General features: G+C 41.6%; 1 protein-coding gene and 1 pseudogene across 2 annotated transcripts; one reads left to right on the top strand and one right to left on the bottom strand.

The window, feature by feature from the left end:
- Positions 1 to 7,433: 7,433 nt before the first annotated feature.
- LOC106565076 (1,25-dihydroxyvitamin D(3) 24-hydroxylase, mitochondrial) lies at positions 7,434 to 20,673 on the bottom strand. Its single transcript, XM_014131709.3, has 12 exons — positions 20,303 to 20,673; positions 19,950 to 20,140; positions 19,738 to 19,831; positions 19,556 to 19,649; positions 19,187 to 19,278; positions 18,537 to 18,648; positions 16,031 to 16,182; positions 15,165 to 15,331; positions 13,954 to 14,032; positions 13,641 to 13,838; positions 12,177 to 12,288; positions 7,434 to 7,748 (listed from the first exon to the last, which is right to left on the bottom strand). The coding sequence occupies exons 1-11, from the start codon at positions 20,561 to 20,563 to the stop codon at positions 12,178 to 12,180; spliced, it is 1,551 nt and encodes a 516-aa protein (XP_013987184.1). The 5' UTR covers positions 20,564 to 20,673; the 3' UTR covers positions 7,434 to 7,748; position 12,177.
- A 12,772-nt stretch (positions 20,674 to 33,445) lies between these two features.
- Positions 33,446 to 55,526, top strand: LOC106565075 (nuclear factor of activated T-cells, cytoplasmic 2-like; annotated as a pseudogene). The gene is made up of 11 exons (XR_014379704.1): positions 33,446 to 33,755; positions 42,922 to 43,076; positions 44,786 to 44,925; positions 48,111 to 48,313; positions 48,419 to 48,591; positions 49,231 to 49,371; positions 50,592 to 50,647; positions 51,887 to 52,019; positions 52,498 to 53,211; positions 54,635 to 54,716; positions 55,042 to 55,526. The product of XR_014379704.1 is annotated as a nuclear factor of activated T-cells, cytoplasmic 2-like (transcript).
- Positions 55,527 to 72,089: the final 16,563 nt, after the last annotated feature.

Raw genomic sequence — 72,089 nt, 5'->3', positions numbered from 1 at the left:
TACCTTACCTGCTATTCCCCCTATGGACATTTCCCCCCACCCCCTCAAAGGACCTTTACTCTGCCCCCACCCCCAATGACATTCATCACCGTTGCACTTGTTAATATTTATATTATTGTTTAATTTTTTTTTATTATTATTGTTTTATTTCACTTGGTCCCCACACCTCCTCAATAGTAATTTAGTCTGACTGCTACTCCCCCTATGGCCATTCCCCCCCACCCCCTCAATAGTCATTACACTGCGTCCACCCAGTGGGACATTTAATTATATAACACTGCTACAGTTGTTATTATGTATATAGTGCTATTTCTATTGTTGTTGTTTTTTATTACCATTTTCATTGTTTTATTTAATTTAGTCCTGCATGTTGAAGCTCGAAGCCTAAAATTTTCACTGTACCCTGCAATCACACCTGCAACCCACTCTGAATTTGAATCTGGGGATGTAAATTGAGAGAACAGTCAGAATAAGGATCAATTAAAGAAATCCATCTAAATACACGCCTATTAGTCTCCTTTTCAGCACCAATTGGTAGATTAAAAAAAATAAAAAATAAAAATACTATGTTTGTCAAATTCGCAACAAATTGTAGGTTTTTTGAAAATTTGCAACATTTAATATGAACTGTAATTCGTAGCATATCATACAAAACGGGTGATGGACATCCACAAATGAATATACACCATACCAAATGTGATATATCATTCTAAATGGTGTGTGCGGATTTACATACAGAATAATATAAAATGCTCTGAGACCAGGTTGGTCATGTTGACATGCTATCAGTTTGCTGAAATATGACTGGTTTCACATTTGTCTCCAGCAATCATAAGGTAAATTATATCTAAAACAATTGTAATTTATATTTACAATCCCCTTATCCAAACGGATTACTAATTTACCTAGCTCTTATCAATAGCACTTATCAATTTATAAATTACAGTGCATGGAGATTGGTGTTATTTAAATCGGAAAGAAATAAAGTATGTTTTTCCACTTGGTCAACCTTATTCATCGTTTCCTCACGCATAAAGGTGATGGAACGGCATATTTGTAGACACCTATAGCCATGGGAAGTAGTTTGGGGGTGGAGGAGCTGCGATTTCAAATCAGTGCAGCTTTGGGCAATGAATAACAGATAGACATTTCAAATGGTCTATTTGTGGTTATTCTTTTTGTTTAAGTATTTTGAAGTACACTGTAGAGAAAAGGGTTCAAAACGGGTTCTGCAGCTGTCCCCATAGGAGAATACTTTTTGTTTCCAAACTCTTTTGTGTTCCATGTAGAATTCTCTGTGGAAAAGGTTCTACATGGAACCCAAAAGGGTTCTACCTGGAACCAAAAGGGGTTCTTCAAAGGGTTTTCCTATGGGGACAGGCAAAGAACCCTTTTTGGTTATAGATAGTACCTTTTTTTCTAAGAGTATACCGTGAAATTAAGTATAATTTAATATAGTCTCCCTATAGGATCCCAATTGGTTGAAAAACCATTGAATATAATTCATATTATTCTTATCAATAAGACTTTAAAACAGAAGTTGTGTCAGTGTGTCGGAGTCTGGTCTAGTGGTAGTGCTGTCGACTTTTGATCACACATTGCCCCTTGTGGCGTTGGGTTTATATATGTATTCCTCTACCTATCACTCTCCCCTCATTTTACAAGATGTTATATCAGTAAGATACATGCAAATGCTATAGTGTGCTCCCTCAAATACACTAATTGGATAGGTTGACGTTTACTGTCATGAATCTTGCCCTGGAGGCAGAACTGACCGATTTCCACTAGATGGGCCAGCTGTTGAGTCAAAATTGTCTATATCTTAAAAATGTTTGAAAACAAAAATGAGCTTTTTGGTCTTAATTTAAGGTTAAGTTTAGGAATTAGGGTTAGCAGTTTGGTTAAGGTTAGGGTTAAGGTTAGGTTTAAAATGAGATTTTATGACTTTGTGGCCTTGCCAGCTACTGACCACTCTGCAGAGCTGCCTCCAGTACACGAGTCATGAGAATAAATGCCAACCTGCTTCATAATGACGAGACCTGGGTTGAAATAGTATTCTAAATCTTTTAAACTATTTTGCATGTTTGCTCGCGCCTGCCTGGAGTGTCAAATGGGCTTTACTTGCATTTTCGGGACTGTTCCTGTGCATTGTGCGAGGCAAGCACAATTAATCTAGGCCTACATCTACATCACTTTCAGTTGCATACAGCATACTCTTATTATGCATAGCCTTGTACTTGCAAAGCAACAAATTATATTTGTTTTGAGTTCAGCTCCACACACATTTCAGGTGAATGACACTTGGCAGCTGTGCAAAGCAAAGACCATGTTGAGAAACCAAGGGTAAAGATAATCTCACCCGTTTTATAACACTTGCCAATGTTTTTGTGTGCTTCCCGTCAAGGCTTTGAGTTCAGAACTTTTGAAATACCAAAACATGAGGATAATATTGAGTCTGTGTCAATCAGTTGGTGACAGACAGTTCTCTTTTGGAAAACACATACTCTGAAGGCCTTGTTTGAAGGTAAACATGGTACATGTGTGCACAGTGTGATATTTTGGAAGGGGAAATAATGTTTTTTTTTGTCCTTAAATATGCTCTGATGGAGATCTGGTCCACTTAACTGGACTTTAGTTAAATATCATGATAGGTGAATACACTTAAGAGGCCATCAATAAGGTACACAAATAGTGTTGAACAGTGTGATGCATCGAATGCAGTATGTTTTTGTACTAAATAAAATACAACACATTTTTCACTTGATGTTTTATGACTCAACTTAAGGCAGATGAAAAAACATGATATGCTCTATGATGACATACAGTTGAAGTCGGAAGTTTACATACACTTAGGTTGGAGTCATTAAAACTTGTTTTTCAACCACTCCACAAATTTCTTGTTAACAAAATATAGTTTTGCCAAGTCGGTTAGGACATCTACTTTGTGCATGACACAAGTAATTTTTCCAACAATTGTTTACAGACAGATTATTTCACTTATACTTCAGTGTATCACAATTCCAGTGGGTCAAAAGTTTACATACACAAAGTTGACTGTGCTTTTAAACAGCTTGGAAAATTCCAGAAAATGCTGTCATAGCTTTCGAAGCTTCTGATAGGCTAATTGACATCATTTGATTCAATTGGAGGTGTACCTGTGGATGTATTTCAAGGCCTACTTTCAAACTCAGTGCTTCTTTGCTTGACATCATGGGAAAATCAAAAGAAATCAGCCAAGACCTCAGAAAAAAAGATTCTAGACCTCTGCAAGTCTGGTTCATCCTTGGGAGCAATTTCCAAACGCCTGAAGGTACCATGTTCATCTGTACAAACAATAGTACGCACGTTTAAACACATGGGACCACGCAGCCGTCATACCGCTCAGGAAGGAGACATGTTCTGTCTCTTAGAGATGAATGTACTTTGGTGCGAAAAGTGTAAATCAATCCCAGAACAATAGCAAAGATGCTGGAGGAAGATGCTGGAGGAAACAGGTACAAAGGTATCTATATCCACAGTAAAACGAGTCCTATATTGACATAACCTGAAAGGCCGCTCAGCAAGGAAGAAGCCACTGCTCCAAAATCGCCATAAAAAAGCCAGACTACGGTTTGCAACTGCACATGGGGACAAATACTAATTGAGTGTATGTAAACTTCTGACCCACTGGGAATGTGAAAAAAAAAAGCTTGAATAAATCATTCTCTCAACTATTATTCTGACATTTCACATTGTTAAAATAAAGTGGTGATCCTAACTGACCTAAGACATGGGCATTTTTACTAGGATTAAATGTCAGGAATTGTGAAAATTGAGTTTAAATGTATTTGGCTAAAGTGTATGTAAACTTCTGACTTCAACTGTAACTAACTATATTATACTGATAATGCTAATACTTAACTACATAATTATTCTTACTATTTAATAATTACTAGGTATATAGAACATCCTTTTCTTTCCTGTACCACATTTATTGAATATGGCTGAATACAAACAGTGTAGTTCTTCCCTCCATAAGGCAATCAAACAGGCAAAACATCAGTACAGGGGCAAAATGGAGTCGCAATTCAACGGCTCAGACAAGAGACATATGTGGCAGGTTCTACAGACAATCACGGACTACAAAGAGAAAACCAGCCACGTCGTAGACACTTACGTCTTGATTCCGGACAAGCTAAACACCTTCTTTGCCCGCTTTGAGGATAACACAGTGCGACCAACGCGGTCCGCTACCAAGGACTGTGGGCTCTCGTTGTCCGTTGCCGACATGAGTAAGACATTTAAGCGTGTTAACCCTCGCAAAACTGCCGGCCCAGACGGCATCCTAGCCGCCTCCTCAGAGCATGTGCAAACCAGCTGGCTGGAGTGTTTTCAATATCTCCCAATATCTCTCTATCCCAGTCTGCTGTTCTCACATGCTTCAAGATGTCCACCATTGTTCCTGTACCCAAGAAAGCAACGGTAACTGAACTAAATGACTATCGCCCCGTTGCACTCACTTATGTCATCATGAAGTGCTTTGAGAGACTACTCAAGGATCATATCACCTCTACCTTACCTGACACCCTAGCCCCACTTCAATTTGCTTATCGCCCCAAAAGATCCACAGACGATGCAATCGCTATCGCACTGCACAATGCCCTATCCCATTTGGACAAGAGAAATACCTATGTAAGAATGCTGTTCATTGACTATAGCTCAGCATTCAACACCATAGTACCCTCCAAGCTCTTCATTAAGCTTGAGGCCCTGGGTCTGAACCCCGCCCTGTGCAACTGGGTCCTGGACTTCTTGACGGGCCGTCCCCAGGTTGTGAAGGTAGGAGACAACACCTCCACTTCACTGATCCTCAACCCTGGGGCTCTACAAGGGTGCGTGCTCAGCCCCCTCCTGTACTCCCTGTTCATCAATGACTGCGTGGCCACACACGCCTCCAACTCAATCATCAAGTTTGCAGATGACACAACAGTAGTAGGCCTGATTACCAACAATGACGAGAGCCTACAGGGAGGAGGTGAGGGCCCTTGGAGTGTGGTGCCAGGAAAATAACCTCTCACCCAACGTCAACAAAACAAAGGAGCTGATCGTGGACTTCAGGAAATAGCAGAGGGAGCACCCCCTATCCACATCGATGGGACCGCAGTGGAGAAGGTAGAAAGTTCCTCAGCGTACACATCTATGACAATCTGAAATGGTCCACCTACACAGACAGTGTGGTGAAGAAGGAGGCTGAAGAAATGTGGCTTGGCACCTAAAACCCTTACAAATCTTTACAGATGCACAATTGAGAGCATCCTGTCGGGCTGTATCACAGCCTGGTACGGCAACTGCACCGCCCACAACCGCAGGGCTCTCCAGAGGGTGGTGCGGTCTGCCCAACGCATCATTGGGGGCAAACTACCTGCCCTCCAGGACACTTACAGCACCCAATGTCACAGGAAGGCCAAAAAGATCATCAAGGACAACAACCACCCGAGCCACTGCCTGTTCACCCCGCTATCATCCAGAAGGCGAGGTCTGTACAGGTGCATCAAAGCTGGGACCGAGAGACTGAAAAACAGCTTCTATCTCAAGGCCATCAGACTGTTAAATAGCCATCACTCGCACATTAGAGGCTGCTGCCCTATATACATAGACTTGAAATCACTGTCCACTTTAATAATGGAACACTAGTCAACTTAATAGTGTTTACATATTTTGCATTACTCATCTCATATGAATCTACTGTATACTATTCTGCTGTATTTTAGTCTATGCCACTCTGACATTGCTCGTCCTAATATTTATACATTCTCAATTCCATTCCTTTACTTTAGATTTGTGTATATTGTGTAAATTGCTGTGAAATTGTTAGATATTACTTTTGTTAGATATTACTGCACTGTTGGAGCTGGAAACACAAACATTTCGCTATAACATCTGCTAAACACGGTGTTTGTGACCAATACAATTTGATTTGATTTGATTTAGCTGTGTCTTCTTGAATTTCCTGTTGCATGCAATTCAGCTTTTAGCTCCCATATATACCGAAATAAAACAACAGTAACTTTACTGCAGATTCATTTTCACAATGTCAACATAAATGATGTAATAAGAAATTACATTATTATGTAATTCAGTCCAAATAAGTTCCTTATTGAGATACAAGACATCTCGACTTTACCATAAAGTATATGTTTTGAACAGTAGATGGCAGAAGTACACTGTCTTAAATACCCAGCGGTGTATTTCAAATCAATGTCTTGTAAGTGAAATCTTCGGTGTGGCTCAGTTGGTAGAGCATGGTGTGTGGAACGCCAGAGTTGTGGGTTCGATTCCCACGGGGGGCCAGTACAAAAAAAAAAAAATGCACAAAATGAAATGTATGCATTCACTACTGTAAGTTGCTCTGGATAAGAGTGTCTGCTAAGTGACTAAAATGTAAATGAAATTAAATAATAATATTAATTAAATAGAATATAATTGACTATGATGTAATATTTCTCCACACTGAAGACGTATTCCTATAGGATGCCAATTGGTTGAAAAACCCTTTAATATGATTCATATTATTCTTATCAATAAGACTCTAAAACAAAGTTATATCAGTTTGTCGACTGTCGACTTTTGATCACAAATTGCCCCTTGCGGCATGGAGTTTATACCTGTATTCCTTTACCTACCTCTATCTTCTCTTTTTATAAGACGATATATCAGTAAGATACATGCAAATGCTATATCATGCGCCCACAAATACACTAAATCCACAAAGCAGAAATTAAGAATAGTATCACTTTTCAGGAGATCATGCATTTCAGACGATTGAAACCAGATTAGTAAAAAATCCTAAACATTTACAGTGAGATAGACATATGAAGTCTATTGTAATAGGTTCATATTATACCCGTCTATTACCATTACAGCAACTTGTACTATTAAAGACAACTGTAGAAGATCACTGAATGGCAGAGGGGGGCAGTATACATTACCTTTTATATCTATAATATTTTTTGTTGTAAGACTAGCCGTACTACGGTGTGTGGATAGTTGAAGTAGCTATTGCTAATGCAGGTTTGACTGAATAGGAGCCCTGAACTGAGCACAAGAGCCGGTAAGATTACCATGGAGCATTCCATGACATTTTCACATGCAAATAGCACTTGATTACTATGATTTACCAAAGCCATAAATCATTAGGTCCTTAGCTTTTGTGTGTAGCTATGATACAGTTGTACTAATCTTAAACCATATTCCGCAAAGTAATTACAATTTCAAACATTGAAAATACTGCAACAAAAAGAAAAAGTGGATGAAATATATTCTCTCTAAGAATTACAATGTTTTAAATGTACATCATGTTGACACCATTATTGCACTTCATACACAATGGAAAAAAATACATAAGTAGCCTTTATACATGTACTGTATATACTTTAACATACAAAGACAACATATACAAAAGTCATAATTTATTGAACATTTTCGACATAAGAACAGTTGTTTAAGATTAGTGGGCAGTAAAGTGCAGTTGCCTTACAACACAAGCTAAAAGTTATTGGTCAACAAGTAGGCTAACTCTCATAGTTAATAGTTTAAATGCATTTATATTAGTTTGAGGTATATGTGACAGGATTACATACAAATATATTTAGATCTGATATTTTCTCTTTGTTATTTACAGAGCAGCAATAAAGGGAGTCTCTCTGGACATTCAGGTCCAGAACTATTATCGTTCGTATTGTGAGGTCCAAGTCATCTGTATTTGAAGCCTGTTTTGGAGAAAATAACACGTGGAATAAAATATAACATTTCACAACCTGCTAATATGTTTTCTTATTTTTGTGGAGTTGAATGTACCTTTTTATACACTGCTCAAAAAAATAAAGGGTACACTAAAATAACACATCCTAGATCTGAATGAATGAAATAATCTTATTAAATACTTTTTTCTTTACATAGTTGAATGTGCTGACAACAAAACCACACAAAAATAATCAATGGAAATCCAATTTATCAACCCATGGAGGTCTGGATTTGGAGTCACACTCAAAACTAAAGTGGAAAACCACAGTACAGGCTGTTCCAACTTTGATGTAATGTCCTTAAATCAAGTCAAAATGAGGCTCAGTAGTGTGTGTGGCCTCCACGTGCCTGTATGACCTCCCGACAACGCCTGGGCATGCTCCTGATGAGGTGGCGGATGGTCTCCTGAGGGATCTCCTCCCAGACCTGGACTAAAGCATCCGCCAACTCCTGGACAGTCTGTGGTGCAACGTGGCGTTGGTGGATGGAGCGAGACATGATGTCCCAGATGTGCTCAATTGGATTCAGGTCTGGGGAACGGGCGGGCCAGTCCATAGCATCAATGCCTTCCTCTTGCAGGAACTGCTGACACACTCCAGCCACATGAGGTCTAGCATTGTCTTGCATTAGGAGGAACCCAAGGCCAACCGCACCAGCATATGGTCTCACAAGGGGTCTGAGGATCTCATCTCGGTGCCTAATGGCAGTCAGGCTACCTCTGGCGAGCACATGGAGGGCTGTGCGGCCCCCCCAAAAAATGCCACCCCACACCATGACTGACACACCGCCAAACCGGTCATGCTGGAGGATGTTGCAGGCAGCAGAATGTTCTCCACGGCGTCTCCAGACTCTGTCACGTCTGTCACATGTGCTCAGTGTGAACCTGCTTTCATCTGTGAAGAGCACAGGGTGCCAGTGGCAAATTTGCCAATCTTGGTGTTCTCTGGCAAATGCCAAACGTCCTGCACGGTGTTGGGCTGTAAGCACAACCCCCACGTGTGGACGTCGGGCCCTCATACCACCCTCATGGACTCTGTTTCTGACCGTTTGAGCAGACACATGCACATTTGCTGCCTTCTGGAGGTCATTTTGCAGGGCTCTGGCAGTGCTCCTCCTGCTCCTCCTTGCACAAAGGCGGAGGTAGCGGAACTGCTGCTGGGTTGTTGCCCTCCTACGGCCTCCTCCACGTCTCCTGATGTACTGGCCTGTCTCCTGGTAGCGCCTCCATGCTCTGGACACTACGCTGACAGACACAGCAAACCTTCTTGCCACAGCTCGCATTGATGTGCCATCCTGGATGAGCTGCACTACCTGAGCCACTTGTGTGGGTTGTAGACTCCGTCTCATGCTACCACTAGAGTGGAAGCATCGCCAGCATTCAAAAGTGACCAAAACATCAGCCAGGAAGCATAGGAACTGAGAAGTGGTCTGTGGTTACCACCTGCAGAACCACTCCTTTATTGGGGGTGTCTTGCTAATTGCCTATAATTTCCACCTGTTGTCTATTCCATTTGCACAACAGCATGTGACATTTATTGTCAATCAGTGTTGCTTCCTAAGTGGACAGTTTGATTTCACAGAAGTGTGATTGACTTGGAGTTACATTGTGTTGTTTAAGTGTTCCCTTTATTTTTTTGAGCAGTGTGTTATATATTGTGTGTTTATACAACGGGTGCGCCTAATCCTGAATGCTGATTGGTTAAAACCACATTCTAGCTTGTGTCTATTCCACAAGTGTGTGTGTGTGTGTGTGTGTTATATTCATTTCAGATATGATATATATACAGTATATATACAATATACAGTACCAGTCAAAAGTTTGGACACACCTACTCATTAAAGGGTTTCTCTATATTTTTCCTATTTTCTCCATTGTAGAATAATAGTGAAGACATCAAAACCGTTGCTCATGTTTCTTGGCCCAATCAAGTCTCTTCTTATTATTGGTGTCCTTTAGTAGTGGTTTCTTCGCAGAAATTCGACCATGAAGGCCTGATTCACACAATCTCCTCTGAACAGTTGATGTTGAGATCTGTCTGTTACTTTAACTCTGTGAAGCATTTATTTGCCTGCAATTTCTGAGGCTGGTAACTCTAATGAACCTATCCTCTGCAGTATAGGTAACTCTGGGTCTTCCTTTCCTGTGGCGGTCCTCATGAGAGCCAGTTTCACCATAGCGCTTGGTTTTTGCGACTGCACTTGAAGAAAACTTCAAAGTTCTTGAAACGTTTCAGATTGACTGAACTTCATGCCTTAAAGTAATGATGGACAGTCATTTCTCTTTTCCTATTTGAGCTGTTCTTGCCATTATATGGACTTGGTCTTTTACCAAATAGGGCTATCGTCTGTATACCACCCCTACCTTGTCACACCACAACTGATTGGTTCAAACACATTAAGAAGGAAAGAAATTCCACAAATTCACTTTTAACAAGGCACAGCTGTTAACTGAAATGCATTCCAGGTGACTACCTCATGAAGCTGGTTGAGAGAATGATAAGAGTGTGCAGAGCTGTCATCAAGACAAAGGGTGGCTACTTTGAAGAATCTCAAATATAAAATATATTTTGATTTGTTTAAAAAAAATGGTTACTACATGATTCAATATGTGTTATTTCATAGTTTTGATGTCTTCACTATTATTTCTACAATGTAGAAAATAGTAAAAATAAAGTAGATGTGTCCAAATGTTTGACTGGTACTGTACATATACATATATTGTCTTTATTTTGATTTACAGTGCATTCGGAAGGTATTCAGACCCTTGACTTTTCTCCAAAAAAGTACGTTACAGCCTTGTTCTAAAATTGATAAAATATTTTTTTTTCCCTCATCAATCTACACATAATACCCCATAATGACAAAGCAAAAATAGGTTTTTAGACATTTTTTTTTTTTTTATCTACAAAAAAAAATACTGAAATATCACATTTACAAAAGTATTTAAACCATTTACTCAATACTTTGTTGAAGCACCTTTGGCAGCGATTACAGCCTTGAGTTTTCTTGGGTATGACACTACAAGCTTGGCACATATATATTTGGGGATCTTCTCTCATTACTCTCTGCAGATCCTCTGAACCTTTGTCAGGTTGGTTGGGGAGCATTGCAGCACAGGTATTTTCAGGTCTTTCCGGGTTCATGTCCGGGCTCTGGCTGGGCCACTCAAGGACATTCAAAGACTTTTCCCGAAGCCACTCCTGTGTTCGTGCCTGTGTGCTTAGGGTTATTGTCCTGTTGGAAGGTGAACCTTCACCCCAGTCTGAGGTCCTGAGCGCTCTGGAGCATGTTTTCATCAAGGATCTCACTGTACTTTGTTCCGTTCATCTTTGCCTCAATCCTGACTAGTCTACCAGTCCCTGCCGCTAATAAACATCCCCACAGCAAGATGCTGCCACCACCATGCTTCACCGTAGGGATGGTGCCAGGTTTCCTCCAGATGTGACGCTTGGCATTCAGGCCAAAGAGTTCAATCTTGGTTTCATCAGACCAGAGAATCTTGTTTCTCATGGTCTGAGAGTCTTTAGGTGCCTTTTGGCAAATTCAAAACGGGCTGTCATGTGCATTTTACTGAGGAGTGGCTGCCGTCTGGCCACTCTACCATAAAGGCCTGATTGGTGGAGTGCTACAGAGATGGTTGACCTTCTGGAAGGTTCTCCCATCTCCACAGAGCAACTCTAGAGCTCTGTCAGAGTGACCATCAGGTTCTTGGTCACCTCCCTGACCAAGGTCCTTCTCCCCCGATTGCTCAGTTTTGCCTGGCGGTCAGCTCTAGGAAGTCTTGGTCATCCCAAACTTCTTCCATTTAAGAATGATGTAGGCCACTGTGTTCTTGGGGACCTTCAATGCTGCAGAAATATTTTGGTACCTTTCCACAGATCTGTGCCTCGACACAATCCTGTCTTGGAGCTCTACGTACAATTCCTTTGACCTCATGGCTTGGTTTTTGCTCTGACATGGACTGTCAACTGTGGGACCTTATATAGACAGGTGTGTGCCTTTCAAAATGATGTCCAATCAATTGAATTGACCACAGGTGGACTCCAATCAAGTTGTAGAAACATCTTAAGGATGATCAATGGAAACACGATTCACCTGAGCTTAATTTTGAGTCACATAGCAAAGTGTCTGAATACTTATGTAAATAAGGTATTTCTGTTTTTTATTTTGAATATATTTACAAAAATGTCTAAAAACCAGTTTTTGCTTTGTCATTATGGGGTAGTGTGTGTAGATAGCTGATTTTTATTAAAAACATGTATTCCATTTTAGAATAAGACTGTAAGGTAACAAAATGTGGAAAAGTCAAGGGGTCTGAATACTTTCCGAAGGCACTGTAAGTTTCAGTATATGTATGATTTTGAGGTATATTCAAGAGTGAATGTTATTCTTACCTCATCGTCTAATGAAAGCCACAGGGAGTTCACGTTTGGGAACAAGTGTCCCTGAATGGATAGTATCAACTGGTTCACTATCTGTCGCCACAATTTCATAATCTCTGACAACCTGATAGAAAGAGGGGGAAAAGGAGCAATCATTAGATTATGAAGGGCATGTAAAAGGACAACCAGTATCAATTGAGGTAAGACTCACATGGTGACATGAAAAATATTTTTAAGGTTAACACACATTGCAGGACAAAGTCTTCTTGGAACTTAAAGTTATACAGTGCCTTCAGAAAGTATTCATACCCCTTGACTTGTTTCACATTTTGTTGTGTTACAGCCTGAATTCAATATGAATGAAATGTATTTTTCTTCTCACCCATCTACACACAATACCACATAATGACAAAGTGAAAACATGTTTTTAGAAATTTTAGCAAATATATTGAAAATTAAATACAGAAATATCTCATTTACATAAGTATTCACACCCCTTTGGCAGCAATTACAGCTGTGAGTCTTTCTGGGTAAGTCTCTACAAGCTTTGCACACCAGTATTGTACAATATTTGCACATTGTTATTTAAAAATTCATTCAAGCTCTGTCAGGTTGTTGATCATTGCTAGACAGCCATTTCCAAGTCTTGCCATAGATTTTCAAGCCGGTTTAAGTCAAAACTGTCACTAGGCCAGTTAAGAACATTCAATGTCATCTTGGTAAGCAACTCCATTTGTCCTTATGTTTTAGGTTATTGTTCTGCTGAAAGGTGAATTTGTCTCCCAGTGTCTGTTAGAAAAAACACTGAACCAGGTTTTCCTCTAGGTTTTTACCCGTGCTTAGCTCTATTCTGTTTTTTTTATTAAAAAAAAACTCTCTAGTCCATGCCGATAACAAGCATACCCATAACATGACGCAGTCACCACCATGCTTGAAAATATGAAGAGTGGTACTCAGTGGTGTTGCATTTATCCCAAACATAACGCTTTGTATTCAGGACAAAGTTAATTTCTTTGCCACGTTTTGCAGTTTTACTTTAGTGCCTTCTTGGAAACAGGATGTGGTAGTCAGATGAGGTAGTCATAAAAAAAATATGTTCAACACTATGATTGCACACAGAGTGAGTCCATGCAACTTATTATGTGACTTGTTAAGCAGATGTTTACTCCTGAACTTATTTAAGCTTGCCATAACAAAGGGGTTGAAAACTTATTGAGGCATTTTAGCTTTTCATTTTTAAATAATTTGTAACAATTTCTAAAAACATAATTATTGGGATATTGTATGTAGGCTGCTGACACAAAATATCAATTTAATCCATTTTCAATTCAGGCTAGAACACAACGTATGTGAAAAGGGACTGTATACATTGAAACCTGACTGTATATCGCCCACAGGTGTTAAGCACTACCTGTGGTAATACTACAATGTTGGCAACTAGGTGGCCACTTTGGGGGCACAGGAGGTTGTTCTTACCCAGCAGAGTGCCAACTGCAGCTGTAGCTCTGCCAGACGCCGCCCAATGCACATCCTCTTCCCAATACCAAACGGCACATGGGCAAAGGGGTTGATGGTACTGCTCTCTTTTAGCCAACGCTCTGGCTTAAACCGGCTGCTGTCGTCGAAGTATTCCTCATTGGCACCCAGAGCATGGCTGTTGATCATCAACACTGTCTGTAAATGAAAAATAAAAATCTTGATTAGACATCAATCAAATGTTAAATGATCCGAGACTGTAATCGCCCCAACATGAGCTCTTAAATGAGGGAATTTGAAGTAATCCATTTACCCCCTTGGGAATGGAGTAATCCCCCAACACAGTGTCTTTGTCTAAGGTCCGACTCGTGAAGGGAACTGACGGCGATAACCTGCAGGAATTTGAAAAAAGGGTTTGGAAATATAGTGTTGAAGCAGGAGGATACATGTACGTATAAGCTCTTTAGGATCAGTTAAACATACTCAAACCTTTTTTTAAAGGCAAGTTAAAAGGAAAATAGCTAATCTGTCAAATGTCATAAACATTCTCTGTGTGAGTTTCTGCATTAAACTCAAAAAACACTTGTAAATCGAAACGTCTGTATATTAAAAAGAAGACCGATTTTGGTTTGTAACCCTAAAATGTTTTTCTTTCAACTCGCCAAATTGAGCCCCGTTTCAAATGATCACTCTTTGAGAATAATTTTTCTAGACGCGAGATGCGCATCACTTCACACTGCCAATTTTGTTAATTATAAAAAATATTCTGTTCTATTTTATTCTGATATATCACATAGTTTTTTTTACTATAAATTAGGTGTGTGTTGACTGTGATAAGGACTTGGGAAATAAAAGTGTATTGTCTGCTAAATTAACTAAACAAGGCTATGCCATTGCACAGTAATAGGCTTCTACAAGCAAGCTCCACTGCTGAGGTTACTGCCTTTTTGAAGATTGTGTTCCACGATATAATATAACTAGTTGATATTGTGGTTTCAATAAATCAGTCTTAAATGGCACTTGTTTTTTTATTGACTGAATATATATTGTGCAATTTAGAAATTAGGTTTTGCTATCTGTAATGGTTATGATAAATTCAGCATTGTTGCGCACTGTTGGCATATACAGTAGGCCTAAATAAATGCACACGTTTTTTTCTGGCCTCATGTTCTAAAAATATATATATTTTTTAATTAGAGTACTCGAGTTCAATATAATTTATTAAGGCAGAACATAAGAAAATGTTTTGTGTTCTGTTCATAAATATGGATTGCCCCTGTGAATAAACAGTGCAGAATTGCAGGAAATTGTTTAAAAATTGCAACAACAAATGTTTTATTTATTTTTGTGTTTCATTCAAATTATTATTGTTTTTTTTTGCACAGCCATTTTCAGACAAAGTCAAGCGCCCATGTCTCAACTAATTTGTTTTGGATTTGTGTACCGGTTTGAATGACATACAGTACAGGATGACTGCAGTGTTATTGTTTTTGCGTCACATCCCAGTGGAATGTCTTACTGTACCTCATGGATTCCTTGAGGCAGGCCTTGATGTAGGGCATTCTCTGGAGGTGCTTGGCACTGGGAGTCTGACTAGCAGGCAGAACCTCTCTGATTTCTTGGAGCAGCTTCTTCTGAACGCAGGGGTTACGGGAGAGGTTGAAAATAGCCCACAGCATGCTGTTGGCAGTCTAGAAAACATCAACAGAGGAAGAGAGAGAGAGAGAGACAGAGAGAGAGACAGAGAGTGAGAGAAAGAGGGAAAGCGAGAGAGAGGGAGAGGGAGAGGGGAGAGTTGTCAGACTCATTCAAGGAGATACTATAAACTGCATTCCATAGAGGGGGTCTTACAGTAAATGGAGCTGAGGAATGTGAGGGGTTCCGCAAAGGCTGTTTCTGTCACATCTGGACTGCAGACCAGATTACCTTTGCCTTTGAACCACTACTATTACAGTTTGCACCTGTTTGTTTCTTCTCTCACAGGGAGGGAATACCTCTTCAAGTGTGGAGTAAATGAGTTAAAACAATGTATGGGAGCAAGAAATGGAGTAAGGTGGAAAGTCATCAACAATAAAGGATGGAGTGTCATGTTTTCCCCTCTTATTTTTCAGAAAATAGAAGAGCAAAATAGGCGCTGGTGCAAGTGAATGATAAATCTGGCCCTGTTCTTGTTTTTACGACCGAGATTCGAACCCGGGTCCCGTTAAGCTAAAACCATAGGCATAAAGCAAGTCTTCAGGTGACAAGCAACGTAACTCATCAAAGATCACCGGAAAAATTTGAGGACCATCACACTTCAGTGTTGTGACGCTAAATTATTAGCAAGGATACTCATCATGCAAGTGTGGTTCACCGAACCATCTCTGTTACATTTGTCAACTGATCCTTACCGTCTCCACTCCTCCGATCTGGAGCTCTGTGATGGCGGCGTACAGCTCTTTCTTGGACAGGTGACTGTGGCGGTAGATGTCACACAGGAAGTCGTCACTGGGCCCTGTTGCCCCTGCATGGCGTTTTATCTTCTTGTCTATGTAGACTTTGGCTGCGGACAACAACAAGAGACAAACGTGAAATAATTAACTGAAAGATATTTTTTAAAAGCTAGGAAACAATGACTGCATATAGTCCATTTTTAAAGCCAATCTAAATGGTCAACTTTATTCACCAAAACATGGATTCTATTTGTGGAAAGCTGTAACCAGTCATAAACAATGATAATTGTAAACTTCTACCAACAAGTAATCGATATTTAACAAGCCATAAAATGACCTCACTTCCACTCCCTATCGCTACTTTCAAAAGCCCTCAACCATCTTTTATCTCCTGAACCTGGCCACGAGGACAACATACACAGCCACTGTTTATTTTCTTTTTTATTTAACCTTTATTTAACTAGGCAAGTCAGTTAAGAACAAATTCTTATTTACAATGACATATAGGAGGGGACTGAGCGTTGAGCCTCCTTAAATGCAACAAAAATCAAAATAATGCTAATTTAACCATTCTCATTTTTATTTGAAATGCTATTTTGAACTGCTACAGTGGTAAAAGCATTTTCCAAATCAGTGGAACCCAAGACTGTTCCCAGGGCAGGCCTGGTTGTAGCTAGATATGTTCGATTTGGCATCAGGGACAATTTTAGGATTTTAGCTAACCCTAACCTTTTTTCTAACCTTAACCTAATTCTGCTAACATGCCATGTTAATTCTCCTAACCGTCATGTTAACGATCCTAACCTGCTGTGTAAGTACTCTTAACCTGCTATGAAAAATCACTTCTGCAAGTCAAAACTGGCGGACCTGCCCTGAGAGCAGTGTGAGTATCCACTAATGCGATACAGCCCACCTCTGTGGTTTAAAAAGAAAAAATCCCGTTGTGGCTGCACTTGTCATCCCGGGACAATCCTGTATTTCAGCCCCTTTTCATGTGTCCCGACTTTTCTTTTTACAAGAAGGTTGTTTTGTCAGCAAGGAGTATCGATTCATTCAGGAATTATTTGGGTGGACTGAACGTGGGTAGGTAGCCTACTTTTTTAAGTGATTTGTTTGACAATCAGATGAAAACATCAGGGCAGGTTGTGTTTTTCCCTTTTCCATTAAATGACATGTCTTAACAATTAGGCCTTAAAGCCACACACACACAAAATAGACCCCCCCCCCCCCCCCCCGCACCTGTGTATATACATATATGTGTGTGTAGAGAGGGTGGACAGGTGCCTACAAGCCACTGCCAAGCAAGCTGCACAAAAAACGATTCGTAGCAAAGCCCTGAGCCAACATTCCACTCCCCCTTCTCCTCCTCCCCTCAATCCCTGTTCCCGCTACTACAAATATTTGGCAGTGTTCTCCCCCTTAGGTCATCCGGTTTACTACAACTCTGATTGTGTTGTGTAAGAGGGGGAGAGCCAAGTGTAAAGTACTTAAGTAAACATACTTTAAAGCACTACTAAAGTAATTTTGGGGGGTATCTGTACTTTACTATTTATATTTGACAACTTTTACTTCACTGTATTCATAAATAAAAAAAATGTACCTTTTACTCCATTCATTTTCCGTGACACCCAAAAGTACTGGTTACATTTTGAACACTTAGCAGGACAGGAAAATGGTCCAATTCACCCCTACTGCCTCTGGTCTGGCAGACTCACTAAACACAAATGCATAATTTGTAAATTATGTCTGAGTGTCGGAGTGTGCCCCTGGCTATTTGTACATTTTAAAAACAAGAAAATGGTTCTGTCTGCTTTGCTTAATATAAGGGATTTGAAATGACTTTTACATTTTGATACTTAAGTATATTTTAGCAATTACATTTACTTTGATACTTAAGTATATTTACAACCAAATACTTTTAGACTTTTACTCAAGTAGTATTTTACTGGGTGGCTTTTACTTGAGTAGTTTTCTATTAAGGTATCTATCTATACTTTTACTCAAATATCACAATTGGGTACTTTTTCCACCACTGATCGCAGAGGCACCTGGTTCATCTCTCTCTCTCTCCTATCACCTGACTGGAAATTTGCTCAAAGCGGTTCTTGGGTAATACGTCATCTGGACACGCTGCAGTTGGAGGGATTGGGGGGTGCCGAGGGAGGGGTTGGAAGTGAACGTGGCAGGCATTGAGGTTTCATCAGAGGGAGAGAGGACATGGAGAGGAGGTTACTTAAAGGGAGGGCAGTTGGAAGTGACTAGGGGGGGTGCTTTAGCGGTGGTTGGGTGCGATGTGGTTGCTTTAGCGGTGGTTGGGAGCGATGTGGTTGCTTTAGCGGTGGTTGGGAGCGAGATCAGGGGGCATTGAGGTTTTAGGGGGAGAGAGGGGACATGGAGGGGAGGTTTCTTTAGAGGGATGTGGAGGGGACCGAGAGTCGGGGGGCATTGTAGGAGGAGTTTTTACCTGTGCTGAATATACGGTCCCATGCCGTGGTGTGGTCCTGCCATGTTTTGGTGTTCAGTTTTTTGTGGAGCTCCACTGGCGTGACCATCATGGCACCAAATGTGCTCATCATCTACACATCCACAGAGAGAGAGACTTTAAATGTAACAATCAAATAAAGACATACAGTACATGACAATGTAACAATTTATTGTTGCAACCAGTCATTTTCAAAGTCTACCTCCAGTGTTTCAATATCAACTTATAGCACAGGACCATGGTTACTATAACAAAATGTTGTTTAAAAGATGTTGTAAATACATGAATGTCTCCTAGCTGCTGAAGATATTAGTTTGCCCCAGTGAATTCCAGTTTCAGATAGTCTATTGATTCATCAGTAACTGTAGCAGTGGTGATTAGCCCACTCACTAAAGTGAACTCAGTGAACTGCACTCTATCTATAGGCTCAGAGCGAGAGCAATATAGCACTCACTAAAGTGAACTCAGTGAACTGCACTCCATCTATAGGCTCAGAGCAAGAGCGCAATATAGCTCTGTCACAAAAAGATCGCTAAGATCATCCCCAAGCCAGGGGTCTTCAGCTGCGCCCACAATACCTGTATCACTATATGCAGATAGTAACTGGATGTGTAAAATCAATGACCACTTACCGTCTTTATGGATGTGATAAAGGTCATGGCCTCCTCGTTGACATTGTCATGCAGAAGTCCGAAACGTTTGTCGTAGAGCACTAAGCAAATGGCTGTAATTAGATAACAAAATATTGAAAACATTAATTGAGTAACAACATGCATTAATGTATTATTGATTTAACTTTTCCTTAGTAGCAAATCAATTATAATGTCCATTCATTCTAATAAGACTTTTACTTAATGTTGTTTTTAAAACAATTCAATTATCTTTAGAATAATTCTAATGATTTAATACATCTACATTACATATAAGCAACAATCGTTATTGTAAAAATGTATATCTAGCTACAAATATGTTATTTATATTATAAACAATAGGCTACTTACTCTCCATTGACCATTTATTCAATTCAAAGTACAAGTCCTCAAATTGTCCATTGTCAGTCACTTGCCCAATTCTACTAACGAAATCGGCCAACACCTACATTTTGGAGACAATAAAAAGTCATTATTTGATCAAATTCACCTTGAAACGTGCAGTTTTACCGCAGATAAATTATCTTACAAACCTGGTTTATTTTACCATCAAGTTTCGCGACTTCTGTGGGTTTCATCAATTTCTGCTGAAACGCGCTTCTCACCCTCTGCCAGTCTTCCCCTTCCCTGAAAATCAGCAGGAAATATATTAATTAGTAGGCTACGTCTGTTAAAATAGATTATCTGTGTATTTCTGTTGAGCAAATAGCATGATATCATAGGAATACTGAAAAGTGGCACTTACAGAATAAGAAGTCCATATGCCTCGTCTCTTAAGTCTCGGTATGCTTTCCAGGGTTTGATCTCCAGACGCTGTGGGTAAGCGCTCTCCTTTCTGTAGAGTGCCTCCAGTAAGCAAGGTGCGCCAATATGGACCGATTCAAAGGAGCCGAGTTTCATCCGAAAAATCTTTCCAAATTTCTTATGGTAATCAATCTAAAAGGAAGAAATATCAGACACAAAACATTTAATCCACCAATAAAAGAACTTAATTATTTATTAAAATGAAATAGAATAAAACATCTGTTGAATTGTTTTTAGTTTTTATACTTCATCTTATTATTCTTATCGTTATAATATATTTTTGTTATCATTTACCAATGCATTGTGTTGTCTTTGCAGCCCTCCTTTGCGTAGTAGTTCTATCAAACTGCCAAATAAGGGCCAATTGGTGGGTCCAGGGATCGAGTCAAGGCTCTGAGTCTTCGAGGGAAGACTGTGTCGACAAGGCGCAACCAATGTAGCATCCTTCGGGTCTAGGACGCACACTGAAGATGTTGGCTTGAAGTGCTGCAAACCAACTGTTTTCTTTTTTAACAATTCGACTATCTGTGGTACCTTTTGGATTTGTGCCCTCATTCTCGTGCTGTGATAGGCTAATAAAGAATAAATACTGGGGCACTAATTAATTTATTTCCTTTGTTGGAAACTTGGAAGTTTCAGTATTCTCGTTTCTTGGAACTGTGACGCCTACCACAATATATATACTCTGACCGTGTTAATTCATAACCAATCAGGGATCGGGCTTGCAAAGCGTGGCCGGCGAGCCCACACCATTCATTTATGGATCCAAATTGTGAGGATCGCATGACCCCAGATAGATGCAGGAAGTGCCCTTGCCTCATACTTTATAAATAAACATATCGGCCTAAGCTGAAGGTGACGTGGTTCGCTTGAACCATCAGCAGTCACACTATGAGGGCATGTCAGCGATGAGGATGGCATGTTTTTGGATTTTGAAGTACCATGTTGTTGCCCTATAAAAGTGCTTACTCACTGAGTGTCAGTTGCCATCGTAATAACCTTGAACCTTGAGAAATGTTTGCTGGAGTGTTTAGGGGGAGGATGTGGGTTTTGTAATCCCCTAACACAGGAGCACACACATGGGTACAACCACAGTGCACACAAAACACAAACACACATGCATGACACTGACCAGTGGCGATTTTGGCATGTAAATCTTGGTAGGGCAACACAAAAAAAGTGGGATGCATGCCAGCAAAGCCACTACACAATATATGAATTGCTGTTAGGGCCAACATTTTATTTTTCCATTATTTCTACCAGGTAAGTTGACTGAGAACACATTCTCATTTACAGCAACAACCTGGGGAATAGTTACAGGGGATGAATGAGCCAATTGTAAACTGTGGATTATTAGGTGACCATGATGGTTTGAGGGCCAGAATGGGAATTTAGCCAGGACACCAGGGTTAACACCCCTACTCTTACAATAAGTACCATGGGATCTTTAATGACCTCAGAGAGTCAGGACACCTGTTTAACATCCCATCAGAAAGACAGCACTCTACACAGGGCAGTGTCCTCAATCACTGCCCTGGGGTATTGGGATATTTTTAGACCAGAGGAAAGAGTGCCTCCTACTGGAGGCCCTCCAACACCACTTCCAACAGCATCTGGTCTCCCATCCAGGGACTAACCAGGACCAACCCTGCTTAGCTTCAGAAGCAAGCCAGCAGTGGTATGCAGGGTCGTATGCTGCTGGCATTCAGCTGTCCCAACAGCAGAGTCCCAACAGCAGTCCCATGGTTATCAGCAGAGTCCTGTCTGGCAGCGAAACAGTTCATTCAGCCTCATTTACTGCCTTTTAAAAAAACATAGCTGATATGGCTGACTTGCTTAAATAAATGTTGTTTCTAATGACAATTAAGATGTACAAACTATGGCATAAGGGGACGATGAGCGGATAAGAGACATTCCGTAATTTCGATTAAGACATTAATGATAGAGCGACGACGGACGTAGTTGTATTTGTATTCATATTTGTTCAGCACTTTTGAAATGTACAACGACAGAATTCAGATCATGGGCTGTTCTTACAGTGTTCTCCCTGTACACCAAGTCAGAACCATAGGATAAATAAAGGGGGCATATAAGCAGACAATGAAAGCTCTTACAATATTTGATGATTACATTTCTCTAAAACAGGTTATAGGCTACATGTGCACCACCAAGTTGGAACAGTAGGCGAAATTAAGAGGTGAAAAAATACCAAATGATTCGGGTGAGGCACATTGAACGCTGTTTGGGTATTTGCATGTCAAAAACGATACATGTCAAATAACACTATTTGACTCATTAAATAAGCTTTTATTTTGACACGTCAAATAACAAAATTCTATTATAGAATGTTTTGTGTGCTGAATTTAGACACACAAGCCAAGCGCCACCACTACTATCAGTAGGACTGTCAAAGCTGTACAAAAAAAAGTCTGCAAACAATCACACACCAGCCATGAACGATGTGTTTACAATACTGTGTTGGTGTAAATAGACCAAATTATTAGGGTGAGGCACATGGGCTACTAACAGCATACTACATAATATACACTTAGTATTACTTTCTTAGCTACAGAATATAGATCTCCCTGGCATATTACATCATTTATGCAGCAGCATACAATACATTTTCGGACTCACCTTGTTAAACTCTTAAGGATCGTAATTTTCTTTTCATTTTTGCCTAAAATAACATACCCAAATCTAACTGCCTGTAGCTCAGGACCTGAAGCAAGGATATGCATATTCTTGATGCCATTTGAAAGGAAACACTTTTAAGTTTGTGGAAATGTGAAATTAATGTAGGAAAATATAACACATTAGATCTGATAAAAGATAATACAAACATAAAAACCTGCATTTAATTTTTTTAAATTTTTTTTATCATCTTTGAAATGCAAGAGAAAGGCCATAATATAATATTGCAGTTTATGCGCAATTAAGATCTTGGCCACAAGAGGACAGCAGTGGGTGCGCAAAATTTCAGATTGATCCAGTGAAGCATTGCAATACCGGACAATATTTTGTGTCAAGTCTGCCAAAATGTGCCAAATTGGTCAATTGATACATTTTCTCCTAAGCCCTCATAGCCTGGTTCCTCTCTAGGTTTCTTCCTAGGTTTTTGGCCTTTCTAGGGAGTTTTTCCTAGGGAGTTTTTCCTAGCCACCGTGCTTCTTTCACATGCATTGCTTGCTGTTTGGGGTTTTAGGCTGGGTTTCTGTACAGTACTTTGAGATATCAGCTGATGTACGAAGGGCTATATAAATACATTTGATTTGATTTGATTTGATTTGATTTGACATATACACCCATTTTCACACATCTAGATGGCCGGGGTCGGTGTGGAGCCATAGACAGCAGGGGTTCAAACTGTAGAACCCAGTTCCTACATTTGAATATAAAAATGGATTTTATCAAACAAAACTATGCAACATTTTATCTCTGGGACCCTCATGATGACAAATCAGAGCAAGATTACTGAATGTAAGTACATTATTTACCTTCCAAGGGGAACGTATCAAACCACTTGTTTTTTGTTGTTGTGCACTCTCCTCAAACAATAACATGGTATTTTTCCCCTGTAATAGCTACTGTAAATTGGACAGTGCAATTAGATTCACAAAAATGTAAGCTTTCTGCTCATTTAAGATATATCTATGTCCTGGAAAGTTTGCTGTTACTTACAACTGTCATGCTAATCACATTAGCGCACGTTAGCTCAACCGTCCCGGTATAGGGACACCGATCCCGTAGAGGTTTTAAACAGGAAGGTGGCGCGGCGGTCCTTTGTGGGTAAATATTTTGTCATCAAAGTCTGGCATTCTCTGTATTTATGGTGGGAACACACAGCCACTCCACTGAATAGCAGGCTAGTGATTGCTTTGCAGTGCTTGCAGTTAGCCACTGATTCCTTGTTGAATTAGCGATTTCCACCTTGTTGTGTAATGGGTCCATGTCCAATGGCCGATGAGCACTGATACATTTTACCTATAATTTCTCTCCATTATTTCTCTTCATATGACAAGGATTAAAAAGGATTTGCCAGTAGATTGTCCACTGGATTCATGATGATGACTGCTAGCTAAGATTTAAAAAATAAGATGTTGACATGATCAGTCCAATCAAAGCTACTGTACATATAAGGTGATTTGACGTAATTTTATCTGTGGCCAATGGACCTTGAGCCTTCTTGGAAGGGCACTTATAATATAACTCTATGGCAGGACCCAAAGGGCTGAAATGTTCAATGTCTACTCTTACTAAGGACTTAGACTTGGCCTGCAACTTAGTGTCCCCATGAGTCCCCATGAGTGACAGAACACTGTGCCAATCAGGCACAATGCTTCTATTTTCTGCAGGCTTGCCCCACCACCACAGAAAACACTGAGCTAGGCTGAAATTTTGGAGCTGCCTTATTCAAGAAAACAAAAAAGAGACCATGTTTGTAAGTGGCTTTATTAACTGAATTACATATATACATTTTACATAGTTTGCAAACTGATATGTGACACGTATTAATGCCAAAATAACATGCCAAACAGGCAAGACCCCAACTGCCCTGAATGAGAGGTCGCCACTGACACTTGTATAGATACAGTACAGTCGGAAAGTATTCAGACCCCTTCACCTTTTCCACATTTTGTTACATAACAGCCTTATTCTACAATAGATTGTTCGAGGGAAAACATTTATTCAATCAACACACAATACCATATTATGACAAAGAGAAAATAGTTTTGTAGATATTTTTGCAAATATATTGCAAAAAATAACAGAAATAGGTTATTTACATAAGTATTCACACACTTTGCTCGAAATTTAGCTTCCATTGATCATCCCTTAGATGTTTCTACAACTTGATTGGAGTCCACCTGTGGTCAATTCAATTGATTGGACATGCATTGGAAAGGCACACACCTGTCTATTTAAGATCCCATAGTTGACAGTGCGTCAGAGCAAAAACCAAGCCATGAGGTCGTAGGATTGTCCGTAGAGCTCAGAGGCAGGATTGTGTCGAGGCACAGATCTGGGGAAGGGTACTGAAACATTTCTGCAGCATTGAAAGTCCCCAAGAACACAGTGACCTCCATCATTCTTAAATGGAAGAAGTTTTGAACTACCAAGACTCATCCCAGTGCTGGCAGCACAGCCAAACTGAACAATCGGGGGAGAAGGACCTTGGTCAGGGAGGTGACCAAGAACCCGAGGGTCACTCTGACAGAGCTCCAGAGTTTTTGTTTTGTTTTGAGTCACGTCTTCAATAATTTAGGTTACATCAGTAATAGATTGGCACAGAGACTTCAGTAGTAGATGGTTGATTACATATGAGGAACACCAACAATACACTTTGCCCTTACTAAAACTTTACCTCTTGTAAATTTGTTGAAGCACTTGATCCCAGATAGTAACCCGGTCTCAGAGCATTTAGCATTATTCTGTATGTAAATCTGAAACACTCCATTTAGTATGATATGTTATGTTTCATATGGTATGTATTAATTTGTGAATATCCATCACCCATTTTGTACTATATGTTGTGAATTATAATTTGGATTATATGTTAACAAAACATACAATATGTTATGAATTTGCAAAACGTTCTATATATTAAATTATTTATAAATGTATGATATGTTACTAATTCTAACTAGGTGGCTAATGTTAGCTAGGTGGCTAATGTTAGCTAGCTGGCTAACGTTAGCTAGGCTAAGGGTTAGGGTTAAGGTTGGGGTTAAGTTTAGGAGTTAGGTTAAAGGGTGAAGGTTAGGGTTAGGGTTAGGGAAAGGGTTAGCTAAAATGGTTAAGGTTAGGGTTAGGGGAAGGGTTAGCTAACATGCTAAGTAGTTGCAAAGTATCTAAAAAGTAGTAAGTAGTTGAAAAGTTGATAATTAGATAAAATGCTAAAGTTGTCTGTGATGAAATTCGAACTCACAACCTTTGGGTTGCTAGATGCTCACATTATACATCCACGCTGGCCAACCATACAACTTAGATTTGTTTTGCCTTAAAACCTCTTTGGGCTAGATGGGACGCCAGCACCCCACCTCAACAACATCCGGTGAAATTGCAGAGCGCAAAATTAAAAATACAAAAATCGTAATATTAAACATTCATAAAAATATAAGTGTCTTACATCGTTAAAAAGCTTAACTTCTTGTTAATCCAACCGCTTTGTCAGATTTCAAAAATGCTTTACGGCGAAAGCATACCATGCGATTTTTTGAGGACAGCGCCCTGCATACACCAGCATTAAAAACATTTTCCAAACCAGCAGAGGCGTCACAAAAATCAGAAATAGCGATAAAATAAATCACTTACCTTTGAAGATCTTCCTCTGTTTGCAATCCCAAGGGTCCCAGCTACACAACAAATGGTTGTTTTGTTCGATAAAGTCCTTCTTTATATCCCAAAAAAGTCAGTTTAGTTGGCACGTTTGATTCAGTAATCCACCCGTTCCACTCGTTCAACATGCAGACAAAGGAATCTCAAAAGTTACCGGTAAACTTCATCCAAACAAGTCAAACAAGGTTTCTAATCAATCCTCAGGTACCTTAATATGTAAATAAACGATAAAATTTAAGACGGAATGTAGTATGTTCAATACCGGAGCTAAATAACGAAGTGCGCACCCTCTTCCACGCGCGCCACAAGACTACAGTCCAAATGAGAGCCACCTTGAAAAACTACAAACTCATTTTTTCAAAAACAAGCCTGAACCCCTTTCTTAAAACTTCCACCTAGTGGAAGCCATAGGAACTGCAATCTGGGAGGAATTCCTTTGAATATCCCATAGACAAGCATTGATGGCCTCAAAAATAATTATTTCCAGATGGATTTTCCAGATGGATTTGCCTGCCATATCAATTCTGTTATACTCACATACATTATTGTAACAGTTTTAGTTTTCAGGTGTTTTCTATCCAATGCTACCAATTATATGCATATCCAAGCTTCTGGGCCTGAGTAACAGGCAGTTTACTTTGGGCATGTCAGTCATCCGAACTTCCGAATACTGCCCCCTAACCATTTGTCTTATGTAACCATACCAAACGTAACATATCATGCTAATTTGGTATCCTGGACTAACATTTACTATGTTACGTCTAGTCTATGAGACCAGGCTGCAGATAGAGTGTACATTAATGATGCTGTTAGTTCACCAGCACACGCCCGCAAGGGCTAATAACCCATCCACAACCGCCCGACTATATCGCTTATATTGTGATGAAGGGAAAATCTGAGGCCCGCAAATATACAAAATGCAATGTAGAGTCAAAGATGGCGTAACTATTTTTGACAGGCCTTTTTAGATGGGCCTATGTTTAAGGAATAGCACATGAGAACCCAGGGATTCTTGTGTGATAACTCCCGATTAAGGGCTGTTCTAAGGCCCAAGGCGAAGCCAGTCGTTCATTCTATTTATTCCACGTTGCTATGCTAAACAAATCATTGGCATGTAGCTAGATAACAGAGGTTCAATGACGACAAGAGACAAGAACTGCAATAAATAATGATTGAATAAATATTTTATAAACAGGCAACAAGAACTTCAGCAAATAATTAATGTATATATTGGCAACAAACAGTCAATAAGTGAAAAAGATAGTTATTGATGATAGCTAGTCTAACGTTACTTATCCTTTGCTAGCTAGCTAGCCAACTAAAGCTAACACAGAATCACCTGTATAAATATTGCAGTCCTTTTATTTTATTCCTTTAGTGTTTTATTTTAATTTGGATTATTATTTTTTAACTCTGCATCATTGGGAAGGACTCGTAAGCAAGCATTTCACGGTAAAGTCTACACCAGTTTATTCGGTGCATGTGACAAATGAAATGTCATTAAAAAAATTAAAAGCTGTCAGTCTCGTCACATTCATATGCATGGCATGGGTGGAGATCTCAACAGCAAAAAAACTGAAATGTTGTACAGGTTGGTGTATATTAACCCCCGCTGTACCAAACTAAATGCTAGACAAGAAGCATGTGGAAATAATGTCTAGATGCTTTTTTCCTGGGGGGGGATTAAAGGCCCAATGCAGGTGTTTTTAATCAATATCAAATCATTTCTGGATAACAATTAAGTACCCTTACTGCAATAGATTTTAAAAGTGCAAAAATTGCTTTTTTAGCAAAAAACTATTTCTCAATCAAGAATTTTGCTACGACTGACTGGGAGTGGTCTGAGTGGGGAGGGGGAAACGGACAACTAGTTGTTACTGGCAGAGAGGTTTGGAACTCTTTGTTATTGGTCTATTAACCAAGTTAGCGCATTGTGATATCACCATGGAAAGCCGAAACTCCTGCCCATGCAAACCTGCTGATTATAAGGTCCTGTGTAGATTGTTTTCAACCAGCAACTATCAGGAAATAACACTGATCATTTTTTCCCCCTTTACTTTATGTTTATGAATGCTTGGCTGGGCTGCGGGACAATGGACGTGTGTTGATACTCGAAATGTAATTATGGTATTATGGCATCATGGCATTTTGCATGGATTATTATAAATAACTAACAGCTATCAACCAATCAGCATCCAAACAACCCTTTTTACAATTCCCAACATTTTGGTAGGCTATTTGTTTGTCAACTTGTCTATTATTAGATGCATGCGCTTTTTGTCTCTGTCATTACTTGTTGCCGTAGAAGACTAAATAAACCCTTACTCACCAGAATATTGTCATAAATCGATAGAATGAATGCTTCGATTTAGTTGAAATTAGTCAAGTTTGTTTTCTTTTTCCTCTTTCATCTTTGCTTCTCTTGCGCAGCAACGACGTTTAGGGACTAGGAAGAAAATGCAATAAAATGTCCACCTTTAATTCCAACTTTACCGTGTATTTATTCTCTCAAGATGCTGAGAGAAAGAAATCTATTTCTCCACTCCTTTTCCTGAGTAAACATTTATATTTGGTGTGTCATTTTACTGCCAGAAATGCTTAATTCTGCTGGAGTTAATATTAGAATATGTGAGAAGTTATAAACCTACAGTCAGTGTCCAGATTTAAGTTTGGCTACTATTCCATTTAACCCAACTGAACAGTATAGTTCCCATGACATGCCAAACCCTATCTCCAGTACACTTTCTGCCACAAACGGCATGATTTTGTTTCTCTCCGTCACCCTCAATCTTTCAATTTTTACATAATAAAGCATTTGACATTTCCATTGCATGAATGACCGAGGATTGACTGATTTCCACATTTTTTGTATGTTTTTTGAAGATAATTGATGAGAAGAGTATTGTCCAACCCATCAGGTATCTCACTGCACACTCATATGTCATGTTTTGAAAAATACAGACAGGCAAAATAAAAGTACATTTACATTTCAATACTTCTGACATCCATCTTTGCAACTCCACCCATGACTTCAGAATTTTGTAACATTTCCAGGAGGCATGAATTATTGAGTCATTAGTAGTTTTACACTTCAGACACGAATCTGCCGTTGTGAATTTTGTCTCTTGTATAATACATTCTATATATAAATGTATACTAGATTAAGTGTACATTTTCTGAACTGTATATCAGTTCTTTTTCAATATTTTTTCCAATAGGTCATATTTTTTTCTAAGAGATTGTCGGTTTTGTAGGCTCTCTGGAAGGTTTTGTACAGCTTACCTATGAATATCCTTTTCTGACTCAAAACAGATTCTCTCAAAATTGCTCTCAAGATTTCAAATCAAAATGTTGTGATAAAACTTTTAAGTTGGATGTATTTGAAAATATCTACATTTGTCAAACGAAATTGTAATTTTAAAGCTATCATGGAAATACAGTAAATGTATTTCTTATAACCAAGTCATTTATGGTTTCTATGCCTTTCGTTTTCCATGTGAGCCAATTTATCGATGAATTCTGAAAAGCTATCCAAGGATTGTTCCATAAGGTTGTGTTTTTAGGGAGTGATATTGGTTCTGCTATCATCCTCTTTTACAACTTCACTAAATCTTTCCCAACATTAGACTACTGTTCTGGCCCTCCCTTGTATTTATTTTCAATTCTCCATTTCACAGCTTTTCTCTTACTGAATTAAACTCCGACATCGTCCTTTTTGCCTCAGTGGATAGCCTTTAACTTTTTCTTCCCAAAAGCATTTGCCATTTGGCGTGTATTTGGTGCGCTACAGTTAGGCCCTAAAGCTTAGGCTATGCACTAACGGCAGATACAAATAATGGAAGAATTCTCAACGTAGCCTATAGATATGAATTGCACAGGAATTATACATTTATGGATATTGTATGCATTGCTTTCTCCTTATTAAACCCAATATTTACTGACCCTAAACCCACCCACCCCGCGGATATAGGATATAACCGTGGGGACTGCGGGTTATGAGTCAACCCTCCGTCACTTGTGTAAGTACCTCTCTACTGAACAAAAATAGAAATGTACCCACTGGGGAGTCAGGCCCAGCCAATCAGAATATGTTTTTCCCCACAAAAGGGATTCATTATTGTCACGGATCCCCTGGTACTGCTGCTCATTCTGTTCACCAGTTCCGGAGGTCTACGTCACCGGCTTTCTAGGCTTCACTGAATGGGATTCATTATCATCAACCCCGGACTGTCTTGTCTGATTACACACACCTGGTTCCCATTTCCCATGATTAGTATGTTATATATGTGCCCTTTGTCTTTGTTGGTTATTGTTCCCATGGTCGTGTGAGTACCTATGCGTTGGTGCAGCCATTATGCTGCGTGCTTTATATATTGTGTATTAAGGGGTGTCGTTCAACAAGGTTTACCGTCGTTCTTTTGTTTGGGTACAGCCCAGTGTTTTTGTATACATGTTTGTTTTGGGTGTATTAAAAACCCCTATTGTGTATTCCTGCGACTGTTTCCAAATCCTTTATACCAGTGTGACAATTATAGACAGAAATACTCCTCGGTTTCATCAGCTGTCTGGGTAGCTGGTCTCAGACCATCCCACAGATGAAGATGCCGGGTGTGGAGGTCCAGGGCTGGTGTGGTTACACATGGTCTGTGGTTGTGAAGCTGGTTGGACGTACTGCCAAATTCTTTAAAACAATGTTGGAAGTGGCTTATGGTAGAGAAATGAACATTCAATTCTATGGCAATAACTCTGGTGGAGATTCCTGCAGTCAGCATGCCAATTGCACGCTCCCTCAACTTGAGACGTCTGTTGCATTGTGTTGTGACAACTGCACATTTTAAAGCAGCCTTTTTTGTCCCAAGCACAAGGTGCACCTGTGTAATGATCATGCTTTTTGATATGCCACACCTGTCAGGTGGATGGATTATCTTAGAAAAGGATAAATGCTCACCTATGGGGATGTAAACAAATTGGGCACAACATTTGAGAGAAATACGTTTTTGTGTGTATTTTTCAGTGCATGAAACATGGGACCAACACTTAACAGGTTGTGTTTATATGTTTGATCAGTTTAATTACCATTGGGGTACATTTAGGACTACAATAATGGTGTCTCAGTTTATCTAACCTTCTGTCCCAGTCTACCAAATATGAACTAAAAATATGTACACAAATGGGTGTGTCATGCCTCCTGTGAATGATATCAAACATTAGTTTTTTGTGTGTGATTTAGGAAACATCTTAAGGATTTCAGAAATGTTTCACGTGTTGAGATAATATTTTGGATAGATGTCGAAAGAGGTCACAGAAATGCAAAAGATGTCCCACTTATTCCGATATCATCCTACATCATCGGAGGTCGTTCCACACACTATTAATAGGCATTTCGCCACCTGACTGATGAAACAAAATAGATCTGTCACCTGTTTTTCCGCAAGGATCATTAACCTTTTGTCGGGTGGCATGCTTTGACGCTGCATGTTGTCTCGGCTGTTTTGGAAGCACTCCCAGTTTCCCACTCTGTTTTTCTACACGGTCAATGACTCATTGAAGGTGTGCTTTCTTTCTCACTTTGAAGAGGTTATGTGACAATGAGAAGAGAGACACAATTACTGATATGGACTGGGGTCTTCTCGAGATAGGGACTGCAGATCATTGCGGTCCGTCTTCTGTCCGAGGGTGTGTGTTTGAGGGAGAAAGGACAGAAGAGGCCCATTGACAGTCACATGCCTAATTTACTGAAGTTAATTCTTAATGTTGCGCCAGTGCAGAACGTCATCTGACATGACACACACAGACACAAACACACACAGTATTACCCTGAGAGTGACAGTGCCCACCTCTGTCAGATGTCCTTTCTCTCTTTAAGACCGCCTCATTAAAAGATGAAAGTGCTTATGAGCTTCCTGTTGCATGCTGGGAAGTGAGGGTTGTTTACCTCATTGTGACAGACAGCTGTAAGTTCAGATAACAGTGTTATGACAACTGGTGTACTGTGTAACATAGCTTACACGTCTCATTTAAGCTTTTTTAGATTCTTCTGTATTTGGTGTCTCATTCATAAAATAAAAATACTGCTACGAAGGGGAGTTTCAGAGATGGACAAATATGGCCGGACAATTGTCACTCGCTCGGTGAAAAACATTCCTTGGTGTGTACAGTAATCTCAGGTTTCATTGGGGGAGTGGAAAATGTTGCTCAATGTGGTAGTAAATACTCACAGCGCACATGCTCAGGAACTCACATGCTCAGAAAGCGAGATATACAGACAAAAGAAGACAAACATGCTGGGACAGTACAATAACTCAGCCATGCATTTTCCCCACTCAATTAGAGACCCACCATGGAAGCATATGTTTACATGTGGACTGAAGTGTGTTCCATGTAAGTATATACACACGTGGGGCATTGTCCCCAACCCGTTTTCTCTTTCATCATTCATGTGTGTTTACAATCTCCTCTCTAGTTAGTTACAAAACCTGTCTGACTTTGGTGCTAGAAATCAGGCAATGCCAAGGCTGTGTTGATATGGCCAGAGAGGCACAGAGAGCCCTTAGGTCATTCTGTTGATCAGATAAAACTGTTTCATGCTTTTTTTAGCTAACAGTGCTGGTTATTTTGTAAAGTGCAGGCGGCATCTGCTCAACTCTTCCCACGCAGTTAAGCTTGGGGAGGGTGGTGGGGTAATGGAGACACTACTTTGTTATGAGGCCCTGTGTGTGGTGTGTGTGTGGTGTGTGTGTGTGGTGTGTGTGTGTGTGTGTGTGTGTGTGTGTGTGTGTGTGTGTGTGTGGTGTGGTGTGTGTGTGTGTGCTTGCACAGCACCGGGTTCAGGAGGGTGCTTGTGTTCCCTGCTCTGAACTCCTGCACCCTTTAGCGAGTGAGGGAGGGAGAGAAAGAGGGTGAGTGAGTAAGATCACATGCACCGTTTGACCTTGCTGCCAACAGAGTGGAAAACTGTGCTGTTGTGCCCCTCCATCTGTGATACGTCCCACACCGGGCCTCTAGCCTCATTTGCATTGATGTGACAACACCCATCTCCTCCCACATTGAAACCCCCTCACCTGTGTTATTTTCTACTTGAGCAATGTGATAAGGAAGGGAGAGCTGGTGCCAGGTGTATCTCCAGAGCAGGAGAAGTCATCCTCTGTGCTCCACAATAGGAAAGTGTTATTATGCTTTGTGTGCCAATCGCTACGATTAGATGTTTCCCGCTATATCAAACTGGAACAGGGTTCACTTTGAGAAATACCACCCACCTCTAAGAGAACTATGCAGGCAGTGGGCGGCATTTACTAAGACAAGCATTTGGCACACAGGCCGGCAGTTTGAGACCCCCTAATCTACGGCTAAGGCTTGCTAACTAGGCTAATGGTGCGTTTGGATGGTTCTCTGGATCTCGTGTCTCCAGGTTGGTGAAGTCATAACTATGACATAAATGCATTTGAGTGCCTTTGTATTCAGAACAACTCTTCAACCAATGAGATTTTAGTTAGACAGCTAAGCAAGCTAGCATTGCTAATAATACATAATTTGTGATGCTTACAGTTGAAGTTGGAAGTTTACATACACCTTAGCCAAATACATTTAAACTCAGTTTTTCACAATTCCTGACATTCAATCCTAGTAAAAATTCCCTGTCTTAGGTCAGTTAGGATCACCACTTTATTTTAACCATGTGAAATGTCAGAATAATAGTGATTTATTTCTTTCATCACATTCCCAGTGGGTCAAAAGTTTACATACACTCAATTAGTACTTGGTAGCACTGCCTTTAAATTGTTTAACTTGGGTCAAACGTTTCGGGTATGTCACGTCCTGACCAGTATAAGGGTTATTTGTAATTGTAGTTTGGTCAGGAAGTGACAGAGGGTATTTTGTTTGTGGTTCGGGGTGGTGAGTTATGTAGTAGGGTGTTTGATTTATTATTTCTGGGTTTTGGTCTATGTTTTGTATTTCTATGTTCTTTCTGGTTTGTGGTAGTTCTATGTGTAGGTTAATGGGGGGTTGGACTCATTTGGAGGCAGGTGCTTTCTCGTTGCCTCTGATTGAGAGTCCTATATATGGGTAATTGTTTGGTGTAGTGTTGTGGGAGATTGTTTTGCCTGTGTGAGCATGACAAGACTGTTTTGTTGTTCGTGCTGCATTTTGGTGGTCTCTTTAGTTTAAAATAAATACAAGATGAGCATCCACATTCCTGCTGCTTTTTGGTCCTCCATTCCCGATGACAGCCGTTACAGGGTAGCCTTCCACAAGCTTCCCACAATAAGTTGGGTGAATTTTGGCTCATTCCTCTTGACAGTGTAACTGAGTCAGGTTTGTAGGCCTCCTTGCTCGCACACACTTTCAGTTCTGCCCACAAGTGCTCTATTGGATTGAGGTTAGGGCTTTGTGATGGCCACTCCAATACCTTGACTTTGTTGTCCTTAAGCCATTTTGCCACAACTTTGGAAGTATGCTTGGGGTCATTGTCCAGTTGGAAGACCCATTTGTGACCAAGCTTTAACTTCCTGACTGATGTCTTGAGATGTTGCTTCAATATATCCATATAATTTTCCTACCTCATGCCATCTAGTTTGAAGTGCACCAGTCCCTCCTGCAGCAAAGCATCCCCACAATGTGATGGTGTTCTTCGACTTGCCAAACAGTTCTATTTTTGTTTCATCAGACCAGAGGACATTTCTCCAAAAAGTACGATCTTTGTCCCCATGTGCAGTTGCAAACCGTAGTCTGGCTTTTTCATGGTGGTTTTGGAGCAGTGACTTCTTCCTTGCTGAGCGGCCTTTCAGGTTGTCAATATAGGACTCGTTTTGCTGTGGCTATAGATAATTTTGTACCTGTTTCCTCCAGCATCTTCACAAAGTCCTTTGCTGCTGTTCTTGGATTGATTTGCACTTTTCGCACCAAAGTACGTTCATCTCTACGAGACAGAACACGTCTCCTTCCTGAGCGGTATGATGGCTGCGTGGTCCCATGGTGTTTATACTTGCGTACTATTGTTTGTACAGATGAACGTGTTACCTTCAGGCGTTTGGAAATTGCTCCCAAGGATGAACCAGACTTGTGGAGGTCTACAAATGTTTTTTTCTGAGGTCTTGGCTGATTTTATTTTGATTTTCCCATGATGTCAAGCAAAGAGGCAGTGAGTCTGAAAGTAGGCCTTGAAATGCATCCACAGGTACACCTCCAGTTGACTCAAATGATGTCAATTAGCCTATCAGTAGCTTCTAAAGCCATGACATCATTTTCTGGAATTTTCCAAGCTGTTAAAAGACAGTCAACTTAGTGTATGTAAACTTCTGACCCACTAGAATTGTGATTAAGTGAAATCATCTGTCTGTAAACAATTGTTGGAAAATGTACTTGTGTCATGCACAAAGTAGTTGTCCTTACCGACTTGCCAAAACTATAGTGTGTTAACAAGAAATTTGTGGAGTGGATGAAAACGACTTTTAATGACTCACACTTAAGTTCACGTAAACTTCCAACTTCAACTGTATATACACACACATTACCAGCACAGTACCTTTATTTTTTTTTTATTCTACATTCGTTAGTGTGTGTATGTGTGTTTGTATAAACTCAGCAAAAAAGAAACGTCCTCTCACTGTCAACTGCGTTTATTTTCAGCAAAACTTGACGTCTAAATATTTGTATGAACATAAGATTCAACCACTGAGACATAAACTGAACAAGTTCCACAGACATGTGACTAACATAAATGGAATAATGTGTCCCTGAACAAAGGGGGGTTGGGGGGGGGGGTCAAAATTAATAGTTAGTCAGTATCTGGTGTGGCCACCAGCTGCATTAAGTACTGCAGTGCATCTCAGGATGAGCCTGCAGGAAGGGTACCACATGAGGGAGGAGGATGTCTTCCCTATAACGCACAGCGTTGAGATTGCCTGCAATGACAAGCTCAATCCGATGATGCTGTGACACCCTGCCCCAGACCATGATGGACCCTCCACCTCCAAATCGATCCCGCTCCAGAGCACAGGCCTCTGTGTAACGCTCATTCCGTCGACGATAAGCGCGAATCCACAGGTACACCGCCAATTGACTCAAATGATGTCAATAAGCCTATCAGCAACTTCTAAAGGCATGCCATCATATTCTGGAATTCTCCAAGCAGTTTAAAGGCACAGTCAACTTAGTGTATGTAAACTTCTGACCCACTGGAATGGTGATACAGTGAATTATAAGTGAAATAATCTGCCTGTAAACAATTGTTGGAAAAATGACTTGTGTCATGCACAAAGTAGATGTCCTAACCGACTTGCCAAAACTATAGTTTGTTAACAAGAAATTTGTGGAGTGGTTGAAAAACGAGTTTTAATGACTCCAACCTAAGAAAACAAGAATCCGTTCCCAACTGACCTGCTTACTCAAATAAAAAAAGGTAAAATAAAAAATTATAAATACAAACAATTATTACGATGAATGAATAAACTTTGGTGCTCATCGGCCATTGGTAAAATATCACAAGTTGGAAATCGCAAATTCACTAATGAGTGGTTAGGAAGGAATCAGTGGCTAACTGTAATCACTAGCCTTCAGTGGAGTGGGTGTGGTCCCAGTCTGGGTTTAAGGGTCTATTTTCCAAGTTTAAAAGGATAAACATTCAACAATAGCCATGCTGTCAATCCAGCATGACTTCTGCTGCATTCAAAACAACTGGAAACTCAGAACTGGGAAATCTCAGACTTCAGTGAGTTCAAGACAACTGGGAACTCTGGGGGGGGGGGGGGAATGAGCTCCGACTGGGAAAATACGTTTTGAATGGTCATCCAACTTGGAATTCTAAGTTGGGAACTCGGGCCTCTTTCTAAAGCTCCGACCTGAAGATTACTGACGTCATGGATCAACCTTGTTTTTTTCCAAGTTCCCAGTTGTCTTGAAAGCACCATAAATCCAGAGAATGCCAGACTTTAACATTTCCCCACGAAGGACCACCGCGCCAACTTCCTGTTCAAGTGAGCACAGCAAAAATGTATTGCATGCTGCTGCATAAATGATGTAATATGCCAGGGAGATATGTATATTGTAGCTAAGAAAGTAATGCTAAGTGTATATTTCAGTAGTAACATGTTAGTAGCCCATGAGCCTCACCCTAATAATTTTGTCCCTTTTCCCCTCTTAACTTAACCTACTGTTCTGACTTGGTGGTGCACATGTAGCCTATAGCCTGTTTTAGAGAAATGTCATTGTCTGCTTATATGCCCCCTTTATTTATCCTTTGGTTCTGACTTGGTATACAGGGAGAATACTGTAAGATTGGCCCATGTTCTGAATTCTGTTGCTGTACATTTCAAAAGTGCTGAACAAATAGTTATATTGACTACGTCTGTCCTAGCTCGCTCATTAATGTCTTTATCGAAATTACAGATTGCCTATAATCTGCTCGTCGCCCCCTTATCCTCTCTAGGGTAGGTGGCACCAAATCGTCCCACCTACGTAACAGCCAGTGTAATCCCGTGGCGCGTTATTCAAAAACCTCAAATGCAAAAACTTCAATTTTACACCATTTTAAAGATAAGACTCTCGTTAATCTAACCACACTGTCCGATTTCAAAAAGGCTTTACAACGAAAGCAAAACATTAGATTATGTCAGCAGAGTACCCAGCCAGAAATAATCAGACACCCATTTTTCAAGCTAGCATATAATGTCACATAAACCCAAACCACAGCTAAATGCAGCACTAACCTTTGATGATCTTCATCAGATGACAACCCTAGGACAATATGTTATACAATACATGCATGTTTTGTTCAATCAAGTTCATATTTATATCAAAAACCAGCTTTTTACATTAGCATGTGACTAGCATGTGACTAGCATTCCCACCGAACACTGCCGGTGAATTTACTAAATTACTCACGATAAACGTTCACAAAAAGCATAACAATTATTTTAAGAAGTATAGATCCAGATCTCCTCTATGCACTCGATATGTCCGATTTTAAAATAGCTTTTCGGTGAAAGCACATTTTGCAATATTCTCAGTAGATAGCCCGGCATCACAGGGCTAGCTATTTAGACACCCAGCAAATGTAGCACTCACCAAAGTCAGATTTACTATAAGAAAAATGCTATTACCTTTGCTGTCTTCGTCAGAATGCACTCCCAGGACTTCTACTTCAATAACAAATGTTGGTTTGGTTCAAAATAATCCATAGTTATATCCAAACAGCGGCGTTTTGTTCGTGCGTTCAAGACACTATCCGAAAGGGTAAATAAGGGTGACGAGCATGGCGCAATTCGTGACAAAAAAATTCTAAATATTCCATTACCGTACTTCGAAGCATGTCAACCGCTGTTTAAAATCAATTTTTATGCCATTTTTCTCATAAAAAAGCGATAATATTCCGACCGGGAATCTGCGTTTAGGTAAACAGACGAAAGAAAATATAGCATTCGGTCGACTCGGGCACGCGCCTAAGCCCATAGTACTCTGATCGGCCACTTGCCAAAAGCGATAATGTGTCTCAGCCAGAGGCTGCCTCGATATCGTTCAGCTTTTTCCCGGGCTCTGAGAGCCTATGGGAGCCGTAGGAAGTGTCACGTTAGAGCAAAGATCCTCAGTCTTCAATAAAAAGAGCCAAGATGAAACACAACTTCTCAGACAGGCCACTTCCTGCATGGAATCTTCTCAGGTTTTGGCCTGCCATTTGAGTTCTGTTATACTCACAGACACCATTCAAACAGTTTTAGAAACTTTAGGGTGTTTTCTATCCAAAGCCAATAATTATATGCATATTCTAGTTACTGGGCAGGAGTAGTAACCAGATTAAATTGTGTACGTTTTTTATCCGGCTGTGTCAATACTGCCCCCTAGCCCTAACAGGTTAAGCCATAGTTTGTTGGTCTCAATTGTCAGTAGATACCACATTTGTTTAACTTCTCTAGGGTAGGGGGCAGTATTTTCACGGCCGCATGAAAAACGTACCCAAATTAAACGGCCTACTACTCGGGCCCAGGAACTAGAATATGCATAATATTAGTAGATTTGGATAGAAAACACTCTGAAGTTTCTAAAACGGTTTGAATGGTGTCTGTGTATAACAGAACTCATATGGCAGGCAAAAACCTGAGAGAAATCTAACCAGGAAGTGGGAAGTCTGGTGCTTGTAGTCCTTTCAAGTCATTGCCTATCGAACACAGTGACTTGGGGTTCATTTTGCACTTCCTAAGGCTTCCACTAGATGTCAACAGTCTTTAGAAAGTTGTTTGAGGCATCTATGATGAACAGAGAGCGAACAGAGGAAGTTGGAAGTTGACTCAGGAAAGCAAATGAGTTCATTGGCGCGCGTTCACGTGAGAGTTAGCTGTGTTCCAAAATGTTTTTCAAGACACTGGAATCATCCAGTTGGAATATTATTGAAGTTCTAAGTTAACCTCTATGGGCTAGGTGGGACGCTAGCGTCCCACCCGTGGTGCACTCCATCAACAGCAGGTGCATTTCAAGAGCGGCAAATTTGAATCCAAATAAATGTCAAAATTCAAATTTTTCAAACATACAACTATTTTACACCCTTTGAAAGATAAACATCTCCTTAATCTAACCACGTTTTACGATTTCAAAAAGGTTTTACGGCGAAAGCATAAATTTAGAGTACGTTAGGACAGTACATTTACAAGAGTTGTGTGTAATGTTTTGTCAATTCAAAGACAGGGTCACCAAAACCATAAAACCAGCTAAAATGATGCACTAACCTTTTACAATCTCCATCAGATGACACTCCTAGGTCATTATGTTAGACAATGCATGCATTTTTAGTTCTATCAAGTTCATATTTATATCCAAAAACAGCGTTTTACTATGGCATTGATGTTGAGGAAATCGTTTCCCTCCAATAACCGGCAGTCAAGTCAGCATCACAAATTAAATAATTAAAATTAGAAAACATTGGTAAAATATTATATTGTCATTTAAAGAATTATAGATTTACATCTCTTGAACGCAATCAACTTGCCAGATTTAAAAATAACCTTACTGGGAAATCACACTTTGCAATAATCTGAGCACTGCGCCCAGAAAAATACGCGTTGCGATACAGACTAGTCGTCATGTTGGGGAGATCTAAAATCGAAAATACTATGTAAATAATCCATTACCTTTGATTCTCTTCATCAGATGTCACTTCCAGGTATCACAGGTCCATAACGAATGTAGTTTTGTTCAAAAAAGCTCATCATTTATGTCCAAAAATCTCCGTCTTGTTAGCACATGATCTAAGCCCGCCGGACTTCACTTCATGAACGAGGGGAAAAAATATATTTACGTTCGTTCAAACATGTCAAACGTTGTATAGCATAAATCATTAGGGCCTTTTTTTAACCAGAACATGAATAATATTCAAGGTGGACGAATGCATACTCTTTTATAACGTATTGGAACGAGGGTACCCAACATGAACTCGCGCGCCAGGTGTCTAATGGGCCATCATCGTTCCATGGCTCTTGTTCGGTCAGATCTCCCTCCAGAAGACTCAAAACACTTTGTAAAGGCTGGGGACATCTAGTGGAAGCAATAGGAAGTGCCAAAATATTCCTCAGCCCCTGTGTTTTTCAATGGCATAGGTTTAAAGGTAATACAACACATCAGGTATCCAGTTCCTGTCAGAAAATGTCTCAGGGTTTTGCCTGCCAAATGAGTTCTGTTATACTCACAGACACCATTCAAACAGTTTTAGAAACTTTAGAGTGTTTTCTATCCATATATAATAAGTATATGCATATTCTAGTTACTGGGTAGGATTAGTAACCAGATTAAATCGGGTACATTTTTTTTATCCAGCCGTGCAAATACTGCCCCCTAGCCCTAACAGGTTAAAAAGGCCCTAAAGATTGATGCTATACAACGTTTGACATGTTTGAACGAACGTAAATATATCTTTTTTTGACTTTTCGTCGTAACATTTTGCCGCGCTTCCTACACTTGGAGTAGCTTACTGAATGCGGAAACAACGAGTTATTTGGACATAAATTATGGACTTTATCGAACAAAACAACATTTATTGTGGACCTGGGATTCCTGGAAGTGCCTTCTGATGAAGATCATCAAAGGTAAGTGAATATTTCTAATGCTATTCTAATGGCGGGTATCTGTATTGCCTAGTGTATTTTTCTGAGCGCAGTACTCAGATTACTGCAAAGTATGCTTTCCCCGTGAAGCTTTTTTGAAATCTATCACAGCGGTTGCATAAAGGAGATGTTCAGCTATAATTCTTTGAATGACAGTTTAATATTTTATCAACGTTTATGATGAGTATTTTTGTCAATTGTTGTGCTGATTCACCGGCAGTATTGGAGGCAAAATATTTTCTGAACATCACGCGCCAATGTAAAAGGCTGTTTTTGGATATAAATATCAACTTGATCGAACAAAGAATGCATGTATTGTGTAACATGATGTCCTAGGAGTGTCATCTGATGAAGATCGTCAAAGGTTAGTGCATAATTTTTGCTGAATTTCTGGTATTTGTGACGCCTGTCCTTATTAGGAAAATGGCTGTGTGGTTTTTCTTGTGTTGGAACTGTCCTAACATAATCTAACTTTATGCTTTCGCCGTAAAGCCTTTTTGAAATCCGACGACGTGGTTACATTAAGGAGACGTGTATCTTTAAAATGGTGTAAAATAGTCCTATGTTTGAGAACTTTTAAATTATGACATTTTGTGGTTTTGAATTTGGAGCTCTGATTTTTCACTGGCTGTTGAATAGTGTGAACCGTGGGTGGGCGTCCCACCTGCCCAAGAGGGCAGCCGTATCAGTTATGTTTTTTTTAAAGGCAGTAAATGAGGCTGAATTAACTATTTCGCTGCCAGACAGGACTGGTAAGGTGTTGGGACAGCTTTATGTAGGCACTGTATGTCACCATTATAGTGCAATTAATGTATTGTTTAGTGTTGTGTAGTGGCTTTGCTGGCATGCATCTAAACACTTTTTTGAGTTTGCCCCACCAAGATTTACATGCTAAAATCGCCAATGTGAACAGTAGCACCACCCACTGGATTAGTAACTTATTGTATGTCATAAATGAAATAGGCCAACAGCTTTCCATATACTGCAAGTTTATCAGTTCCGCTTGTGACAGAAAGCAGCCAAGTCAGTTATATTATGTTAATGCTTCCAAAATGAAACATGTGTCAGGCTCAGTCAATCAGATCATGTTGCATTTAAAACATAAAGGTAACTGTAAAATAATTCTGAAATAATTGGCCTATTGATAGTGAAGTAGGTCTACAGTTTTGTTACACCTAAAATGCAGTAGCCATTTCAGTGTCTGTTATTTTATTCAGCAACATTCCAAAACATTTGATACAATTACCCGACAGTTACATCATCACCACAGAATCATCTGCCTCAATTTGGCTATGCAACAGCTTAAAAGCAGGAAGCCATATCGACAGATTTTTTTTTAAATTGTCGCTGTCATGTTTCATTTGAACCATTAGCCTGGACGTTTGATGTTGCAATTTGGTTGAGAACGTGCAGTTTATATCGTTGGTAAAGTAACACTTTTAATCTAATTATTGCTGTTTTGTCATTCTTTACATTTTGATAAACAAGTTACGTGCGCGGGATGACTTCCATCTATGAAGAGAATGATCCAAATTCTTTGGCGCTTGTGGAAGGTCTTGGTCAAGATAACAGTGAAGAGGAGTTGGACTTTTCCTACCTGTTTTTGTACAACCCATCTGAGGATGACTTTCGCGGGAATGAAGGTAAGGCTGCAAGCATTTTCCAGAAGTTCAATCATGTGTTCCGACGAATCCTTTGGGTTTAAAATAAAAAAGGTTTAAATTGGAGTTTATAACGTGGATTTTTATTCAGGATTTACAAAACAAAAGTATCATTATCATATTTTGTACAATACTCAGAAAAGGCTACAGTCACATAACGAAATGCTAAATAATATTTTTCCATTAGCTTTTTCTTGCTTGTACAAATCCATGGTTTTGTGACTGAGTTTATATTAAGCCAGGTTGAACCAGTAGTGAATGATGGCGTCACCATCAATTTGACACGCATGCTATTTTAGGAACATGTTTCCTATTACTTGTAATTGCCTGATGTCCATAAAAAAATTGTAATAACAAAAAATATTGTCACTAAAAAGGCACGCTTATGGTAATTAGTAAAACGAATAAAAATCGCCAATCTGATCCTGAAATGGTGCAATCCATGATGCACTCGCCTAAATGAGTACTCCCTTCATTCTTCCATATTCTTGACAGACAACTCAGGGGTTCCCCCTCACGATGGTCACAACCCTCCATCTATGGTGCCCTACCCTTGTGAGGACAGTTCCAGTTGTGCCCATACAACCTCCGGTCAGTTCTCTTACTACCATGGGCTTGTCACTGACTGCCTCTCTGGGCCTGGGTTTAACTCGCTGGATCTCCCCTCCAGGCCAGGGGGTGCTCCCAGCCCCAGGATTGAGATCACCCCATCTGGGGACCCTCACCGGACTCAGCCCCTGGATGCCAGCCCCAGATCGACGGCCCTGACTGTGTCTGGCTATGAGAATACAGCCTATCGAGAGCCTCAGTGCCTAAGCCCTGCCAGCAGCAACTCCTCCACGGGCTGGCTGTCTGAGTCTTGCTCTCCCTGGGTCTCGCCTTGTGTATCTCCCAGTGGTGATGGGGGCGTGGTAGGCTTGACCACCTTGGACCACCTCCAAGGCATCCACATGTCCATGGCTCACTCCTCCCCAGGGTCCTCCCCGTGCACCAGCATCACAGAGGAAACATTCCTGGTACTGCAGAGTCCCCGGTCATCCTCCCACCACTCCCATACCCACCCGCGCTCTCGCTCCGCCTCTCCTCAGGGCAAACGCACCTACGACCAGTACAGCAGCCCCAGCCTGGGGACCACCAGCCAGCAGCAGCGCTCCCGGAGCCTCAGCCCCTCACCCCACCACCCCCAAGGACCCCAGGCCCAAGCTGACCCACAGGCCAATGCCCCTGAGCAGGCTCCCAGCCTTGAAGAGGTTGAGCAGCCTCAGCTCCAGCCACTCCAGGGCTGTGCCCTCCAAGATTGTGGAGTGCTACACGTACAGAGAGAGCCAGGGGGATGGCTGTGTGCACCCCATGGAGCAGGGGAGGAGAGGTGAAGCTGGGGCTGAGACCTAGATCCTCCCTACATCTGTTTGGCCAGTTCCACTAGCCCACGGATCAATCAGATAAAATGTGCTATGGGAATGATGATCCCTCATAAGAATGAATCTTTAATGACAGGCTATGTAAAGAAGCAGTATTAGGAAAATACTATTGCATTTGAAATTGTGATTTCATGTTCTGATATGTGTTTTGTAATTCTTCTGTGTGTTATGGCAGGAAATGTTACACTAACGATCTTACTCCGCTATAACCAGTGAAATCTCTCTCTCCCCTCTTCAGTAGCATTCCTGTGCCATCTCTGCCCCCTCTAGATTTGCAATTGCCCAATCACTCAGACCAATATGAGCTCTGTCTGGAGCAGCAGCCTAAACAGCACCACCGTGCCCACTATGAGACAGAGGGTAGCAGGGGAGCAGTCAAAGCACCTGGCGGAGGACACACTGTGGTTCAGGTACTGGGTGTGGGGAGGGGAGGTGTGTTCTTAATCTAGGTATGTATGTTTGTGGGGATGGGTGTTGACAATGTGCCTGTGTGGATGTTTGAGTGTGTAAATGTATAGTGCAGCTTGTACTCCTTTGTGTATAAATATGTGTCTGTGGTGGTATTTCCTTGTCATTGTTTCACCCTGTTTGTCTCAGGTGCCCAGCTACAATATGTAAATTAACATCCTTGTATCAGCCTGCATTATTATGACTACACCCATTCAACCACAAAACCAGCACAGTTAAAGCAACAGGGTGTTTTCACATATGACGTTCGGTTTCCTGGAGTGTTCGTGAGAATTATACAAAATAAGTTTAGCTTTTACAAGACCTGACTAACTGTTTCAGGGTAGGATTTGCAAGATGCTCATTCTACATGACGTTAGCAAGCTAGCTTGTTTGTAACGAGCAAAAAGTTACACGTCACTCGCGCTGCCCCTCACAATACCTAGTACTGTGGTCTTGGATCTTGGACTCACTACTCACGGATGCTTTATAGCGCAGATCATGGAACCAAACACTCTTGGATCCAGATCATACAGGGGATACGTCAAAGCGCCCATACTCTCATGTACTCTTCTTTACAATAAAATATTTACTACAATGTTGTATTCAAGTAGTTTGAGAGGAAGACTCCCTGTTTAGTAAGTTGATTTATGATCTAGCATCTCGCACTCAACCTGCTGGAATCATCCTTTACTGATAATTTTTTCCATGTAAAGGTGAACCCTTTAAACTTATCTCATCCCCAGCAGACTCTCAACCTCAATCCAAGGCTCAATTGCTTAACTTTCATCTGATGGAAAATCCAGTAGTAGACAGTTCAGGGACATATTGACTAAGCCATGTTGGTTTTTGATGTATAGTTACTAAATTAACTATACATTCCGTGACGTGAAAGCCAAGGCATTTCTGGGTCCAGGGCAACAGTAGCAATGCTAACCATCCGCTAATCATTAGCCATCCGCTACATATGCAAATAATTATGTCGGGACTTGGCCTTTCGTAACCTATGAAGTAATTTTCCTTCATGATGTAATGGATAAGAACTGTGATATTGTCGAGGTATTTAACCCTCGATGTTCCCTAAGTAATTATAGATATCTCTGATTCCAACAGTTTCATCTTTTGATAAGTAGGTGTCTAGAATGAATTGTGCTACTGTAGATTACACATTAGAATGTGGTGCACAGTTCAAAATGAAAAAAAATTGTCAGAGATATGATTATTTACCCTCATGTATAAAAGCTGAAAGAATGCCAGAGCTGTGCAGTACAGAGGACACAGTACATATTCTGCTATTCTATCGCACGTGCAATGATGTCTGAGGGGGAAAGAACCATGTTCGTTGTTTGCGGTAACATCTTTGTTTTAATAAATCAAATCAAATTTTATTTGTCACATTTGCCAAATACAGCAGGTGTAGACCATACAGTGAAATGCTTACTTACAAGCCCTTAACCAACAATGCAGTTTTAAGAAAAATACCCCCCAAAAATAAATAAAGTAACAAATAATTAAAGAGCAGAAGTAAAATAACAATAGCGAGGCTATATACAGGGGGTACCGGTACAGAGTCAATGTGTGGAGGCAGGAAGCTTGTGGATGGCAGAAAGCTTGGCCCCAGTACCCTCTGTAGTGCCTTGCGGTCGGAGGCCAAGCAGTTGCCGTACCAGGCAGTGACGCAACCAGTCAGGATGCTCTTGATGGTGCAGCTGTGGAACCTTTTGAGGATCTGAGGACCCATGCCAAGTCCTTTGTCTCCTGAGGGGGAATAGGTTTTGTCGTGCCATCTTCAAGACTGTCTTGGTGTGCTTGGACCATGTTAGTTTGTTGGTGATGTGGACACCAAGGAACTTGAAGCTCTCAACCTGCTCCACTACAGCCCCGTCGATGAGAATGGGGGTGTGCTCAGTCCTCCTTTTCTTGTAGTCCACAATCATCTCCTTAGTCTTGATCACGTTGAGAGAGCGGTTGTTGTCCTGGCACCACACTGCCAGGTCTCTGACCTCCTCCCTATAGGCTGTCTCGTCATTGTTGGTGATCAGGCTTACCACTGTAGTGTCATCGGCAAACTTAATGATGGTTGTTGGAGTCATGCCTGGCCGTGCAGTCATGAGTTAACAGGGCGTACAGGAGGGGACTGAGCATGCACCCCTGAGGGGCCCCCGGGTTAAGGATCAGCGTGGCGGATGTGTTGTTACCTACCCTTACCACCTGGGGGCAGCCTGTCAGGAAGTCCAGGATCCAGTTGCAAAGGGAGGTTTAGTCCCAGGGTCCTTAGCTTTGGGGGAACTATGGTGTTGAACGCTGAGCTGTAGTCAAATGAATAGCATTCTCACATAGGTGTTCCTTTTGTCCAGGTGTGAAAGGGCAGTGCAGAGTTCAATAGAGATTCCATCATCTGTGGATCTGTTTGGGCGGTATGTAAATTGGAGTGGGCCTATGGTTTCTGGGATAATGGTGTTGATGTGAGCCATGACCAGCCTTTCAAAGCACTTTATGACTAGACATGAGTGCTACGGGTCTGTAATCATTTAGGCAGGTTACCTTAGTGTTCTTGGGCACAGGGACTATGGTGGTCTGCTTGAAACATGTTGGTGTTACAGACTCAAAGGGAAAGGCTGAAAATGTCAATGAAGACACTTGCCAGTTGGTCAGCACATGCTTGGAGTACACGTCCTGGTAATCCATCTGGCCCTGCAGCCTTGTGAATGTTGACCTGTTTAAAGGTCTTACTCACATCAGCTGCGGGGAGCGTGATCACACAATCGTCCGTAACAGTTGGCGCTCTCATGCATGTTTCAGTATTACTTACCTCAAAGCGAGCATAAAAGTAATTTAGCTCGTCTGGTAGGCTCGTGTCACTGGGCAGCTCTCGCCTGTGCTTCCCTTTGTAGTCTGTAATAGTTTGCAAGCCCTGCCACATCCGACGAGCGTCGGAGCCGGTGTAGTATGATTCGATCTTAGTCCTGTATTAATGCTTTGCCTGTTTGATGGTTCGTCGGAGGGCATAGCGGGATTTCTTATAAGCTTCCCGGGTTAGAGTCCGGAAGCTTTTAAGAAATCCTGCTATGCCCTCTGACAAACCAATCCCAAATGGACGTGGCAGATTCCAGTATTAATGGTAAAACTGTTTGATTGTTGTTGACAGCTTCATGGGTACAGAGGCAAAGCTCCACTGGGTCTGCTGGTGTTCATCGGAACAGCTGACAAGAGGCTCCTCAAGCCCCATGCCTTCTACCATGAGCACCGCATCGCGGGGAAAACCGTCACCACCCCTAGCAACGAGATAATGGTCAATGGCACCAAGGTCCTGGAGATCCCTCTGGAGCCCAAGAACAACATGAGAGCAGTGTAAGGAGAGCTGCCACGTTAGAGACAGTACAGTGTACACACGCACGTTTTCAGAGCTAAGTTATAAAAGAATTAATCATATAAATGCTCACTTCCCATGTAAAGGATTGACTGTGCTGGGATCCTAAAGCTGAGGAACGCTGACATTGAGCTGAGGACAGGATAGACAGACATCGGATGGAAGAATACCTGTGTCCGTCTGGTCTTCCGGGTCCATATTCCCCATCCAGGAGGACAGTTTGTCTCTCTTCAAGTGGCCTCCCTTCCCATCGAGTGTTGTAAGTTAACTTTTGTTCCAGCAACCTGATTTATAACTACTGCAAATAATAATAATCTGCAGAGCAATTTAATCCAAACCGTTTCTTCAGTAATATGCGTTATAAGAGATACTCTCAAAGATCGGCTATGAAAAAGCCAACTGACACTTACTCTTGAGTTGCTGACTTGTTGCACCCTCGACAACTACTATGATTATTATTATTTGACCATGCTGGTCATTTATGAACATTTGAACATCTTGGCCATGTTCTATTATAATCTCCACCCGGCACAGCCAGAAGAGGACTGGCCACCCCTCATAGCCTGGTTCCTCTCTAGGTTTCTTCCTAGGTTTTGGCCTTTCTAGGGAGTTTTTCCTAGCCACCGTGCTTCTACACCTGCATTGCTTGCTGTTTGGGGTTTTAGGCTGGGTTTCTGTACAGCACCTGATGTAAGATGGGCTATGTAAATACATTTGATTTGATAAGGATTATATGACTGGAATTTAGTAAACTGCCTTCCTGTCTATATGCCTTCCTGTCTTTTTGAAATATTAGTTATTTTACTCACAGCAATTTGCTCGTGCAAAATGTCACCCTCAGAATGTAAATAATGTACTCCTAATGTTCTCCTAATGATATTCTACTGTGGTTCCACAGCCCAGAGGTCGGCCCACCAGCTTCCCACTGTAGAGAGTCAGGACGTAGACCGCCGCTCGGTTCTAGGGGGACAGCAGATGATACTGACCGGACAGAACTTCACCTCTTCTTCCAAGGTGGTGTTCATGAAGAATACACCTGGTGAGGAATTTACAATCAATCAAATGTATAAAGCCCTTTTTACATCAGCAGTTGGGTTTTACATTAACCTGGCCTAGACTCCAAAGAGCAAGCAAAAGCAAGTCATTGTATCTAGTTATGGCATCTTTAGTATTACTCTGCCAGGGATCAAATCCCAACCTTCTGACACAAACCACAGGGCCACTGACATTGTACAGCAGTAGCTGATAACTATTTTGTAATAGTTGTCCTATTGAGAAGTCAATTCCCAGAACATTTGCTCTAGATAACAGGTTTACAGTGACGCACTACTCCCAAGTTCAAACGGTCACAAAATAGGGATGCACTGCACATGCTCAAATAACAGCAGAAATGAAAAATGACTAGATCAAAAAGTTCTGTAATATTCAATCATATGCCATTTAGGAGACCGTTTTTTCAAAATCAACCTACAGTGTATGTATGTGATCCCATGATCCATGAAGCCATGATCTTAGCATGGCCAGCGCTATGCTCTTAATAACTGAGCCACAAAGGGCCTACATATTGCAATGATTATTTTCCATCATTGTATTGTCATTACAGGATTGATGCCTCTGTAGAATGTCACGTAACAAGGTGTGGGTGCAGAATATAAGTACGATTATGAGTTTGTAAACCGCTCTCTTGTTTACCATGTGGTTTAGTCCGAGAGGATGTGGTTAGACAAACCACAGATATCATCTTCAAGCAGAGGTTTTTCGTCTCACTTTACTCAAAACGTGGGCTGTGAGCAGTAGGTAAAAGTTGAGATGGGAATATGCTAGAGCAGAGATGATAGAGAATCTTTACTGATACTGCCTACGTGCCAGTTACTGAGAAGAAACTGGGTGTGGATAGGGGGTTTTCATAAAACCTCACTACCTTGATAGATTTACAAATGCTTTCTTAACATCCTGAGTATGGAACATGTAATTGCTAAGTTTGTTGCTACCACCGCATTACTGGGGTTGTTTGTGCCATTTTGTGTTTTGGTCAGACCTAAAAGGTTCCATTTGACTATAAATACACCAGTTAGCTCCTGTTCTAGATAATATTTATTAAATAAATACAAGTATGTTATTCCAGTTTTACTACTGTAGCTGCCTTCACATCCCTCTCTGCTAATGTTAGAGTTTGTTCATATCAATCTCTGCTCCTCTCCTAATATTTAATTCAATTTATGCTAATGTAACACTGCACTTGCATTGTGTTTCTTTCAGATGGGCTGCAAATTTGGGAAGTGGAAGCATCAGTAGACCGAGACAAAAGCCAATCAGTGAGTTACTGTCATAACACATTTAGGAACAGTGACATTAAAATACTACTGGCTTAATAAAGTACTACCTAACTCCTCTACATATATACAAAAGAATGTGGACACCCCTTCAAATTAGTAAATTTGTCTATTTCAGCCACACCCCTTGCTGACAGGTGTATAAAATAGAGCACACAGCCATACAGTCGACATAGACAAACATTGGCAGTAGAATGGCCTTACTGAAGAGCTCAGTGACTTTCAATGTGGCACCGTCATAAGATGCCACCTTTCCAACAAGTAAATTTGTCAAATTTCTGTGCTGCTAGAGTTGCCCCGGTCAACTGTAAGTGCTGTTATTGTGAAGTGGAAATGTGTAGGAGCAACAACGGTTCAGCCGCGTAGTGGTAGGCCATCACAGAATGGGACCGCCGAGTGCTGAAGCGCGTAGCGCGTAAAAATCTTCTGTCCTCAGTTGCAACACTCACTACCAAGTTCCAAACTCCCTCTGGAAGCAACGTCAGCACAAGAGGTCGTCAGGAGCTTCATGAAATGGGTTTCCATGGCCGAGCAGCCACACACAAGCCTAAGATCATCATGCACAATGCCAAGCGTCGGCTGGAGTAGTGTAAAGCCCGCTGCCATTGGACTCTGGAGCAGTGGAAACATGTTCTCTGGAATGATGATTCACGCTTCACCATCTGGCGAATCTAGGTTTGGCGGATGAAGGGAAAGCGGATGAAGGGAAAGCTTAACGTTACAGCATACAATGACATTCTAGACAATTCTGTGCTTCTAACTTTGTGGCAACAGTTTGGGAAAGGCCCTTTCCTGTTTCAGCATGACAGTGCCCCTGTGTGCAAAGCGAGGTTTATAGAGAAATGGTTCGTCGATCGGTGTGGAAGAACTTGACTGGCCTGACCTCAACCCCATCAAACACCTTTGGGATGAATTGGAACACCTTACTGCGAGCCAAGGACTGGAAGCAAGTCCCCGCAGCAATGTTCAAACATCTATTGGAAAACCTTCCCAGAAGAGTGGAGGCTGTTATAGCAGCAAAGGGGGGGACCAACTCCATATTAATGCCCATGATTTTCAAATAACATGTTCGAAGACCTGTTGTCCACATACTTTTGATCTTGTAGTGTATCTCACACAGCCTCAGTATAGAGATATGGTATGTCCACACTGTCGCCCAGTGATACTCTCAGTGATACTCTGAGAAATGACTGATGTTCTACTGTACCATATTATATCAAGAGCATGCTGTTTGTTGAGATCCCTCCATATCGAGATCACACCATTTATCACGCGGCTAAAGTTAACTTCTATGTGATCAACGGGAGGAGGAAACGCAGTCAGGCGCAGCACTTCACCTACACTCCTTTAACAGGTGAGTCCATTCATACTCCGTATATATTTTTGTCATTATTAGAACTGGATATGGACACCTTAAATTTCAGTAACTTTATCACTATCCCATTGCTTACTATTTAAAGGGATAGTTCCCCCAAATTACATATTGGCAATCGGTGCCGCCTCTGCCTAAACGCAGAGTAAGCAGTGTGCTGTGTGTAGGAAGTCGGTCAGGGTCTGAACTTACTGTTGAGAGAGAGCATGGTAGAATACACAACGTGCAATTTAGAAATGTGGTTGTGCAGCAGCAGTTTTCATCTCGTTATGTCAGTTATGTCAATTAGCCCATGGCAAGGCACGTGCCCAGAGGCAACCAAAACCTCTAAAAAGCTATAGGGCCTTCTGTTGACAAGATGTAATTTGAGTGAACTATCCATTTAACTTGTTTTTAGCGCCAACTGTTATTTAAAACTCAGATCATCCAAAGTCTAATTCCGATTTACTGTTCTTTTCAGTTCCCGCCATTAAAACGGAACCCATAGATGACTTCCAGTTTGGCCAGCTGGGTTGTACTGTGTCCAAGATCCTAGGAGTGTCACCCAAGTCCTACCACGACACCCCCAGTAGCCACCTTACCCCTAATAGCCATGAGGCTGGCTTGACAACCTTAGCATCCTGCCAGCAGGCGAGCCACCACGACTCCATTGTCAGATTGTCAGCCTATCAACAACAAGAACAATATGTCTATTACCCCAGTAAAATCAGAAGCCTGGGCAGAAGCCCTGTTTTGTATCAAGATATGAACCACCACCACCCAGTGATGATCCACTATGGCTCCCCATCTCAGATGTCCTATATCGGTAGCCAGCACTACTCCACCCTAGTCTCCCTACCTTTCAACCCCTCTCACTCTGCCACCAATCAGCGAGTTGTCAACGTTGCGGTCCCATTGGCCCAACACCAGCATGTCACCATGGTGGGTGATGGGTACCAAGCTGCAGCTTCATCATGGAAGGTTGGTGCCTCGACAGAGGCCTGTTCATCAGAAGGCCAGTATCAGAACTTCATGCAGATGGTGGTGCCGGTCTTGGGAACGTCTCCACGACTACCACCACGACATCGCCCTACCCTGGCCCAGAGGGGTCCAATAACGGGGAGCCAGAGTGGGCCAGTCCTGGAGAAGGTGATAGTCAAGCAAGAGAACCTGAACCAAGCCTATCTGGATGATGGTGAGTGAAAAACATAATGTATACTGCAGAAATGTTCTGTACCCCATGTAGTCTTGAGCGATATACTGTATACTGGGGTATTTTGAAACGGTATGATACAGACGGTATGATTTTCAATACCATTTCATTTAAAATAAAATAAATAAAAATTAATTTGTTGAAGGCACCCCCGGCTCACGGGGGCTACAGGGGTGCGTGCCACTGCTTATAACTATAAGAAATCTAAGATGTATTTATTTCACTATATACACACACACAATGTTAAGCACTGGATGTTGAAAAATAAATAAAGTCAGACAGGTTTCAATGTAGAAAAGTCATTACATTTTTTTGTCAAAACCTATTATTTGTTCATCTGATTAGTTCTTTTGCAAATATTCATTCTGTAAACGTTATGTATGGCAGGGTTACATTTAACACTATACACAGACTTTGTAACAAAGTTTGTTTTATGAGTAAGTCATAAAACCACTAACCTTGTTTTGTTGTCCTGGTCTCATCTGGCCCACCAGAGGTTGGTTCCCTGGTGCTCACTGTAGGAACTGATTGAATATATATGGGTTTTAGAGGCAATCATTGAATCAACTACTTTCAACATTTTCATTAAATATTTATTTATTGAATGTCACTCTATTGCACTCTATTCTAACCAAACCTACATTACCGATTCATATCAGTAGGTGTCATTATTCACTAGCTAGTCAAAAAGACTGACGCCGTGATGGCTGCCTTTTTCTGTATTTGTGAAAGTTATTGCGGTGCTAGAATCCATAAATCTTATCTTTCTGCATTAGCCATCCATCTGTTATGGTTAGACAAATGTGTTCATATTGTCTGTGGTGGAATTTGTATGTTTTTTACTTTTAAGACAGTGAAATTTGTGCCACAAAGATTTGTGAATAACCACCAGCAGTAGAAATGCCATCGTTCGTGGACAAAACTGTCTGACTAACCTTTTCAGGAACTTCAGTATCCCTTGGCCTTCGGTAGCAGCAGCAGATCGTTTCATCCTCTTTATCCTGTGCCAAACACATTTATTTAATGAGTCTAAATTATTAACGTTACCTGCTGGCTGCATGATTGTATCAACCTCGCTAGCTTATGTTAGCTAGCTATCTATCTAGCTAGGCTACTAAAGATAACATTAGTAATTTTGTTAGCTAGCTATAGATTGGATTAGTGTAGCAAGTTTTAGAGGACGACTAAACTGCTTTTATTAACACATACATTGTTTGATACGAAAATGTGTGTTCTCTCATGAGGCAGACAACCAGGCAGGAGAGGAGTGTGAGCGAAGAAAGAATCTAAGTGCATAGTCAAAAAACTAGGTGCAATCAAACAGTTGTTGAGAGGTGTGGGTGATGATTCTCTGTATGCTGTAGCACTGAGACCACTGACTGACATGTGAATCTACCTGTCACAGCGAGCGTGGAGGTTACCGTGTGAAATCCCAGGGACAGGGTTGTATTCACTAGAAAAAACGAGGCAAGCGGCCTGAAATTGGGGTAGGTACTATGTGAACTTGTGCAATAAACACCTGCTTTTCTTTTCTTTTCCATTGCAAATTGTTTTCCTATGTGTTTCTATGATGTGGACTAATAAATAAGTCTGATAAACGTGAGAAAAGCTGCTGCTTTGAAAAGTACTGAGGCAAATGCTGTCTAGCCACACGTTTTTTGGCGGCTCTGTCTCTGCGTGTGGATGCTTGTAGAAAGGCAGTGATATGACACCCTGTGGCGCAACAGTGTCAATGTGATTTACTATTACAAGTACAATAGACCTTTATGTTAAACTGTCCTAAACATTATCCCACCCTATCTTGTTTTCCAGTGAATGACATCATAAAGAATCATCTGACTGTCCACAGTAAAGAGCAGTCGTAGAAGAGCCAGGAGAATCCATATTGTGACCAACAATCACAAATGCCATGACAGAATTGTCTGATTGTCCCCACCATGACCCCAACTTTGTATATTGTGTATGCAGAGTTTGTGTATGCAAGGGTAAAAACAGTTCAAGTTAGGGGTATGCAGTACCTGATATCATGGGTTGTCTTTTTTAACTGTTTATTTTAGCATGTGTATCATGCATCTGGCCTCAATGTACAGTAGACTGATTTTTTTTTTTCATTGTAAATAGAAACATCTTTATGAAAATCTCTGTATTTTACTAAGACAATATAGACAAGACCAGGATATGATTGAGACTGTAGTGTCAAGTTTTTTTTAGGCTTCTCTGTCATGTTGGCAATCTAATTCAATTGTTCTGTTATTTGATTTGGTGTCCCTGCCATTAAAATACAGATTTAAAATCTTTGTTGATTTCAAAATGAATCACTTATCAATGTCTATATATCATGAATTTAAAAGTCAAAAAATTGATGTAGCAATCACAGATTGAACCTTTAATCTACCATTAAATGCATGTGCACTTGTTACAAATCAATCTAACCAGACAAAATACTTCCAACCATAGGTCCCATACATCTTCTGGATGATTACTTTTTAATGTTTTCTAATATACCAAAAATGATCTCTACTCTGCAACCTCCACAATGTTAAAGTGAATTGCTTTGTAACACTAAAACTAGTGGCAACTGAGCTGCCACCACCTTAAAGGAGACGAAACCTTATCTTTGCTGGAGAGTTGAAACACATGGTTGTGAGGGTATTGGGACAGGGTTTAAAGTGTACTGAAACATTCATCCTGAGGTGTTCTGAAACATGACATGGTTCGTTGTAACACCACAAGAGTTGTGCACCACCTTACCAGAAACTGGGAGCACTAACCCAGAAAAGGTTAAACACTTTTACTGTGTTTCGAGTCCTGTGTTGAGCAGAATTAGATCCCTTCTCTTTTGGTGTTGTTCCCTTTCTCAAAAGCTCCTAAATGCTATGATGGAGTTTTGAATCCTGTCTAGTGTAGAATTAGATCCCTTCTTTTGGAGTTTCCAAATACTGTAAATGGGAGTCCATCCTCTTATTGTATATTTCCTGCTTATAAATGGTGTGTTCAACTCATCGGAAATTCAAAAAGGTCAAATATACACTACTATTCTTTTAAACCTTAATTTAACTAGGCAAGTCAGATAAGAACAAATTCTTATTTACAATGACGGCCTACCCTGGTGACGCTGGGCCAATTGTGCGGCGCCCTATGGGACTCCAAATTATGACCGGATGTGATTCCGCCTTGATTCGAACCAGGGACTGTAGTGTCGCCTCTTGCACTGAAATGCAATACCTTAGAATGCTGTGCCACTCGGGAGACCAACTATGCTCAAAGGACAAATAGTTATGTGAAAATAAGTAATACGATTGCCCAGAATAATAATTCAGTACAAAATTACTTTTTCATGACATGATTGAAGCTTCAAGTGCTTTATCTTTTATTTGCAAATTATTAAATGACAAAACATTAACAGATATGTCACATTTTTGTATTGATGAAGACAGTTCAAAGATCTGTAAGGTATTTATCATATTGTTCTTCACAATCAACAGAAATGTGGTGTTTATATTTCACATTTATGGAAAGAAATACAGGCAATGACTGCTAATGTTAGACATAGCACTCATAGAAAACCTCAGCCCAGGGCTCAATGCGATCCACCAGTCATTCATCATGTGAATGTACTGACCTGAGTCTATATTCAGATGATGGTACATGGTATGGAAGGTTGTTCAGATCAAATCAAATTTATTTACATAGCCCTTCTTACATCAGCTGATATCTCAAAGTGCTGTACAGAAACCCAGCCTAAAACCCCAAACAGTAAGCAATGCAGGTGTAGAAGCACGGTGGCTAGGAAAAACTCCCTAGAAAGGCCAAAACCTGTGTGGCCAGTCCTCTTCTGGCTGTGCCGGGTGGAGATTATAACAGAACATGGCCAAGATGTTCAAATGTTCATAAATGACCAGCATGGTCAAATAATAATAATCATAGTAGTTGTTGAGGGTGCAACAAGTCAGCAACACAAGAGTAAGTGTCAGTTGGCTTTTTCATAGCCGATCTTTGAGTATCTCTACCGCTCCTGCTGTCTCTAGAGAGTTGAAAACAGCAGGTCTGGGACAGGTAGCACGTCCGGTGAACAGGTCAGTGTTCCAGCAGGTCTGGGACAGCAGGTCTGGGACAGGTAGCACGTCCGGTGAACAGGTCAGGGTTCCATAGCCACAGGCAGAACAGTTGGAACTGGAGCAGCAGCACAGCCAGGTGGACTGGGGACAGCAAGGAGTCATCATGCCAAGTAGTCCTGAGGCATGGTCCTAGGGCTCAGGTCCTCCAAGAGAGAGAAAGAAAGAGAGAATTAGAGAGAGCATATTTAAATTCACACAGGACACCGGATAAGACAAGAGAAATACTCCAGATGTGACAGACTGACCCTAACCCCCCGACACATAAACTACTGCAGCATAAATACTGGAGGCTGAGACAGGAGGGGTCAGGAGACACTGTGGCCCCATCCGATGAAACCCCCGGACAGGGCCAAACAGGTAGGCTATAACCCCACCCACTTTGCCAAAGCACAGCCCCATCACCACTGGAGGGATATCTCCAACCACCAACCTACCATCCTGAGACAAGGCCGAGTATAGCCCACAAAGATCTCCGCCACGGCACAACCCAAGGGGGGGCGCCAACCTAGACAGGAAGACCACGTCAGTGACTCAACCCACTCAAGTGACGCACCCCTCCTAGGGACGGCATGGAAGAACACCCGTAAGCCAGTGACTCAGCCCCTATAATAGGGTTAGAGGCAGAGAATCCCAGTGAAGAGAGGGGAACCGGCCAGGCAGAGACAGCAAGATTAATTGAATCACAGTACAGTTGAGTTAAATGATATGATTGACAGTTGATTGGTTTTGGTTAGGATTGGCCAGCCTGTGGATAACGTAGTATGTATGTTTGTATGTTTTTCTACAGGGATAATGACAGTAAATGAATGCATAATTAGTGTATGCTATCAAATTATATTATAATAATAAATTGCTATATGAATTAAGCATTGCAGTGCATCTCCTCCTCATGGACTGCACCAGATTTATCAGATCTTGCTGTGAGATGTTACCCCACTCTTCCACCAAGGCACCTGCAAGTTCACGGACATTTCTGGGGGGAATGGCCCTAGCCCTCACCCTCCGATCCAACAGGTCCCAGACGTGCTCAATGGGATTGAGATCCGGGCTCTTCACTGGCCATGGCAGAACACTGACATTCCTGTCTTGCAGGAAATCACGCACAGAACGAGCAGTATGGCTGGTGGCATTGTCATGCTGGAGGGTCATATCAGGATGAGCCTGCAGGAAGGGTACCACGTGAGGGAGGAGGTTGTCTTCCCTGTAATGCACAGCGTTGAGATTGCCTGCAATGACAACAAGCTCTGATATACCGCCCCAGACCATGAAGGACCCTCCACCTCAAAATCGATCCCGCTCCAGAGTACAGTCCTCGGTGTAACGGTCATTCCTTCGACGATAAACGCAAATCTGACCATCACCCTTGGTGAGACAAAACCGTGACTCGTCAGTGAAGAGCACTTTTTGCCAGTCCTGTCTGGTCCAGCGATGGTGGGTTTGTGCCCATAGGCGACGTTGTTGCCGGTGATGTCTGGTGAGGACCTGCCTTACAACAGGCCTACAAGCCCTCAGTCCAGCCTCTCTCAACCTAATTGCGGACAGTCTGAGCACTGATGGAGGAATTGTGCATTCCTGATGTAACTCGGGTAGTTGTTGTTGCCATCCTGTACCAGTCCCGCAGGTGTGATGTTCGGATGTACCGATCCTGTGCAGGTGTTGTTACACGCGGTCTGCCACTGTGAGGATGATCAGCTGTCCGTCCTGTCTCCCTGTAGCGCTGTCTTAGGCGTCTCACAGTACGGACATTGAAATGTATTGCCCTAGCCACATCTGCAGTCCTCATGCCTCCTTGCAGCATGCCTAAGGCACGTTCACGCAGATGAGCACGGACCCTGGGCATCTTTCTTTTGGTGTTTTTCAGAGTCAGTAGAGAGGCCTCTTTAGTGTCCGAAGTTTTCATAACTGTGAGCTTAATTGCCTACCGTCTGTAAGTTGTTAGTGTCTTAACGACCGTTCCACAGGTGCATGTTCATTAATTGTTTATGGTTCATTGAACAAGCATGGGAAACAGTGTATAAACCCTTTACAAGGAAGATCTGTGAAGTTGTTTGGATTTTTACGAATTATCTTAGAAAGACAGATTTCTTTTTTTGCTTAGTTAATAATAAATCAAACACCAAGATGCAAATGCACAGTCAACTGATGAAAACATCATTAGCCTAAACATCATTATAAGCTCCAAGGGTACTTGGAGTGAAAATAAGTGTTGATATGACAGCAGTTAAAAATAGTCAATTATGGTCAGCTCGTGCTTATATGGTGTGCGTTTTCATGCAATGGCATCAGTTGGAGCATGTCCATGTAATATAAAAAACGAAAGCTGGTGAGTGCGTTGCTGATGTCGTTTTTTGCTTGAGATTTAGGGCCTGCTCTCTCAGTGATGACATTTTGTGATGATAATCACCCGTAGCATTGTCACAGCTTGTTCTATCCAAATGGTGCCGTCCCTCCTCTCTTACAGTTGGTTTTGGACCGAGGTAGAATTAGATTTATATTGGATATTCAGTTTTGTCTCGTCAATAGCTATGGAAACAAACATGCCATGAATATGAACATGATATATTCTATATTAGGGGTGGATGGAGAAAAATCCACAGCATTATTTTGTTAGAATGATTTTATTTATTTTTTGCCTTAAATCTTCAATAGCTCTTCCAGTGAACTAATACAATGAAAATGATATAGTCAGAATCAGAAGAGGATGGACAAATTTCTAAATTTGTTATGCTTTATTTTTGTTTTTTGTTTTCAATCTTCAATAGCTCTCACACAAAGTGTGCCATGACTATGAAAATTATATATTCAGAATCAGTGCAGGATGGAAAAAAATCCCCCTTTTATTTATTTTTTGTTTTGTTATTTTGCTTTCAATCTTCAATAGCTCTTACACAAAGCATGCCATGACTATTAAAGTGATGTATTCTGAATCGGGGGAGGGATAAGGATGGACAACAAAAAAACAATTATAAAAAAAGGTTTTAGCTTTTAATATTCAATATTTAATATTTAATATTCAATAGCTTTGAAAATGATACAGTGCATTGAGAAAGCATTCAGACCACCTGACTTTTTCCACATTTTGTTACAACCTTATTCTAAAATGTATTAAATAGATCAATCTACACACAATACCCTATAATGACAAAGCAAGAACAGGTTTTGACATTTCTGCAAATGTATTAAAAATAAAAAACGTAAATATCACATTTACATAAGCATTCAGACCCTTTACTCAGTACTTTGTTGAAGCACCTTTTGCAGCGATTACAGCCTCGAGGCTTCTTGGGTATGACGCAAAAGCTTGGCACACCTGTATTTGGGGAGTTTTTCCCATTCTTCTCTGCAGATCCTCTCAAGCTCTGTCAGGTAAGATAGGGAACGTCACTGCACAGCTATTTTCAGGTCTCTCCAGAGATGTTAGATCGGGTTCAAGTCCGGGCTCTGGTTGGGCCACTAAAGACTTTTCCCGAAGCCACTCCTGCTTTGTCTTGGATGCGTGCTTAGGGTCGTTGTCCTGTTGGAAGGTGGACCTTCGCCCCAGTCTGATGTCCTGAGCGATATGGAGCAGGTTTTGATCAAGGATCTCTCTGTACTTTGCTCCGTTCATCTTTCCCTTGATCCTGACTAGTCTCCTAGCCCCTGCCGCTGAAAATCATCCCCACAGCGTGATGCTGCCACCAACATACTTCACCGTAAGGATGGTGCCAGGTTTCTTCCAGACGTGACGCTTGGCATTCAGGCCAAAGAGTTCAATCTTGGTTTCATCAGACCAGAGAATCTTGTTTCTCATGGTCTGAGTCCTTTAGGTGCCTTTTGGCAAACTTCAAGCAGGCTGTCATGTGCCTTTTACTGAGGAGTGGCTTCCGTCTGGCCACTCTACCATAAAGGCCTGATTGGTGGAGTGTTGCAGAGATGGATGTCCTTCGGGAAGGTTCTCCCATCTCCACAGAGGAACTCTGGAGCTCTGTCAGAGTGACCATCGGGTTCTTGGTCACCTCCCTGACCAAAGTCCTTCTCCCCAATTGCTCAGTTTGGCCGGGCGGCCAGCTCTAGGAAGAGTCTAGGTGGTTCCAAACGTCTTCCATTGAAGGATGATGGGGCCAATGTGATCTTGGGGAACTTCAATACTGTAGTATTTTTTTCATACACTTCCCCAGATATGTTCCATGTTTCCCAAACCAGCGTTCTTAAAGTTGCACTTGAAAAAGCTTGTAATCTAACGCCTGTTGCAGACCACGCGAACAGCTAAGTACAGTGCATTCGGAAAGTATTCAGACCCCTTCCCCTTTTCCACATTTTGTTAAGTTACAGCCTTATTCTAAAATTGATTAAATACAAATGTTTCCTCATCAATCTACACACAATACCCAATAATGACAAAGCAAAAACAAGGTTTTTAGAAATTACAACAGAAACAGTAATACCTTATCTACATAAGTATTCAGACCCTTTGCTATGAAACATAAAATTGAGCCCAGGTGCATCCTGTTTCCATTGATCATCCTTGAGATGTTTCGACAACTTGATTGGAGTCCACCTTTGAAAATTCAATTGAATTCACATGATTTGGAAAGGCACACACCTGTCTATATAAGGTCCCACAGTTGACAGTGCATATCAGAGCAAAAACCAAGCCATGAGGTTGAAGGAATTGTCTGTAGAGCTCCGAGACAGGATTGTGTCGAGGCACAGATCTGGGGAAGGGTACCAAAAAATGTCTGCAGCATTGAAGGTCCCCAAGAACACAGAGGCCTCCATCATTCTTAAATGGAAGAAGTTTGGAAACACCAAGACTCTTCCTAGAGCTGGCCGCCCGGCCAAAATGAGCAATCGGGGGAGAAGGACCTTGGTCAGGGAGGTGACCAAGAACCCGATGGTCACTCTGACAGAGCTCCAGTGTGAACAAGCTCTCCAAAACAATAGGAAACCCAGTGGCAAGCACTGCCTATCTCAATTACTTAGGCTATGTCTAGGCAAATCTCAGCACCTGCGTCTTTTTATCAACGCAGTCCAGGATCATAAACCTGTCAAAACACAAATTTGAATACAGGTAAAACAGCTAACCACAATTAGGGGCCAGTGCATGAGAGGACAAACAAATAGTTTGTAAGCAAGCCGATAGCGTGCAAGTTTTGTTCAGGCAACGCCTAAACAAATATGCATTATAAATGTCATCATGACATGAGCCAACATAGGAGCTTACTATAGGCTTAAATACACTATATATATAAACATACAGTTGAAGTCAGAAGTTTACATACACTTAAGTTGGAGTCATTTAAACTAATTTTTAAACCACTCCACAAATTGTAGACCTCCACAAGTCTGGTTCATCCTTGTGAGCAATTTCCAAACACCGGAAGGTACCACGTTCATCTGTACAAACAATAGTACGCAAGTATAAACACCATGGTACAACACAGCCGTCATACCACTCAGGAAGGAGACGCGTTCTGTCTCCTAGAGATGAACGTACTTTGGTGCGAAAAGTGCAAATCAATCCCAGAACAACAGCAAAGGACCTTGTGAAGATGCTGGAGGAAACAGGTAGAAAAGTATCTATATCCACAGTAAAACGAGTCCTATATCGACATAACCTGAAAGGCCGCTCAGCAAGGAAAAGGCCACTGTTCCAAAACCGCCATAAAAAAGACAGACTACAGTTTGCAACTGCACATGGGGACAAAGATCGTACTTTTTGGAGAAATGTCCTCTGGTCTGATGAAACAAAAATAGAACGGTTTGGCCATAATGACCATTGTTATGTTTGGAGGAAAAAGGGGGAGGCTTGCAAGCCAAAGAACACCATCCCAACCGTGAAGCACGGGGGTGGCAGCCTCATTTTGTGGGGGTGCTTTGCTGCATGAGGGACTGGTGCACTTCCCAAAATAGATGGCATCATGAGGTAGGAAAATGATGTGGACATATTGAAGCAACATCTCAAGACATCAGTCAGGAAGTTGAAGCTTGGTCGCAAATGGGTCTTCCAAATGGACAATGACCCCAAGCATGCTTCCAAATTTCTGGCAAAATGGCTTAAGGAATACAAAGTGAAGGTATTGGAGTGGCCATCACAAAGCCCTGACCTCAATCCTATAGAAAATTTGTTGGCAGAACTGAAAAAGTGTGTGCGAGCAAGGAGGCCTACAAACCTGATTCAGTTACACCAGCTCTGTCAGGAGGAATGGGCCAAAATTCACCCAACTTATTGTGGGAAGCTTGTGGAAGGCTATCCGAAACGTTTGACCCAAGTTAAACATTTTAAAGGCAATGCTACCAAATACTAATTGAGTGTATGTAAACTTCTGACCCACTGGGAATGTGATGAAAGAAATAAAAGCTGAAATAAATCATTCTCTCTACTAATATTCTGACATTTCACATTCGTAAAATAAAGTGGTGTTCCTAACTGACCTAAGACAGGGCATTTTTACTAGGATTACATGTCAGGAATTGTGAAAAACTGAGTTTAAATGTATTTGGCTAAGGCGTATGTAAACTTCCGACTTCAACTGTATGTGGACAACCCTTGAAATGAGTGGATTCGGCTATTACAACCACAACCATTGCTGACAGGCAGTGGCGGTTCTAGCTTGTATGGCTCTCGGGGCGAACCCCCCGTTCAGCTCCCCCACCAAAAAAAAATAAATAAATAAATAAATAATCATAACATTTAAAACTACATAAATCTAAAAAGATATACAAAAATAAGATATAAAAAAGAAGTAACAAAGACAAATAGAAACAAATTTGTGTTGAAAACTTTGCAAAACCTTTTTCTGTTTCAGCATGACAATGCCCCTGTGATCAGTGTGGAAGAACTTGACTGGCCTCCACAGAGCCTAATCACCCAACATTAGTGCCCGACCTCATGAATGCTCTCGTGGCTGAATGGAAGCAAGTCCCAGCAGCAATGTTCTAACATCTAGTGGAAAGCCTTCCCAGAAGAATGGAGGCTGTTATAGCAGCAAAGGGGGGACCGACTCCATATTACTGCCCATGATTTTGGAATGAGATGTTCGACGAGCAGGTGTCCACAATCCTTTGGTCATATAGTGTATATGAGCCGAGGCTGTTCGATTTAACCTGTTGGGTCTAGGGGGCAGCATTTGCACGTCTGGATAAAAAAAATGTACCCGATTTAATCTGGTTACTAATCCTACCCAGTAACTACAATATGCATATACTTATTATATATGGATAGAAAACACTCTAAAGTTTCCAAAACTGTTTGAATGGTGTCTGTGAGTATAACAGAACTCATTTGGCAGGCAAAACCCTGAGACATTTTCTGACAGGAAGTGGATACCTGATGTGTTGTATTGACTTTAAACCTATCCCATTGAAAAACACAGGGGTTTAGGAATATTTTGGCACTTCCTATTGCTTCCACTAGATGTCACCAGCCTTTACAAAGTGTTTTGAGTCTTCTGGAGGGAGATCTGACCGAACAAGAGCCATGGAACGGTGATGTCCCATTAGACACCTGGCGCGCTAGTTGATGTTGGGTACCCTCGTTCCAATACGTTATAAAAGAGTATGCATTCGTCCACCTTGAATATTATTCATGTTCTGGTTAAAAAAGGCCCTAATGATTTATGCTATACAACGTTTGACATGTTTGAACGAACGGAAATATATTTTTTCCCCTCGTTCATGACGAGAAGTCCGGCTGGCTTACATCATGTGCTAACGAGACGGAGATTTTTGGACATAAATGATGAGCTTTTTTGAACAAAACTACATTCGTTATGGACCTGTGATACCTGGAAGTGACATCTGATGAAGAGAATCAAAGGTAATGGATTATTTACATAGTATTTTCGATTTTAGATCTCCCCAACATGACGTCTAGTCTGTATCGCAACGCGTATTTTTCTGGGCACAGTGCTCAGATTATTGCAAAGTGTGATTTCCCAGTAAGGTTATTTTTAAATCTGGCAAGTTGATTGCGTTCAAGAGATGTAAATCTATAATTCTTTAAATGACAATATAATATTTTACCAATGTTTTCTAATTTTAATTATTTAATTTGTGACGCTGACTTGACTGCCGGTTATTGGAGGGAAACGATTTCCTCAACATCAATGCCATAGTAAAACGCTGTTTTTCGATATAAATATGAACTTGATAGAACTAAAAATGCATGCAATGTCTAACATAATGTCATAGGAGTGTCATCTGATGGAGATTGTAAAAGGTTAGTGCATCATTTTAGCTGGTTTTATGGTTTTGGTGACCCTGTCTTTGACTTGACAAAACATTACACACAACTCTTGTAAATGTACTGTCCTAACATACTCTAAATTTATGCTTTCGCCGTAAAACCTTTTTGAAATCGTAAAACGTGGTTAGATTAAGGAGATGTTTATCTTTCAAATGGTGTAACATAGTTGTATTTTTGAAAAATTTGAATTTTGACATTTATTTGGATTCAAATTTGCCGCTCTTGAAATGCACCTGCTGTTGATGGAGTGCACCACGGGTGGCACGCTAGCGTCCCACCTAGCCCCAAGAGGTTAACAAGGGATTACCGTTTATCAGTGGGGAAGCCTGCGAATCCCGCAAAGACGCATCAAACCATAAAGAGGCAAGCCAACATGGCTTTACACTCATTAACGTAAGTTTCCAATCTAGAGCAGTTCTCACTTTTGTGAGAATGAACCACTATAGCTATCCCTCTAGTGGTGTGGGGGCTGAGCTTTGGCAAAGTGGGTGGGGTTATATCCTGCCTGTTTGGCCCTGTCCGGGGGTATCATCGGATGGGGCCACAGTGTCTCCTGACCCCTCCTGTCTCAGCCTCCAGTATTTATGCTGCAGTAGTTTATGTGTCGGGGGGCTAGGGTCAGTCTGTTATATCTGGAGTATTTCTCCTGTCTTATCCGGTGTCCTGTGTGAATTTAAGTATGCTCTCTCTAATTCTCTCTTTCGCTCTTTCTTTCTCTCTCTCGGAGGACCTGAGCCCTAGAACCATGCCTCAGGACTACCTGGCATGATGACTCCTTGCTGTCCCCAGTCCACCTGGCCGCACTGCTGCTCCAGTTTCAACTGTTCTGCCTGCGGCTATAGAACCCTGACCTGTTCACCGGACGTGCTACCTGTCCCAGACCTGCTGTTTTCAACTCTCTAGAGCCAGCAGGAGCGGTAGAGATACTGTTGAGCTGAATATCAGGAGTGAGTCAAAGAACTACACTTCCCAGAGTGCACCAGCAGCAGCAAACCGGCTGCTTGTCACCTGATCAATCATTTTCACTTATTTGGAGCACCTGTGAAGGCATAGAGGGCGTCAGTCATTCAGAAAAACAAACTTCAGAGGGAAAACTCCAAGTTCACTCACAGGTTCAGTCCAAAGACGCCAATGGTAAAAGGCTTAAATGGTTAATTCATCTTAATTAAGATGGTCACTTTTTGTTCTGTCTTAAAAGTTTAAAACCTAATTCACTGGCTAATTTACTGGACAGACCAATCAACTGAAGGCAAATAAAAAAGAAAAAAGATTGAGTCGGAAAATTGAGTTGTCCCTGTGTCCTTTGGATGGTGAACAAGAGGAGGACTTGACAGTTGTAAACCACGCAGAGCGGCCTGGCCCTGAGGATAAACGGCTTCAGATCCAGAAATAAGCTGTTGACGCAGAGGAAGTCAAGATGGCGGAAGATGTCCTGGGGAAGTCGGTCCAGCAGCTCAAAAAGGAGAGGACCACTGCAAAAAGCAGCTTCACCAGACAAGCCAACTTCATTTCAAGAGGAGCAAGCAGCATGCTTCAAGTGGAGTTAAAGGAGGAATTCGCTAAGCTTTCAGATTGTTTCAGAAAGATGCTCGATGCCAACGATGACTACAGGATTGGACTGGAGGCTGACATGACTGAGGATGAGGAACCAGGTCTTAATGAGAGGCTGACATTGATAGATCTGTAAATGAAGGTGAAACAAAGTTGGCGGAAATAAGAGACATTGTTCAAACAAACCTGTGGTCGAGGTATGGAAGGAGTGAACTTCTTGTGGCAATCCTGGAAGCAGAAAAAGCCAATGATAAAGCGGCTTATGTACCAGTGGAAAGTGCCAATTTAGAGGGCTATGAAGTGCACCTCGCTCTCTTGGACAAGAGGATGAAAGAGGCCATCTCAGCAATGTCATCATGGGAGCGATGGATCCCTGTAGAATTAAAGGACGAATTAGATGGAAGAGTCAAGGACGTAAGAGCATTCTACTACAGGCTTGAGTTAAGAAGACCTGAATTTGCCACTGCACGGATGACCAATGAGCGAGGCACAGGAGTGAAACTACTACCCCAACCGGCAACATCCACACCAATAGTGAGAATCAAGCCAATCTCTTTACCTATCTTCAATGGAAGCAGGAGAGAATATCACAGATGGAGGAAATACTGGGAAAGCCTGCAAAAGCAGGGAGAGCCATCCGGATCAACTGAAGTTAAGAACATTCAACTCCTGGAGAGTGTGGATGACAAAATCTCAAAAGACCTCAGACTTTCAACCTACACCACTGCCGATGACATGTTCAGAGTCCTGGAGAACAGGTATGGCAACAAGTCAACCATCATAGTGGAAATCCTGGAAGAGCTGGAGAAGATGCCACATGTGAAAGGGAACCAACCAAGAAAGGTCATTGATCTCATACAGTCAGTGGAGAAGGCTCTAGCAGATCTCACAGAGTTAGGAAACTCTGGAGCCATAAATAACCCACTGGTAATTAGATCCATTGAAAGCAAGTTGCCTGACTTCATTAAAAGAGACTGGGTTATGTTCATGGTTGAACCCAGAAACGATGTCACATAAGACAACCACTTTGTCATGCTCTTGAAGTTCCTGAAAAGTCAAGAAGGAATACTGGAGACACTCGAACAGCTCAGAACTGAGGAGAAGGTGGAAAAACCGGATCGTTTGGACAAGAAGTATGACAGAAAGATTGCCTCAACAAAAACCACAAGGAAAGAAGAGCTTGATGAGGTATGTGGTGTATGTGGTGATAGTGGGCACAACAACAAGATCTTCTTCTGTAGAAAGTTCAAAAGACTTAAGCTACCTGAAAAGAAAACTGTATTAAGAAAGCTGGGAGCATGCAGAAAATGTCTCGGATGCCATGATGAAGATGGATACTGCAGAGACACTTTCCTATGCAGAAACAAAGACTGTAAAAGGGAAGGTGGTGCCCCAGACCACCATTTTTTCCTCTGCCCAAAAGGAGAAGTCAAAAGAGGGGAAGAGAGAAAGAGTGGAAGAGACGGCAAAGGTGAAAGCAAGCTAACGGAGGAACAAGAGAAGATCTTGTCTGAACTTTCCCAGGAAATGGCAGATCGATGCAGAAAGGCTTTCACCAACACCAACAAAACCGCAGTGACACTCGATGCTTCAGGCCAGTCTGAGCTACTGCAGAGAAATGGGCTCACTGAACTTCCTGTCATCATGATGTTGATGCAAGTCACGGCGAACGCAGGGCAGAAGATTGGGACTTTAATTGACCTTGCTTCAGACACAAACTACATTACCCATAAGGCTGCTGAAAGACTGAGGTTAAGACATGAGAAGATAACTTTAGTTGTTCATGGGGTTAGTGGTATGACCATTAAAGTGAACACACTAAGGTATCTCCTCAAAGTCGGAGTCAAGACACCTAAAGGGACAGAGAGAGCTCATGAAATGGTCTGCTACGGCTTGGATGAAATCGCCAGAGTGCATCAAGTAATTGAACCTGAAAAGTTGAAAAAATTCTTCCCAGAAGTCAAACTTACAGAAGTGGAAAGGCCAGAAGAGGTCGAACTTCTCATTAGCCACCGAGAGGGAAGACTCGCTCCCCAGATGGTAAAAATCATGGGAGACCTCGTCTTGTGGGAGGGTCCATTGGGGAAAACAGTGGGTGGAGCACATCCCGACTTATTTGAAGAAGTGGAGGTTGCACTATATGAGTCCAAAACACACTTTGCTCGCTCCATGAGGACAGCAGCTGTCAAATATCAAGAAATCACAAGTCCAACAACTGACACAGCCCAGCTACAGCAGGAGGATGTGACTCTGACCAAATTTACAGCTGCCAGTAACCGTGAGTTCCTTGAGTGGTGGCACTGGGACAGCATCGGAGCTGCATGTGAGCCAAGATGTGGAGGATGCCGATGTGGAAACTGTCCACCGGGAGGAAAATAAATGACCCTGGCAGAGGAGAGGGAACTGGAGATCATTAAAGGAGGCCTCACCTACGAGAAGGGGGATGCTCACACACCGGCTCCACATTGGGATGCAAAGTATCCTTGGACGGTAGATCCAGCCTCTCTCCCGAATAACAAAAGTGCAGTCCAGGCTTGTTTCTTAAGGATGGAAAAACAACTATGCAGAGAGCCAGACTGGAAAATCGCATATGCTACCCAAATCCATGAAATGGTCGAGCGAGGCGCAGCCATAAAACTCACCAACAAAATCATGGACGAGTGGAATGGACCAGTGTGGTACGTAAGCCACCTGGTGGCACCAAACCCTCATTCGGTAACAACACCGGTTCGTATTGTATGGAATAGTAGCCATAAATAGAAAGGCGTGAGTATGAATGATCTTCTTCTGAAGGGACCAGATGTTCTCAACCCTATAAGAGCTGTCTTGCTGAGGTTCAGAGAGGGGACGTATGCATCTCTAGGAGACATCAAAAAGATGTACAACTCTGTATGGCTGGAGGAGCGTGAGATGCATCTTCACAGGTTCCTCTGGAGGGACAGCCCAGTTGAAGAGATAAGTGAATATGCAATAACCAGAGTCAACATTGGGGACAGACCTGCTGGTTGCATTGCTCAGTTGGCTTTGAGGGAAACAGCACGCCTGCCCAACTTTCTTCACTTGGAGGATGAGCGCAGAGTCATTGAAGAGGACAGTTATGTGGATGACCTCTTAACCTCCCAAAATGACCTGGATAAACTTGACAAAATCACAGCAAATGTAGAAGAGATCTTGAAAGCTGGAGGGTTTTTCCTCAAACCATGGATCCGGTCAGGGCAAAGTGGGAGGCAAGGAATGGAGGTGGAGGGTCTATCAAAGGCACAAAGTAAAACCTTAATTCTTCCAAATCAAATGAGGGACGAAGACAACAAAGCCTTGGGTATCGGATACCGAATGGATGAAGACAAGCTCTACATGTTAACCTCAGTTAACTTTTCAAAAAGGAAAAAGAAGATGAGAGTTGGGAAAAATCTTCTCAAGGAGGAGGTGAGAACTGAGGCACCTAACCCACTGACTAGGAGGGCCCTCTTAAGCCAAGTGGCTGGACTGTACGACCCAATTGGCTTAGTTACACCTGCCAAACAGAAGGGAGCAATTCTTGTTCGAAAAGCATTCCAAGAAGGAGGGGGTGGGAAACTAACCCAAGAAACCTGGGACCAACCTCTCTCAGAAAGCCTCAGGGAAGAAGCCATCCAGCTTTTTGAAGAATATGTGCAGCTTGGAGAGGTGAAATTCCACAGGAGCCTCACACCAGCTGGCTGGGAAGGGAAACCGTGGGGCATCACATTCTCTGATGGAAGTGATAAAACCTATGGAACTGTGATGTACTTAAGATGGGAGACAAGTCAATGCACTAAAGTTCGATTTGTTGAATCAAAAGCCAAGCTGACACCCCTGGATCAGAAGGGAGACGCTGTAAAAGCTGAGATCTGTGGTGCTGTCCTCGCAGCCAGGATCAGGAAGTATGTGGAAAAGCATGCTCGAATGAAGATCGAGAGATTGTTCCATCTACTTGACAGTCAAACGGTCTTGGAGGCCATTCAAAGAGTCAGTTATGGGTACAAAACCTTCTTTGCAAACAGAGTGGGTGACATCCAGAAGGTTGGACAAGTGCAAGACTGGTGGTGGAGCCGTGGGGATCTAAACATAGCTGACATCATAACAAGAGGGGGTGCTCCTGAAGATTTGAAGGAGAATTCCACATGGCAAGAGGGACCAGAGTTCCTAAAGTGGCCAGTGGAGGAGTGGCCTATAAAATCAGCTGGAGAGGTTGCAGCTCATGCCAGGGAGAGCGTAAACAAGCTCCGGAGGAAGGCATTCTCAGGTGCATTGACAAGAGCTGAAGCGAGAAGTAGTCAGCAGAAAGAAGACCTACAAGGCACTCAGGAAAGTCCAAAGAGTGAAACTCAAGAGGGAATACCTGTGGTGAACCCAACTCTTCTTAGAAGGAAGCCCACTGGTTGGGTTAAAGATCTTGTGGAAGTAAGAAGATTCAGTAGCCTGTCCAAACTGGTGAGAGTCGTTGCCTGGGTTTGTCTAGCAGCCAAGCAGTGGCTGAAGAGGAAGGGCCAGGCCCCTAAACAGGCAAAGAGGGAGGTAAGATCACCCAAGCAAGCTGTGCCGACTGTCAAAGAACATGAAGATGCACTCAAAGACCTTTTTCTCGCAGCTCAAGAAGGTACAGATTTTTCAGACACAACTCTAAGCAGACTGACAGTGTACAAAGATGTGAAGTCTGGGCTGCTAGTTTGTGGAGGCAGAATTCAGACATTCAACGAAGATAAGACAGCAGTGCCAGTTTTACCCTTTGAAGCATGGGTGTCTACACTGCTGGCACAAGAATCCCACAAAGCAAACCACGAGGGAGTGGCGGGAACCCTTCTCCGGGTTAAGGAAGAAAGCCTGGGTAATAAAAGGCCGTAGACTTGCCAAGAAAATGGTTGACAGCTGTGTGGTCTGCAGGAAAAACAAGGCAAAACAGTGTCAACAAATCATGGCTGACCTGCCTCTAGAGCGAACAGGCC

The sequence above is a fragment of the Salmo salar genome, chromosome 12, assembly GCF_965601325.2.
Source record: "Salmo salar chromosome 12, fSalSal1, whole genome shotgun sequence".
Taxonomy (NCBI): domain Eukaryota; kingdom Metazoa; phylum Chordata; class Actinopteri; order Salmoniformes; family Salmonidae; genus Salmo; species Salmo salar.
The sequence above is the reverse complement of the archived record's forward strand: the minus strand, read 5'-3'. Positions and strand labels throughout refer to the sequence as shown.

What these genes read in the sequence shown, in the direction of transcription:
- LOC106565076 (XM_014131709.3), bottom strand. Translation starts at nt 20,563, where the DNA reads ATGAGGGCACAAATCCAAAAGGTACCACAGATAGTCGAATTGTTAAAA. An exon ending in AAAGACAACACAATGCATTG is followed by an intron (nt 20,141 to 20,302) that starts GTAAATGATAAC and finishes TCTTCCTTTTAG; the next exon opens with ATTGATTACCATAAGAAATT. An exon ending in GGACCGTATATTCAGCACAG is followed by an intron (nt 16,183 to 18,536) that starts GTAAAAACTCCT and finishes TGTTGTCCGCAG; the next exon opens with CCAAAGTCTACATAGACAAG.